The sequence below is a fragment of the Lepidochelys kempii genome, unplaced genomic scaffold, assembly GCF_965140265.1.
Source record: "Lepidochelys kempii isolate rLepKem1 unplaced genomic scaffold, rLepKem1.hap2 scaffold_59, whole genome shotgun sequence".
Taxonomy (NCBI): domain Eukaryota; kingdom Metazoa; phylum Chordata; order Testudines; family Cheloniidae; genus Lepidochelys; species Lepidochelys kempii.
In genome coordinates, this window is record NW_027333640.1 from 183,074 (window position 1) to 254,347 (window position 71,274).

Here is a 71,274-nt window from a genome sequence, read left to right on the forward strand (position 1 = left end):
TTAGGTTTCCAGGCATGCCTGGCACCTGGAAATGCAGGTTCTGGTGGTGGTGGTGGGGGCACTGGGGTTTGGAGCCCCCCTGAGCCTGGCAGACAATCCCTCGGGCACCCGTTCCAGGGTGGCGGTGATGGGGTGCTCAGTGCACTCTGTAGAGCCATGTTGTTATTGATGTGGGAAGCCGTGTTCACCTCCCCAGGCAACAGAGCCAGGAAATAGAACCCAGGAGTCCTGGCTCTCAGCCCCTCCCCCTTCCTGCTGTAATCACTAGACCCCACTTCCACCCCAGAGTTGGGAACAGAGTCCTGAAGATCTGATTCGCTGTCCCTCTGCTCTAATCACTTGACCACCTGCCCTCCCACCCCTGAAGAAGGCAAGGGAGACTTGACAAAGGGATTCCCTATACCAGCTCTCCAGCGCCATCTGCTGCCCCAGCAGCCCGGTTTGCTTTGCAGAGGCCCTGGCTTAAGCATTTATTTTCAAGATGAAAATTTTTTGATGAAACACAAGAACAAAATCAAAACAAGTGTTTATATTAAAACAGAAAGAAAAGGAGTACTTGTGGCACCTTAGAGACTAACCAATTTATTTGAGCATGAGCTTTCGTGAGCTACAGCTCACTTCATCAGATGCATACTGTGGAAACTGCCTCAGACTTTATATACACACAGAGAATATGAAACAATACCTCCTCCCACCCCACTGTCCTGCTGGTAATAGCTTATCTAAAGTGATCATCAGGTTGGGCCATTTCCAGCACAAATCCATCTTTTTTGCGAATACAGACTAACAATTGTCACTTTAGATGGGTTATCACCAGCAGGAGAGTGAATTTGTGTGGGGGGTGGAGGGTGAGAAAACCTAGATTTGTGCTGGAAATGGCCCAACCTGATGATCACTTTAGATAAGCTATTACCAGCAGGACAGTGGGGTGGGAGGAGGTATTGTTTCATATTCTCTGTGTGTATATAAAGTCTGCTGCAGTTTCCACGGTATGCATCTGATGAAGTGAGCTGTAGCTCACGAAAGCTCATGCTCAAATAAATTGGTTAGTCTCTAAGGTGCCACAAGTACTCCTTTTCTTTTTGCGAATACAGACTAACACGGCCGTTACTCTGAAACCTGTCATATTAAAACAGAGTCATTCGGCAAAACAAATGGCATTATAACTTATTGTAGCCTTTTTTGGAGGCAAAATGTTTGAGTCTCTTATTTTGATGAACATCATAGAAGCGTAGGACTGGAAGGGACCTTGAGAGGTCGTCTAGTCCAGTCCCCTGCACTCATGGCAGGACTAAATATTATCTAGACCATCCCTGACAGGGGTTTGTCCAACCTGCTCTTAAAAATCCCCAATGATGGAGATTCCACCACCTCCCTAGGCAATTTATTCCAGTGCTTCACCACCCTAACAGGTAGGAAGTTTTTCCTAACGTCCAACCTAAACCTCCCTTGCTGCAATTTAAGCCCATGGCTTCTTGTCCCATCCTCCGAGGTTAAGATGAACTACGCCACCATCCTCCTGGTTTCCAGAAAGGCTCAGCTGGCGCGGGGCCCTGCTACTCGGCAGAAGAGGGTGAGGGCTGGTCTACACGGGCACTTTACAGCACGGCAACTTGCTCACTCCGGGGTGTAAAAAAACACCCCCCTGAGCACAGCAAGTTTCAGCGCTGCAAAGTGCCCGTGTAGACAAGGCCCCAGCGCTGGGAGCTATTCCCCTCGTGGAGGTGGGTTTTTTAGAGCGCTGGGAGCCCCACCGCTGTGCCGTGACCACACAAGCCACGTTAAAGCGCTGCCACAGCAGTGCCAGTGTAGACTAGCCCTGAGACTGGGGGGGGAGGAAGAGCAGGGGGCTCTTTGTCTTCTCCCCTTCCCCCTCTCTTGGCCATGCCAGACTGTGCTGTCCTTGGGGCAAGGACCATGGCTGGTGTTAAAGGGCTGGGGTGGGACAGGCTGCACAGTGCCTGAGGCTGAGGAGCCAGGCCATTTCATAGAATCATAGAATCATAGAATATCAGGGTTGGAAGGGACCCCAGAAGGTCATCTAGTCCAACCCCCTGCTCGAAGCAGGACCAATTCCCAGTTAAATCATCCCAGCCAGGGCTTTGTCAAGCCTGACCTTAAAAACCTCTAAGGAAGGAGATTCTACCACCTCCCTAGGTAACGCATTCCACTGTTTCACCACCCTCTTAGTGAAAACGTTTTTCCTAATATCCAATCTAAACCTCCCCCACTGCAACTTGAGACCATTACTCCTCGTTCTGTCATCTGCTACCATTGAGAACAGTCTAGAGCCATCCTCTTTGGAACCCCCTTTCAGGTAGTTGAAAGCAGCTATCAAATCCCCCCTCATTCTTCTCTTCTGCAGGCTAAACAATCCCAGCTCCCTCAGCCTCTCCTCATAACTCATGTGTTCCAGACCCCTAATCATTTTTGTTGCCCTTCGCTGGACTCTCTCCAATTTATCCACATCCTTCTTGAAGTGTGGGGCCCAAAACTGGACACAGTACTCCAGATGAGGCCTCACCAATGTCGAATAGAGGGGAACGATCTCGTCCCTCGATCTGTTCGCTATGCCCCTACTTATACTTCCCAAAATGCCATTGGCCTTCTTGGCAACAAGGGCACACTGCTGACTCATATCCAGCTTCTCGTCCACTGTCACCCCTAGGTCCTTTTCCACAGAACTGCTGCCTAGCCATTCGGTCCCTAGTCTGTAGCTGTGCATTGGGTTCTTCCGTCCTAAGTGCAGGACGCTGCACTTATCCTTATTGAACCTCATCAGATTTCTTTTGGCCCAATCCTCCAATTTGTCTAGGTCCTTCTGTATCCTATCCCTCCCCTCCAGCGTATCTACCACTCCTCCCAGTTTAGTATCATCCGCAAATTTGCTGAGAGTGCAATCCACACCATCCTCCAGATCATTTATGAAGATATTGAACAAAACCGGCCCCAGGACCGACCCTTGGGGCACTCCACTTGACACCGGCTGCCAACTAGACATGGAGCCATTGATCACTACCCGTTGAGCCCGACAATCTAGCCAGCTTTCTACCCACGTCAGGAGCCAGGGGTGCTTTGCCCTGAGGGAGGCTGCTGCGCAGGGGCACGCAGATCCCAGCTCCCCCTTACGCCCACAGGGTGGGCTGCACTCTGCCGTGGCTGGGGAGGGGTCACTAGTGCAAGGGGTGGGCTCAAACCCTCCCTCCAGAGGTCACTCCTGTCCTGTCTCCCACAATGCCACAGGGCCATGCCTACCAGGACAGCATCTTGAGGGGTAATTGCCACCTCGCCGCCCTCCCAAGCCAAAGTGAATGGGGAGTCCCCCAGGGACCCAGAAACAAACCAGGCACTCTAAAACTCATCCTGCCATCCCCAAACCTAGTGACTCCAGCCAGCCACCCAGCCTTGGAATCTGACCTTGGCTCAGCTCACTGGGCAACATCCACCCCAGAGCTTAAACTGTTCCCCCCGGCTCGTTGTATCCGCAGTAACAGGATAAGGCCCCTAGCTTGCCCTTCTGCCATCAGCTGCAGCTTACCTCAGGAACAGGCCTGCCCTAGCGCTCGCTGATTACAGATAAAATGCCAAATTAACAGTTGGGTCGGTACTTTATTTTTGCAATTAAGAAGTATACCTGCCACCCTCCCCGTACCTGCAGGGCTTCGTGGGGATTATTCGCTCCACAGTGGAGTGGGTAGTGGCTAAATGCTTTTATCCTCTCAGGCTGAAACACAGACATGAGGCTGAGAAAAGCAGGTCTGCAAAGAACCCAATTTAAACAAGTCTGGAAGCAAAGCCCAGAAGGAGATTGCACAGCCAAAGCCTCAATTGCAGCCTTCCAGCCACACAGCGCCTCGGAAAGCGTGGAAAGAAAGAAAAGCAACTCTCGGCCCCATGGGGTGCCCGCCGCATGTGAGAGGAGCGAATGCAAGGGCTGCAAACGCTGCCTGCCCTTCAAAGCTCCCAGCGTTGACATTCTGAAATAAGGTTTCCATCAGGCGGTCTGTATTTCACAGCCAAACATGAAATAGACAATTTGCTGAAGCTATTGACAGAAATATGCCTCTTCTTAAGGTGCCATAAAGGGGTCCACAGTGTTTGAGATGCTTCTCCAGCCTGGTGGGATGGATGCTCAGCTTCCAGGCTGCTCTAAATGCTCCGCACATAAATAAAGGGGATTTCAAACTCCTGTCTGACAAGCACAGCTGCAGGTCTTGGAGCCGTTTGTGCTTTAAAAAATGTAGTCACAGGCAGCAAAGATAAACAAGGAGTCACACACGTTATGAGAACCCCAGCTCTGCAGGGACCTGGGAGGGGTTATTTAAAAGTTTATTCCCCCACCTCCCCAAATCAGACATTTTTACCTGGATTAATTCTGGCAGGTGCTTGAAGTGTTTGTTTCCCTTTGCAATACCCAAAACACAATGTTGAGACTATTTTAAACTGATAGCTAAAAAATGTGATCAAAGCAAAGACAGCAGAGCTAATGCACCGCAGCACCAGGGAACTTAACACTTTCTTAAAGAACCTTCCCAAAGCGGAATTGTCCTAGGGACTATTCAAACTCGCTTCAGCTCAAGTTCTAAGGGCACAGCACCAAACAGCAACAGAACAAACCTATCCCAATGTAAAAGTTCTCTGCTTCTGAAAGCCAAACTCGTGTGACATGCACGGCTGACTTGTAAGCCTGCGTCCTGCAAACATGTATTTAATGCTATGTGCAGAGTCCCATTCAATGGGACCACACGTGACTACAGCGAAGCACATTTAGATAAGCCTTTGCACAGCCAGGTTTAAGTTACCTTCTTTGTTAGCTCTCGGCCACAGCTGGCTGCTGACATAGATTGCCATCGCTCCAATGTAGAGTTCTGACAGTTTCCCCTAGCTGATGATGTCCTTCTGTTTTAAATTGTGTGTCACAGGCTTCAAAATGATGGGGATTTTTTCTTTCATTCATAAAAGATTTTAGAAATAGCTTCCAAAAGAAAAGTGTGAAGAATTACAGACAAGTGTTCAAGGAACAATCTCTGTTTAAACTAAACTGGTAACAGGTTCATATTTTCAATAACTGACTTAGGATGGTGAACTCCTTTGATTTTCACTGAGCTTAGACTCAAGTTTCTCATTCACTTTTGAAAATGGGATTTAGGTCTTGGCTATCAAGGGAATACCATGAAACTGACTGATGTGCTTTGCAGACTGCCAAGGCTGAAGATTAGGTTAGTCATTGTGATTGGTATTTTGTTTACATGTAAGGTCAGTGTCTGTGTTATTACTTTACCATAAGTTATACAAACTGAGGAAGATACTGACAGATGCAGTAGCTAGTGCACTTCCGACTCAACATCACGTTCATTAGAATTGGTAATTTGGTTCAAGCTAAGGCTCAGGGGGTGGGGTTGGTTTTGTGACAGAATAAATTAGGAGTCTTGCTGTTTTATGAGACAATGGAATTTATGTTTAAATCTTAATTTTGTATTTCCTAATATTGTTTGCATTGGAAACTGAGAAATGAGTGATGGGCATGACTGGAACTCAGGTCAATGCAGCTGTTTGGGAATAGTGATGCCAGTGGTGAACGCCCCTGCAGGGGCACTCTTATTCCAGTAGAAGAGTGGGTTACTGGGGGTGGTTTAGCTTAAACCCCTTCCTCAATTGATATAAACCAAACCAAGGCCCTTTGGATACTGAACTCAATGTCCACGAGCATCAGACCCATGCAGCTAGAAAGTCTGAATTTTAACCATTCACTTAAACCAAAAAATATTTGCCCACACCAACAAGGCCAAAGGCTCTTAAGTAATTTAAGCACTGGAAATGTTACCTACAGCCTAAAATCTATTTGTGCTGTTCTAGGTTGCCACTACTGGGGGCTCATTTTCCTCTTGCTAGACTGGATCAATTACCTCCTTAAATCAGATTTATTCTTCAATGCACCGCCTTGTTAAAGGCATACACAGCTCAATCACACCAATCTCACTACAATCTAGAATTCACCAGTCAGTGCTGGAGGTAATATAATCTACCATTCTGAGACGATGGAATTCTTGAGAGCAGACAGGGCTGCTTATAGGATTAGAGAGATGCTATAAACAGGTTATTTTTCTCTTCATTTTTGTTGGAAGACAAAGGAAAAGGAAATAAAATGGCCTGCTAAAGTGGTGTAAGATGACAAGGCAGTGTGAGCAATCCAAAAAGCAGGTTTTATTGAAATACGAACAAAAGTACAGCCATGGACAGCTTTTAGGAACAGTATTTCCAAAACATGGGAAACAAAACAAAAGCTCACACTCAGGTTATTTTCACCCCTGAGAAATCAACTAAACTCTTAACTGTGTCTCTTTTCTCTACATGCCTCATTGTTTTAGCTTTATGCAGTGTAACATTACTGCGCTGTGCAACGCGCAAACAAACGCACAGTGATGTCCCCAAAAGCACTTAAAGTGCAACCAAAGCAGCTCCCTCCACAATGCTGGTTTGAGCGCGTTTGGCCAGGTTTCCCGATAGCCTCCATTCTTCTTCAGGGGAGCTCCTGGGTAATCTTGAAAATCTGCTACCAAGTTGTGGGACCCCATTTTCAGAAGTGCATAACCAGCGCAGGAATGGTGGCCCAATGGCTATTAGCTCGTACCACTGTTGCTAATCACCCTATGTACCCATAATCAGACTAGCAAGCTCTAGGTTTTCAGCCCATCCTGAACACTTCCACAAATAAAACTATAGCTCAATGCACTTGTTTTTGTTTTTTTATTTTTTTCAATAAAGGAAACCAGAGAGTAACTTTTGACAACGGGCTTCTCAAACTTCCCCTTGTTTCTAACCCTGGAGGAGCATCAAGTTGCTGGGCGGTCAGGTGAAGCTTTCTTGTAAGGAAGACCACCACTGATTTATCCTGCATACAGACATTCTGCCCCAGCTCACTGCTGTCCTGTGCCTTGAGACAGTCACTCCCACCACCGTGAAGCTGCTGCGACATGCTACCACAAGTGCAAGGGCACCAAGGAACTGGGCCCCGTCTCTCTCTGCAGGAGGCACTCTCCAAACACCAGATCTGGCTCCGATTTTGGAAAAGGGCTGTATTTCTACACAAGGCAGATGGTGCTGGGCAGTCTCTGACAGCATAGCCCTGGTTTCCAGCTCAGGTACAAGTGCCTTTGGTGGGTCCTAACTAATCCTAACTAACCCAGGATAACTAACATGGAGAGAGGGTTGAAAAGAATCAATAGGATTGATTCCTCACAATCCAAACCCACAAATGAAAAACCTGCGGGTGTTAGAGCAGCAGAGAGCTTGTAACCTCAAGAGACAAGAGCAGCTGAGTGCAGAGTTCAGGAGCGCTTTGCCTAACTCTGCCAGAGCAGAGGGGACATCAGAGTAGGTCTCCTTTTCTCTAAGATGTCCCCTTGCAGTTGCAGTACCTTATCTGCAAACCTACTAGATAAAAGGTTATAAACAGCTTGCTTCTATTTCATTTAGGCTCCCCGAAACTGCCAGACCCCTTTTGGATATGCTTTGAAAGGGGTGTGTGTGTGTGTATGTTGGTTATTTATTGCATGGGTCTTTTAGATCAAAACTCAACCCAGCTTCTGATAACAAGTTAGCTGTAAGGTCACATGTACATGTTGTTAACGCCCTACTAAGGTGGGGCAGGCAGGGTAAGGTCAGAGCTTGTCAGTATGAGTGCTGCAGGTGACAGGCTGGGACAAGACACAGCATTGACTGACAACAGGGGATTATTTCCATGATCCCATAGTGGGGGAAGGGGTACTCTGCCCTAAACCCAGCTGAGAATTTTCTTGCCCTTTAATACTGGAGAGTGGGAGTTTGAGACACATGCAGCTTTGGCCTAACTGCTCCACTGAAGCCAGCGCTTTCCACTAATGTCACCAGGAGCAGTCAGGGTCTCTACACACGGAAGTCTCCCAGAATAGCGACATCTGTCTCAGGCCCCATGCAGACATACTCTTCTAGAATACGAGTGCCTTTTTCTTATTTAGCTTAATCCACTTTGGAGGTGGATTGAGTTTTAAACTAAATTAGAAAACGATACTCTTATTCAGCAGTAAATGTCCACACAGGGAGTTAATCCGGAACAGCTATTTCAATAACTTTCCCACTGTAGACAAGCTTGAAGGCCAACACCAAGCCCTTTGGGAAATCCGAGAGGTAGCTCCACGCAACGCTGTTTCAATTCCTGCCCTGGTGCTGATGGGCACGCTCAGTGTCTGAGGTCTGTGCACCTTCCTGCCCCAACAAATCTTTGAGGCAATGCATCAGAATAGCTAGCCTCAAAGAAGTCCCATGACATCTGTCCTCTGGAGGTGAACATGCTGACCTAACAGCACACGCAGAATGTATTCTCTGGAGGCGCTGCAGACTGCGCCAATCTGGAGTGCGGAGGTTAGTGACATGCTGCCACTATGTACAATTGTTAGGGAGAGTTATTCTGCATACACTGGGATCTTCACAGACTAGTTTTAATGGCCAAACTAAAGATGTAGAGTTTGTTTTGCTGCTAAGAAGTTGACTACTTAACTCTGCCCTCAAGAGAAATATGTTCAAGTTGCAAAGACTTAAAAAAACTACGTAACAAGTTTTATAACAGAGCTGCTGCAAATGGAGGGGAAGGTGCTACTTACCCGTTATCACAAGTTTTTAGACATTTCTCTCATCGGGTTTGCAAGTGGGACCTACTAAACCACAATGCCAGGAGTGGAACACTGAAATCCCTCCCAAGAGAGTATCTCGTGGATGTAACAATGGGTGTATGAAGAGCTCACTAACCAGAGCACATATTTATTTCTTGTCAGAATGGCAAGGTGGCAAAAACGGATTTTGCTACACTTGCCTTCTGACCAAACACACTTCACTCCCTCAAAGGGCCAGCCCTATAGTTGTTTCCACGGTGACAAGCGGATGTCAAGCGCAGGATTATTCTTCCTGTACAGGATCAAGCAGTGATGCTAGGCTAAGAGCAAGGAGGGGCCTTTGCTCTTTACTCAGAATATCAAATCTTCTCTTTTGTGTGGTGGAGGGGAACAGGACAAGACAGGTTTGACTAGAATGTGATGGCCAGATCCTATGTCTGGCTGACATGCAGATGCTGGAGCCAGCCGGGGATAAAAATATCTTCCAGTGTAATTAATGTAAGCTAAGGACTACTTGAAACTATGCTGACTACCACAGTTCTCCCAAGACTGCTCTTTGGGCCAAGAATGGCTGGAGTGTCTGATGCTTTAGGGAGGCCCACTCCAGCACTTCTCTGCCCCAGGAGAAGGGAGCAGGTAGCATGAAACTCGTTATGCCAGCTTGATGTCAGGGAAATTCCTGACTGCCCTCTGTTCCCTTTGCTCTGCTGGACAGACACAGATGGGACAGAGCTACAGACCAGGATCTGGCTGGATAGTCTCACGCTTTAATGTTATCCAGATCACGTGACACCAGGTGTTAGACTGGGGGGATGTTCCAGGATGCGTAACGTTCCTGCCACCCCAGCCCTGTCCTTACAACAATTAACGTTCCCTCACCTTCTCCATGAAGCACAAGGACACCCACACATGCCCCTGCTCAGAACTAAATGGCACTCCCTGTGACGGAGTACAAAAATCATTTGCAAGTCCCCACAGCCCAAGAGAGTCTGAGCGAGACTAGAGAGGGGCACCAGGCCAGAGGTGCTCAAGCAGCAGCATGCACTGGGCATCACATATGAGAAGTGTGGTGTTAGGGCTGCCACGGTGGGAGGGCACAGTGCAACTGTTTTATTGATAAGGCAGCCACTTTTCAGCAGAATCCCCCATCCCAGCTCCCTTACAGATGAACTTTTAGGCCTAATCTAAACAGCAATGAGAATATTTTGTTTTAAAGACTTTTTGTTTTGACTCCCCCATGCACCATCTACAGTCTGAATGGCAGCTCCTTTTTCACATCTAGGTGGGTGCGCATAACAGGCAGGCCTTAGAGCTGCAGCTGATCTGACCCTGGGACACACAAACACATTCAAGGTCTCTGGAGGGAAACAGAGGGAACCAAACATTCAGGTGCCTAACTCCCCATCGGGGAGAGATGTACCACCGAGAGCTTACCCCCAGTGTGGGCTCACATGGACCAATGGTCTGACCTGGCACAGCAATCCCTATGAGAGGGACGTACCATCAGCACCATGCAGTGGTAAACAGCTGCAACACATTTAAATCCAAAGACATGCAGGGCTTGAGCAATGATTTACGCAAACCCCCTGCAGGAGGTAACTTGTAGAGCATGCTGATCCAGACAGTTTGAACTCTGCTAGCTCCTTGGCATCAGCGTGTGTGGAGTTAGTTTTTGAGGGTCTGATCTCTGATATCAAGGGTTAACAGCATTCTGTCTAATTACCTTGGTCGGGATAATTTCGGGACAGCAGTCGATACATGAAGGACAGTTCTGCAGGAAGGTTAGGGCTGCGAGTGCTTAGCCAACACAGAGGGAATTTATAAGTCTGAGTCTCCTAACCAGCACCTCACATTTCTAAAGGAAACAGATGATGAGCACTCAATAGCAGCCTCTTCTCTGGTCTTCAGTTACCGGCTCCTGCAATTAGATGAAAAAGCAAGAGATTTTAGATAATCAACAACAGCAGCTCTAACATCATCCCCCAGTTGTAAGCATCAGACAAGCTGCTTTGGACTCAGTCTAGGTCCACAAGCTACCCCCTCAGCAAAGTCAATCACTGTGTTGAAACGCAGACACTTGGACTGTTCTTCCACACTCGTGCTCACAGCCAGGCAGTTTGCGGTCTCCCCAAAGCAGCGACGCAGCACTCCTCATGCTACCACCCCCAGAGCACAAGCAACACCTGTACGAGCACAGGGGAGCTAGCGTTTTGCTCCTTGGTCAGCATACCAGGGAGTAGGGGAATGGGACTGGAGGCCTGGATACGGGCTATGGGGCCCTTTCATATACACAGAGAGGGGGGGAGTTTATTAGACAAACCGTTCTCTGTTTACAAGCAACATGCAGGAAAAGCTCCTTAACTGGGGGAAGCAGGTGTCTCACTGCTCTATATAGAGTCCCAATGTATGGTGGGATGCTGTTATTCCTGCCCCTTTGGCTGTGCTCATGCAAGATCAGGACTAGTGCCCAACCTGAGCCCAGAGCTCAGCATTAGTTCCTTCCCAAAAATAGACCCAGCCTGTCTGGCTGGAGCTCCAACACCTTCAGTGGAATGAAAACCAAGCAACCGTCCTTACTGCTGTGACTTTGGGAGCTGACCCAGCAGAACAAGGCTGATCCCGTGCATCAGCCCATAGTGCAATGTTCATTAAGAAAGATCAAATATGAAGCACAGGTATGTTCTGTAGGTCTCCAGGAAGCCCTGCTAGACTGGATCCTCACCACACCTTGGCTAGAAAGCTGGCTAAAGCTTTATATCACCAGCTGCTCTATTTGGGCACGCTAAGGGTCCTTACCACACACTTGGAGTAAGTCGTTCTGCTTTAGCTCACTCTCAACCAATCCAAATGTACACAGACACATCTGAACTCATCTCCAGTGTGTGTTTATCAATGCTGTGACCTTCAGGCACTGAGCTAAGCCATTCCCCCTTTCACCCAAGTATCCTCCTTAGAAAACCTCATCTCACAAGATTAATGTACTAGAAAATCTAATCAGATACAGGTGCACACAATTTCAAGGTGGCCTGCCCATACAGTGACAAGACTGATTGCAGGTTTTGTCTGTGAAATGTTCCAGTACCTCTCCAATGATTCATGTGGACTCTCCACCTGAAATCAGGACACCTACTGTCCAGCATCTGGAAATGGTCGACTATTCCATACCACAGCGAGCCAGCCCATAGTGATGACCGTAGCAAAAGCTGATGAGCAATCATTTTTCAAAGTACCAATTTCCCATCCATGCACCTCAGCATAAAAAAAAGCAGAGGGCTGCCGACAACGCACCCTGTACTCCCTAGACACATGCACCCAGCAGATTTTATTGTGAAATTGGTACAATATCCTGGGCTGCCTGGCTTTTTAATCATGGGAGGTGATTAAGCATCTGGTTGTACCTAACAGGTCTGCTTAAAAAGGAGTCCAAAAGAGGTGTTTTGAAGGCAAAATGCAAGCTTCACTGCTGCTCTAAGTACTGGAACATTTTTAAAGTTTAGTTCTGGCTTGAAAAGCGAGGATATTAGACAGTTCCCTTTACTCTGACCTGCCACTTATGTGCATTTGTTTGTTATCTTTCTGCTTACTTTACTGACCAAACTACTTCTGCTAGCCCTGCAAAGCCAGCAAAGCTGAGAGGGAGAGCTGGCTTGTGTATAGCCAGATTAGTCAAACTGAGTTCCAGCTGCAGCATCTCTAATTCTTGGCAATGCACAAGCCAGCATGACTTTCAGATTCTTACTTGGATTCTAAGCTCTTTGGGGAAGGGACTGTCTTTTTGTTCTCTGTTTGTACAGCCCTTAGCACCATGAGATCCTGGTTGTAACAACGATATAAATAATATCGTCATGAATTTTCTGGCCTAACACCTGAGGAAAACTTGGGAATTAATCACCTCTCTCTTGTTCCCCCGCCCATGTGTTTTATGTAAGGCTGCTTTTGACAGGAGAACTGCACTTAAAGGGTAAAAAAAAAAAATATCCTGCTTGGTGCAAAGAAGGAGTCGATTAGCATAGTGTGTTACAATTTTCAGATTTTTCTTAAATCAGATTACAACCAGACTATTAGACGTTATGCTTTTGGAACGTATTCATCACTCAGCACCTCAGAGTTACAGTTACATGAATCCTGACCTACTAGCTCAAAATACAGTGATAAAAATAAACTACAGAAATAAGCTTCATACCAAGCCCCCATTTATGTGGAGTGTGTTTTGCACTGCAAATAACTGTGTCCATGATGCTGCATTCTCAGTTCATTCACGCTTTCGCCTGGCAATTTACAGCAGGCGTCAAGTAGCATGTGTATTTCAATGGGGATCTCCTGCAAAAGTGGAGGCCTTTTTTTTTTAAACTGGCAAATTCCTACCCAAAGTGTAAACCGTAATAATGCTATTTTGTGCTTCTCCATCACCTTTCATCTGAGGATGCTTTATAAGTTGCATGTTTATCTTCTCAGATAACTAGTAATACTTAACTTGCAGGGTAAGTATTATCATAGAATCTCAGGGTTGGAAGGGACCTCAGGAGGTCATCTAGTCCAACCCCCTGCTCAAAAGCAGGACCCATCCCCAATTAAATCATCCCAGCCAGGGCTTTGTCAAGCCTGACCTTAAAATTACTATCCCTCCATTCTGTAGATGGGGAAACTGAGGCACGGGGAGCTTAAGTAACTTGCCCAAGATCAAGGAGACAGTCTCTGTAGCAAGTGGGGCTCACACTGGGAACAGATGCTCAGATTACAGAAACTCTGTCATATACTCAGAAGTAAAAGACCATAATCCTCCCTAATGTTTAAACTAATGGCTACTTCAAAGGAATTCTCTTGCAAAATCTTGCTTTCTTTCAAGCCACAGGCATCCCCGGAACAGGGCAGCTTTATGGCCAGTCCGTCACAGCTACAGTTTGACAAGGGGACCAAGAAAAGTGCTCAATGGGTCACACCTCCTTCCAGTTAATGCTTGTTGCTGTTTAAGGGGTAAAAGATTTTCAATTAAGTATAGTGTAAATACATGAAACTCCCTCCCTAAGATCCAAATGGCATGGAATACCACCAGGCTGTTTAATAATAGATACCCTGAACTCAATGCTTTGGGAATCGGGCTCTTGGGACACTGGGCAACTGAATCAGTTTTTAAAGAACAAAACCTTGTGAAGAGTCATATGTGGCAAGAGCTCATAAGAGCTGCAATACTAGGTCAGATCATATTCCATCTTGCTCAGTATCCTGTCTCCAACAGTGGCCCCTACCAGAGCTTCAAGGGGAGTAAACACAACAGAGCAATTATGGAGTGATTCACCCCTCTCTTCCACTCCCAGCTTCTAGCAGTTACAGATTTAGAGTCACCTAAAGCATGGGGTAACATCCCTTATCATCTTGGCTAATAGCTGTTGATGGAGCTATCCTCCATGAACTTATCCAATTCTTGCTTAAGCCCAGTTACACTTTTGGTCACCACAACATCCCATGTCAATGAGTTCCACAGGTTAGTTGCGCACGGTGCGAAAAAGTACTTCCTTTTGTTTGTATTAAACCTACTGCCTATTCATTTGATCAGGTGACCGCCTGGTTTTTGTATTGTGTGAAATGGTAAATAATGCTTCTCTATTCACTTTTTCTACAACAATCATGATTTTATAGGCCTCTATCACATCCCGCTTAGTCATCTCTTTAGTCTCTCCTTGTAAGGTAGCCTATTTCCCCCTGTTTTTTCCTACCCCCCGCCCCCCAGACGTTCTGGTTAAACTTGGATTTAAACTTAGAGAGTGGTCAGTTTGGATGAGCTATTGCCAGCAGGAGAGTGAGTTTGTGTGTGTGTGTGTTTCCGGGGGAGGGGGGGATGAGAAAGCCTGGATTTGTGCTGGAAATGGCCCACCTTGATTATCATGCACATTGTAGGGAGAGTGGTCACTTTGGATAAACTATTACCAGCAGGAGAGTGAGTTTGTGTGTGTGTGGTTTTTGGAGGGGGGTGAGGGGGTGAGAGAACCTGGATTTGTGCAGGAAATGGCCCACCTTGATTATCATACACATTGTGAAGAGAGTGGTCACTTTGGATGGGCTATTACCAGCAGGAGAGTGAGTTTGTATGTGGGGGGGCAGAGGGTGAGAAAACCTGGATTTGTGCTGGAAATGGCCCGACTTGATGATCACTTTAGATAAGCTATTACCAGCAGGACAGTGGGGTGGGAGGAGGTATTGTTTCATGGTCTCTGTGTGTATATAATGTCTTCTGCAGTTTCCACGGTATGCATCCGATGAAGTGAGCTGTAGCTCACGAAAGCTCATGCTCAAATAAATTGGTTAGTCTCTAAGGTGCCACAAGTACTCCTTTTCTCCTTGTATGGAAGCCATTCCAGACCCTGGGTAATTTTTGCTTCCTTTTCTGAGCCGTTTCCAGTCCCCACAGCCTGACATCTGCGGTTTGGAGATCCTCGTCCCCTCCACTAGCAGGACATGTGGTGGACAGGAAATCACGGCAGCCATGCAGCAAAGGGCTGAGACAGGGCATTCAGAGTAAGGCATGGAGCTGAAGCTCAGGATCTGACTTTGGGAGGGATAAGAGCCATTTCAGCTCATCAGGGATGGACTCAGATGACTGAGAAAATGCCAAGTCTTGAGCCCACACTCCCCAACAACTACAATAGACTCATCCATAGACACCATTGGGAACAGACCCAGGCTTGTATATAGGGGAAATTTACCAACATTTATTCCAGGGGGAATTTTGTGCCACAACACAGTGCAGAATTTGCACATAATTTCATTCCCCCCCCCCCCCCCCCCCCGAGCAGAATTAGTGCTGCAAAGCTGCTGGCTGTCAGTAGCAGATGCGGGACCTAGCAGAGCCTGGCTCTCCAGCTTGCAAATACATGACACTGCCAGGGGGAGGGGGAGCTGGACTTTTCCATGCAGGTGCAGTTCCCAGCAGGTCCTGAAGGAAGGAAGTGGCATGCAGGAAACTCTGTACAAGCCTGGGACCCAGCATCAGGCTGTTTCTCCCTCTGGATCCCTGGGTTCTGGGTGGTAGGGGGTGCAGGTGTCTGGGGGACTAAGGGGGTGCCCCACAGCTGGACTCTGGGAGGGTAGGGGGTGTGGATGTCTAAGACTGGAGGGACAGAGATTTCTCCCAAGATGGGCCCAGCTGATGTGTGTGACACACTCAGACAGGTGCCCAACAAAAGCATAACAGAGAAACAGGAACTGGGTTGTTGTAGGAGTTTCTTTGACTCTCTACTCCTGGGGGAATCTTTTTTGCGGTCTGTATTGTTACAGACATACTGGCTGACAGGTATTTTGAAATAAGATCCCAAAATAATTGAAACTGGTGTGATTATATTATTATTTTGACAAATAAAATATACAGAATTTTAAAAATATTGTGTGCAGAATGTTTAATTTTTAGTGCAGAATTCCCTCAGGAATACACATTACTACACCACTATGTGGGTGACTTCCGACATGAACACTTATTCCAAACAATGGCCTTTTTAGTTTAGATTACATCCCCTTGGAAGTAATACTGGTAGGTTTTCCTGGATAGACACACCCTAGCTCTGAGTTTTCAATCAAGTTTTGCAAAACCAAACCAAATGCTACAGCTGCTACACACGTGTACAGCTTCCACTGACTTCAGTAGCAGCTATACCCGAAGAGCTACAACTGTGCTGAGCTCCACTGTGCCAGACTCAGAACTGTTTGTAAGCCTCGACTTTTGTTCAACCAATAGCGGTGAATAAGTTAAATGTCAGATGCTACAGTAATGGGGGCAATACATGGAGCCTGACAACCTTTGACACAATACCACCTACAGCAAAATAAAACCTGGATACAGAAGACACTCCATCCACTACAGAAATGCAGCTGCTTCTAGGGAGGATTGTGTTACAGAGCTCTCCATCTCCACTTGCTGATGGTGGTAATAAAAGCATTTCAGTTTATGGAGGAGAATGCTGACACACGGAATAAAAATACAGAGAAAAGTTATCCCGTTCCACTTTGAGCTAACATGTAGGTCCCATCTTACAGCATGAGGAGACCTCCAGCCGTTGTACTTACTGCTTTTCCAGGATAGGCTATACGGCAAGGACTTGGGTGCTCTCATGCCTGACATTAGGTTACTCTTTTGTTCCATTACTACGCTGGACCCAGGGCTGAAAGAGATCAAATACGAATTATCCTACACATGTGTACTTCTTTTAGCCAAGTACCTTTTACTATAAATATTCAAGTATTCTTCTAAAACTGAAGACAACAGAGTATGTTAATTTAAACAAACCTTCATGCAATCAGAACAGTTACTTCTCCTCACAAAGGCTAGAGAAAAGTGTACAACATGTTGATGCCATCTACTTTGACTAAAATCCCCAGAATCAGTCATCCAGACAAGAAAGAAATAAGCCAAAGACAGCAAGAAAAACCAGAGTTAAAGCTTGATTATCAGTATTGCACTGCCCTCAACTGTAAATGGCATCTCAGCACACATGCCCTAGTCATCTCTATACATGCAGACTTCATGCAGACGTCTAACAGTGAATGCCAGTGAAAATGAGATAGGATCAGAGGCTAAAATAGGGAAAGAAAAAGTTAAAAATTACTTAGACAAGTTAGATGTCTTCAAGTCAGCAGGGCCTGATGAAATACATCCTAAAATATTCAAGGTGCTGACTGAGGAGATATCTGAGCCATAAGCAATTATCTTTGAAAAGACATGGAAGACAGGAGATTCCAGAGGACTAGAAAAGAGGCAAATATAGCGCCGAATCTATAAAAAGGGGAATAAGGACAACCTGAGGAATTACAGACCAGTCAGCTTAACATCAGTACCCGAGAAGATAATGGAGCAAATAATTAAGCAATCAAATTGCTGAATCCTAGAAAATAATAAGGCGATAAGGAACAGTCAGCATGGATTTGTCAAGAACAAATCGTGGCAAAACCAACCTAATAGCTTTCTTTGACAGTGTAACAAGCCTTGTGGATGGGGGAGGGTAATGGTAGATGTGGTGTATCTTAAGTTTAATAAGGCTTTTGATATGGTCTCGCATGACCTCCTCATAAACAAACTAGGGAAATACAACCTAGATGGAGCTCCTCCAAGGTGGGTGAATAACTGTTTGGAAAATCGTTCCCAGAGAGTAGGTGGCTCACAGTCAAGCTGGAAGGGCATACTGAGTGGGGTCCCACAGGGATCAGTTCTGGGTCCAGTTCTGTTCAGTATCTTCATCAGCAATTTAGATAATGGCATAGAGAGCACATTTATAAAGTTTGCAGACAATACCAAGCTGCAAGGGTTACAAGTACTTTGGGGGACCGGATTAAAATTCAAAATGATCTGGACAAACTGGAGAAATGGTCTGAAGTAAATAGGATGTGCAACACTCCATAGTCATCATAGTATTATTATTAGGATGATTATGGCATAATTATGATGTTTTGTACAAGTTCGTCATGTAAGGTGTCATTGGAAAAATTATGATTTGCTGAATATGATTATCCTATTTGTATGCATGTATCATTTTTGTATCTGAAGTTATGAATATTGACTAGGTATCTGTATTTCAAAGGGGCTTACTCTGGAAAACACCCACAGCCAGCCTTTCAGGTTCAACAATGAAGAAGCCAAACAGTGCTAATGGCTCATCAACAAAGACAATGGGCTGTGGAATAGCTTAGCCTTCCTGTGGAAGGCCAGTCTGTAAGTTATGGCTGCTATGACTCTGCAAGGGCATGTGACCAGACCATGCTTCTGGACTCCATTTGGGGTACCTGAATTTTTCCACAAACTGGTCTGGGAACCAAGTTTGAAACAGAAAAGGAGTACTTGTGGCACCTTAGAGACTAACCAATTTATCTGAGCATGAGCTTTCGTGAGCTACAGCTCACTTCATCGGATGCATACCGTGGAAACTGCAGTAGACTTTATATACACACAGAGAATATAATGGCTCTAGACTGTTCTCAATGGTAGCAGATGACAGAACGAGGAGTAATGGTCTCAAGTTGCAGTGGGGGAGGTTTAGATTGGATATTAGGAAAAACTTTTTCACTAAGAGGGTGGTGAAACAGTGGAATGCGTTACCTAGGGAGGTGGTAGAATCTCCTTCCTTAGAGGTTTTTAAGGTCAGGCTTGACAAAGCCCTGGCTGGGATGATTTAACTGGGAATTGGTCCTGCTTCGAGCAGGGGGTTGGACTAGATGACCTTCTGGGGTCCCTTCCAACCCTGATATTCTATGATTCTATGATTCTAATATGAAACAATACCTCCTCCCACCCCACTGTCCTGCTGGTAATAGCTTATCTAAAGTGATCATCAGGTTGGGCCATTTCCAGCACAAATCCAGGTTTTCTCACCCTCCACCCCCCCACACATCCGATGAAGTGAGCTGTAGCTCACAAAAGCTCATGCTAGGAAATGGCCCAACCTGATGATCACTTTAGATAAGCTATTACCAGCAGGACAGTGGGGTGGGAGGAGGTATTGTTTCATATTCTCTGTGTGTATATAAAGTCTGCTGCAGTTTCCACGGTATGCATCCGATGAAGTGAGCTGTAGCTCACGAAAGCTCATGCTCAAATAAATTGGTTAGTCTCTAAAGGTGCCACAAGTACTCCTTTTCTTTTTGTGAATACAGACTAACACGGCTGTTACTCTGAAGTTTGAAACAGAGCTCCTGCCATATGAAAAAGCTATATAAGGCAAGGAGTGACATTGTTGGTTGTTCTTCACTTCCCCACAACTCAACAGAGAGAAGCTCTAAAAGAAAAAGTCTTAGAAGCTTAGGGTAGGAGATCCCAAGCTGCAAAACAAATGCAGCTTGTCCCTTAAGAATCTGCAAGCCTGACTGTATCATCAACCAGGGTGAGAATTTGTTAATTCATATCCAATCTTTCTAGTATTTTCGGCTTACAGTTTGCAGTTCTGTTTATTTACTAGGTAATCTGCTTTGGTCTGTTTTCTATCACTTATAATCTCTCTTTTGTAGTTAAACTTTTTTGCTTTATCTAAACTGGTATGCCTGTGACCAAAGTGTCTGGGGGGAAATCTCAGCCTGGTTAACACAAGTATGCATTGTCCTCTCCACACTGAGGGAATGGCGAACTGGGTAATAAATTCATACTGATTGGGGTTTTGATCAGGGCGGGATGGTACAGCTCTGGGGTCCCAGACTGGGGGTTATTTTGGCTGTAGCCTCTCTATTGCTGGATCATGCAGTGGCTGTCCAAAGCCTGCATGAAACTGCAGCTGGGTGTGTCCCTGCCTGTGTGAATGCTGCTGGGAGTGTAGGTCCAGGAGCAGTCTATAGCCTGTCACAGCAGCACAGTGCTGAGAGGGAGCCCAGGCTGGTGAGTCAGTGGGCTCAGTGGAACCCCAGTCCCAGGTGGCACCCCTGGGGGAAGCCATCACAGGATGAAATTCAATAAGAACAAATTCAGAGTACTCCACTATCAGTTGCACACATACAAAATGGGAAATGACTGCCTAGGACGGAGTACTGAAGAAAAGGATCTGAGGGTCATACTGGATCACAAGCTAAATAGGAGTCAACATCATTCTGAGATGCATTAGCAGGAGTGTTGTAAGCAAGACGCGAGAAGTAATTCTACTGCTCTAGTCCATGCTGATTAAATGTCATCTGGAGTATTGTGTCCAATGATTGGTGCCACATTTCAGGAAAGATGTGGACAAATTGAAGGAAGTTCAGAGAAGAGCAACAAAACTGATTAAAGATCTAAAAAACATGACCTATGGGGGAAGATTGAAAAAAAATGGGTTTGTTTAGCCTGGAGAAGAGAAGACTGAGGAGGGACATAATGGTTTTCAAGTAGATAAAAGGTTGCTACAAGGAAAAGGGAGAAAAACTGTTCTCTTTAACCACTGAGAATAGGACAAGAAACAATGGGCTTAAATTTCAGCAAGGGCGGTTTAGGTTTGACAGGAAGTTTTTCCTTTTGTCCAAGTGGTTGAGCACTGGAATAAATTGCTTAGGGAGGTTGCAGAATCTCCATCACTGGAGATTTTTAAGAGTAGGTTAGACAGACATCTGTGAGGGATGGTCTAGATCAGTGGTTTTCAAACTCTTTTTCTGGTGACCCAGTTGAAAAAAACTGTTGATGCCCGCGATCCAAAGGAGCTGGGGATGAGGAGTCTGGGGTGTGGGCTGCGGCCAGAAATGAGGGGCTCAGAGTGTGGGAGGGGGTCAGGGCTCTGGGCTGGGGCTGCAGGAGCGGGCTCTGGGTTTGGGGGGTTCAGAGCTGGGACAGGGGTGTGGTGTTACTTAGGGAGGCTCCTGGTCAGCGGTGCAGCTGGGGTGCAGAGGCAGGCTTCCTGCCTTTCCTGGCACTGCGGACAACGCTGCACCCCGGAAGCGGCCAGCAGCATGTCCGGCTCCTAGGCGCAGGGGTGCAAGCAGCTCCGCATGGCTCTCGCCCACAGGCATTGCCCCACCCAGCTCCCACTGGCCGGGAACTGGCCAATGGGAGTGCAGAGCCGGTGCTCGGGGCGGGGGCAGCGCATGGAGCCCTGGGGCTCACCCCCCACCTAGGAGCTGGACCTGCTGCTGGCCGCTGCCAGGGCACAGTGCAGTGTCGGAACAGCTAGGGACTAGCCTGCCTTAGCTGGGCAGCACCACCGACGGGACTTTTAACAGCCCGGTCAGCAGTGCTGATGAGAGCCGCCGCGGCCCAGTGCCTTTCATTCCACAACCCAGTTCTGGGTCACGACCCGCAGTTTGAAAACCACTGGTCTAGATAATACTTAGTCCTGCCATGAGTGCATGGGACTGGACTAGAGGACTTCGAGGTCCCTTCAGTCCTACAATTCTATGTCACTGTTACAGGCTGTAGAAGTTCATATGTTGATGACCTCTGATTAGAGAGGTAAGGCACAGTACAATGATTTGGGTGTTCAGGGGTGAGACAGAGATAATGACCAGACACATTATGCTTCATTTTCCAATCCTGCATTGTGATTACACAAACAACAAAATGATTATTTCTGACTCAGGTCATGAGAGATTAGATTAGCTGTCAGAAGTTTAAGCCTAAATTGCTTAACAGCTGACATCAGTCTGCATTTCTATCAAGCCCAGCAGAACAGTTTAGTGTTTAATAACCCCCGCAACAAATACAGAACCAGTGGGGATTGAACCCAGGACCATCCGCACTAATAGTACTACAGTAGAACTAGAGGAGTAACCATTATCTGGTAGCAACAGTATGTTCTTATACTCTCCTATGGATCTGCCACTAAAAGGAGACAGGAAACATTGACCCAGGGGCACAGGAATGTTGAGTCATGCCAGTGGGAACGCCCCCACCATCACCCCAAAAATAGAATTCATAAAGTAAATTGCATCTTCCCAACAACACAGCAGCATGAGTTCAAAGTAGTTTGAAAGCACATCTTTTATGGAAAGCACTGTCACAAGAAATACACCTTTTGCTACCTGTTTACGCCACTACTGAACGTGCCCCAAACGAAAGCAGAATTTGATTGCTCCTGTAGATCTGCCAAAAGGAAATAGACATCATTGTGGCTCAGTACCGAGTAACTTCTGCAAGCGTCATAGCAACATCAAATAAGAAATATGGCAGAGACGCTGCTAGGTTTACAAAACGGAATGAGAATTTTTTAAGGCTTGGCATAAGTGACAGCAAAGCAGACATTTAACTGAGAAATATAAAGTGTAAAGGTTATCATCAATTTCCATTTTCATCAAAGCACAGATGGTGCAACAGACTATATGGAAAACAACAGAAGTTTTGTAGAGAATAGAAGGCATGTGGAAGAGCCTGTGAAGCAGGAGAACTTCATTTGTTCAGAGACAGTATAATTGGGTGTCCCAACACATGATCTGTGCAGAAGAATCTATGGGACCTCTCTCTCCTAGTCCATGTGACTTCTTTGGGGACAAGAAGAAGGGAATAGCAGGCGCTGACAGCCCGTGTCATCAACCTACGTCCTTACCTCTATCCCAATCTTCGTCACATGGGGGTGGCTGCCACATGCTGACAATGTTCATCTTCTCTCCCTGGCAGTTATTTGACTGACTCACTTAAAGCAAAGAAGAGTCTTAGTGAGAAAATCTTTTTGGATAAAATAAAATCCTATTTTAGGTACATTAATCATTTTTTGACCTGGCTGTAGAATAGCTCTAGGCCTTGGAGAGGAGCAGCATACACTGGAAGCTGATCAGGTACTCCCCTAGTCTTAGGAGCAAAACTCTTGAGGCCAGGGATGGGCATCTTGAAGGTAGCAAAGGGATACAAAATCCATGAGAACCCTTTGGTGGGCCATACCTTAAGAGGCTATATATTGTCTAACTCAGAAAGGTTTGTACAACACCGAATGTTTGGCAAGCCAAATCAAATGATCTGGCAGGGTGGATGTGGCCCCCATTTGCCAATGCCTGTTTTAGGCCTTTTCTAAAGCTAAACAATTCTGCACACATTTTTCAGCAATGGTGCAGCTGCTCCAACATACGAATTGGGAGAGGGTTCAGGTGTGTTTCTACTGTCATGTCACAAAAATCTTCTCAGGGTTTTTTCACTACTGTCATGCTCTAAGCCCTGTCTACATTAACACGCACATCATTGCTATCTTCAGTACAACTCTACATTTGCCAGAGAATAGGTACGTTTTCCAGTGTAGTGATAGCCATATAGATATATCAGTGGGGGGAAGAACTGGAACATGACCCACATAACCAAGTGATTTAGGTGCTGGGCTGACAGACCTGGATAGTGAACTCCTCATCACAGAGCAGACAGCATGGGCAGTGGTAGGGAAGCTTCTCCATAGTCCCCTCCCCAACTTGCCCCACTCTGAACTGGAGGAACCCAACTCCTGTTGGGAAAGTTATTTAGCCTCCCTGGCTCAGTCATGGCTTTTCTGCTAAGATAGTCAAGAAGGATGTAACAGAAGTGAGGATTGTTATGATCTAGACACTTGTCCATTAAGAACTGGACTGAGACCAATTTATTTCACATATGCCACTAGACAGGCTATAAAGATTTTTGGTCACTATCAGATCAGATCTGCACTGGAGACCCACCCCTCTCATGGCCACTATCTTTCCTCTCTAAGCCATCCAGATTCCCAACTAGATCTCATTCAACACACACAGTTTATGGCATAATGCACAGTTCCCATTTTAATGCTAAAATCTCTGGCAGATAACACATGTAATACAAGCCAGTTGCCTCTCAGATGCTTAGGAGAATTTGCATGGACACAGAATGAATGAAACTCAAGCCTTCAAGGACTCCTGCTGCTTCAGGATCATGAAGCACTACAGCTAAAGGTTTCAGAGTAACAGCCGTGTTAGTCTGTATTCGCAAAAAGAAAAGGAGTACTTGTGGCACCATAGAGACTAACCAATTTATTTGAGCATGAGCTTTCGTGAGCTACAGCTCACTTCATCGGATGCATCCGATGAAGTGAGCTGTAGCTCACGAAAGCTCATGCTCAAATAAATTGGTTAGTCTCTAAGGTGCCACAAGTACTCCTTTTCTTTTTACAGGTAAAGGGTTGCTTATGGAATAATAGAGCATTAAAACAATCTAACATTAACAGCAGAAGTTACGTTAGAACTCCATTAGCCCAAGAGTTCCCAAAGTGAGTTTACAGAGCCGAAGGAGTCTAATATTTTCTCACCAATGTGCTCCTCAATGAAGCTTTTGTCATCACAGCTTGATATATGACGGCTGATCTCAGCTCTGGGAACCTGATGGCGGGCATTAAAGGGGCATGTGGCTAGCTGCTTTGCAATTTCAGGGTGGTTCTAGAGAAACAGAAAAAGCATGTGCTATCTCACTGAATTCATCCAAACCCTTGTGTTTTCTAATCACTAGTGAAGGGTTTGTGCAATCTGCATCCTGAAATAGGTTGAAAAAATTAAAACAAGGAAAGTCAAACTTAGTTCAGGTCCTGAGCACAAAAGCAGTGGAAAAACAGCAAAGCATATGCATCCTTTATGATACAGCCTATGTTTGTTTATTTTCACATTTAAACTACGCCCTGCATTTATCTGATTGAAGATCAGCCCCAGAAGAAGCACAGTGAAACTGTTGCAGTGTCATCACTGGCATGGTTCAGTGCACAGATGAAATTGCCCTAAAAACCCTACATGGGGAGTAAGTGCTTTGAAACCCTAAATAATTCAGCCACTTTATTTTTAAATTAAGTAAGAGACAAACTAGAGAACAAGAAGAAAATCCAGGAAAGTGTGAATGATGGAGGCAACCTAGTGACAGAGGATGTGGAAAAAGCTAATGTACTTTTTTTGCCTCTGTCTTCACGAACAAGGTCAGCTCCCAGACTACTGCACTGGGCAGCACAGCATGTGGAGGAGGTGACCAGCCCTCTGTGGAGAAAGAAGTGGTTCGGGACTATTTAGAAAAGCTGGGCGAGCACAAGTCCATGGGGCTGGATATGCTGCATCCGAGAATGCTGAAGGAGTTGGCGGATATGACTGCAGAGCCATTGGCCATTCTCTTTGAAAACTCATGGCGATCGGGGGAGGCCCCAGACGACTGGAAAAAGGCTAATGTAGTGCCCATCTTTAAAAAAGGGAAGAAGGAGGATCCTGGGAACTACAGGCCAGTCAGCCTCACCTCAGTCCCTGGAAAAATCATGGAGCAGGTCCTCAAGGAATCAATTCTGAAGCACTTAGAGGAGAGGAAAGTGATCAGGAACAGTCAGCATGGATTCACCAAGGGCAAGTCATGCCTGACTAATCTAATTGCCTTCTATGACGAGATAACTGGTTCTGTGGATGAAGGGAAAGCAGTGGACGTGTTATTCCTTGTCTTTAGCAAAGCTTTTGACATGGTCTCCCACAGTATTCTTGCCAGCAAGTTAAAGAAGTATGGGCTGGATGAATGAACTATAAGGTGGATAGAAAGCTGGTTAGATTGTCGGGCTCAACGGGTAGCGATCAATGACTCTATGTCTAGTTGGCAGCCAGTATCAAGTGGAGTGCCCCAAGGGTCGGTCCTGGGGCTGGTTTTGTTCAGTATCTTCATTAATGATCTGGAGGATGGTGTGGATTGCACACTCAGAAAGTTTGCAGATGACACTAAACTGGGAGGAGTGGTAGATACGCTGGAGGGCAGGGATAGGATACAGAGGGACCTAGACAAGTTGGAGCATTGGGCCAAAAGAAATCTGATGAGGTTCAACAAGGACAAGTGCAGAGTCCTGCACTTAGGACAGAAGAATCCCATGCACCTAGTCCCCAGACTAGGGACCGAATGGCTCGGCAGCAGTTCTGCAGAAAAGGACCTAGGGGTGACAGTGGACAAGAAGCTGGATATGAGTCAACAGTGTGCCCTTGTTGCCAAGAAGGCCAATGGCATTTTGGGATTTGTAAGTAGGGGCATTGCCAGCAGAGCTAGGGACGTGTTCGTTCCCCTCTACTCGACATTGGTGAGGCCTCATCTGGAGTACTGTGTCCAGTTTTGGGCCCCACTCTACAAGAAGGATGTGAAAAAATTGGAAAACGTCCAGCAGAGGGCAACAAGAATGATGAGGGGACTGGAACACATGACTTATGAGGAGAAACTGAGGGAACAGGGATTGTTTAGTCTGTGGAAGAGAAGGAAGAGGGGGGGGATTTGATAGCTGCTTTCAACTACCTGAAAGGGGGTTCCAAAGAGGATGGATCTAGACTGTTCTCAGTGGTACCAGATGACAGAACGAGGAGTAATGGTCTCAAGTTGCAGTGGGGGAGGTTTAGGTTGGATATTAGGAAAAACTTTGTCACTAGGAGGGTGGTGAAGCCCTGGAATGGGTTACCTAGGGAGGTGGTGGAATCTCCTTCCTTAGAGGTTTTTAAGGTCAGGCTTGACAAAGCCCTGGCTGGGATGATTTAGTTGGGGATTGGTCCTGCTTTGAGCAGGGGGTTGGACTAAATGACCTCCTGAGGTCCCTTCCAACCCCGATATTCTATGATAAGTCTCTGCCTGCGCTAGAGCTTAAGTCTTTGCAGTTAATTTAACCCTTCTGAAACAGGAGGGAAGTTACTCAATGTTCCAGCTGAGGCCACGTCTATATTGGGAGCATTTTGCCAGTACAGGTAAACTAGTGTGGACATAGAAGAGCACTACTGTCCCCCACTTAATGAAGAGCCTTTACCCTTAGAAAAGAGCAAGAATACAAAGAGGACGAACCCACTGCTCAGGCTTGCTCTGCATGGCTTTTCTATCACTATAGCGATGTTGGCTAGGGGTGTGATTCCTAACCAATACAATCATACCAGGACATCATCTTAACACGTGGATGCAGTTATACCGATATAAGTGTGCTTATACCTGTACAACTAATATACACTAGCACTGGAGAGCTTAAAATAAGATACTAGACTGAGAGGACAAAAGAAAGGAGCAGATTCTCCTCTTAAATATACAGCATTCTCGCCCAGGATAGAAGACTGAGAAGAGGGACTTGCAGACAGATGTACACTGAATAGAGTTATTAGCAATATAAAAAAAAGATGGCTTAGCAGCTCTCCTGCTCTGATTGCAAAGTAAAGATTTAACTGCAACATCAGATCGCTTCTGCTTTGGCCAGCCAGAAGGCATCCGTATAACACTGGCTGCATTTGCTCCATGGCCTGTATTGGGAAGTAAATACCCTGGTCCCATGAGTGAACTGTTGGAAGAGAATAGGATCCCATCACTGAGCTAGGTATTCTGAAGAACCTGTTTCGCCTTTCTTCAGGGTAAATGCACTGATCTGAAGGGCATTACTAAATATGAACGGGATGCTTTTACGAAGTGGTAAATGGATGAGCGATATAAATATGAAATAAAGACGGCTTCTTCCAGCCTAATAGCAAGTGAATGCATCCTTCTAGCAAAAGGCAGCACAGCGTACTGAGCTCACCATGCATTAGCATTTACAAAAATATGATTTCCCAAGTGCATTAGAGACCTTAACATCCCATCCTACCTTCCTGCACTTTATAAGATGATAGGGAAACCGACAGGCCCTGATTTGATGATATTTATCATAGGGACATTGTATTAACCTCTCTGGATCCAAAGCATCAACTGGAAGAGAAGGAATAAAAAGACAAAAGAAAACATTCTGTAAAACAAGATCTAAGTTCATCATCAACACAATTAACAAGAGTGGAAACATACTAGCTACTGGAGCTGCCCTCTAACGGGGTTAAGCCATCAATTTTTAATAGCCGAGACAAAAATGCAAAACTGCTAAGTTGGCACTCACTGTGTGTACCCAACCAAATTCACTTCGGATTTTGGGTGAGTGGAATATTAAATTAAAAATTGAGGAGGGATAGCTCAGTGGTTTGAGCACTGGCCTGCTAAACCCAGGGTTGTGAGTTCAATCCTTGAGGGGGCCATTTAGGGATCTGGGGCAAAAATTGGGGATTGGTCCTGCTTTGAGCAGGGGGTTGGACTAGATGACCTCCTGAGGTCCCTTCCAACCCTGATATTCTATGAAAGCGCAATCAGTAGTGCAGAGTGGCCAGTACATATGAATGACTATACTTATGCAGAACAGTGAGCTGGAAATAAACATTACTATAAAAACCCTTGAAGCTACCAAATTAGTTAGTTGTACAGCAGTGACATGCTAAGGATTGGCAGAAGCACGGCATTCTGAAGTAAATCCTTTTGCATTTACCTTCATACTCCAAGGCCATCTCTGCTGGATTAAGAAAAAAATCAAACTCAAACAAACATGTCTGGAGTTAAGGAATGCAATTTGCAGTACAGTGCACTTGGCCCTGTAAAGTGCAGAGGTTGGCAGGTGCTTAAGAGCCCAACACTCACTGAACATAGTGAGGGGCTAAGTCACAGGCACTTTTTGAAAGCGTTCCCTCCTAGTCCATACTATGACCCAGAGACAGGCACGAATCACCTTAATCACTTAACAGTTACACAGAAGGGACAAGGTAGGGGAGGACCAACTTCTGATAGTGAGACACACAAGCTTTCAAGCATTCATAGACCTCTTCTTCAGGATTCAGTTTGTGTCCGTGCAGCAGCTTTCTTGCCATCACAAATGTGTCTCCCCTCACACCTTCCATGCTATTTATACACGTTTGTATCAGTGTACAGAGGGCATGCACAGAAAGGAACATGGACCAACGGACAGTGGGAGGTTTTCTAGATAGCTGGAAGTAAGGAGGATGGGCCAGATTCATTACATAAATCAGTGTTTTTCAACCTTTTTGATACCAGGGACCAGCTGAGAATCATAGAATATCAGGGTTGGAAGGGACCTCAGGAGGTCATCTAGTCCAACCCCCTGCTCAAAGCAACACCAACACCAACTAAATCATCCAAGCCAAGGCTTTGTCAAGCCGGGTCTTAAAAACCTCTAAGGATGGAGTTTCCACCATCTCCCTAGGTAACCCATTCCAGTGCTTCACCACCCTCCTAGTGAAATAGTGTTTCCTAATATCCAACCTAGACCTCCCCCAACTGCAACTTGAGACCATTGCTTCTTGTTCTGTCATCTGCCACCACTGAAACAGCCTTGCTCTATCCTCTTTGGAACCCCCCTTCAGGTAGTTAAAGGCTGCTATCAAATTCCCCCTCACTCTTCACTTCTGCAGACTAAATAACCCCAGTTCCCCCAGCCTCTCCTTGTAAGTCATGTGCCCCAGCTCCTTAATAATTTTCGTTGCCCTCCGCTGGACTCCCTCCAATTTGTCCACATCCCTTCTGTAGTGGGGGACCAAAACTGGACGCAACACTCCAGGTGTGGCCTCACCAGTGCCAAATGGAGGGGAATAACCACTTCTCTAGATCTGCTGGCAATGCTCCTACTAATACAGCCCAATATACCATTGGCCTTCTTGGCAACAAGGGCACACTGCTGACTCCTATCCAGCTTCTCATCCACTGTAATCCTCAGGTCCTTCCCATGCACTGTAGCAGTGCATGGGATTTCCTTCCTTCCTTCCTTCCTAAGTGCAGAACTCTGCACTTGTCCTTGTTGAACCTTATCAGATTTCTTTTGGCCCAATCCTCCAATTTGTCTAGGTCACTCTGGACCCTTCCCTACCTTCCAGCGTATCTACTTCTCCTCCCAGTTTAGTGTCATCTGCAAACTTGCTGAGGGTGCAATTAATCCCATCATCCAGACCATTAATAAAGATGTTGAACAAAACCAGCCCCAGGACTGACCCCTGGGGCACTCCGCTTGATACCAGCTGCCAACTAGACATGGAGCCATTGATCACTACCCGTTGAGCCCGACAATCTAGCCAGCTTTCTATCCACCTTATAGTCCATTCATCCAATCCACACTACTTTAACTTGCTGGCAACAATACTGTGGGAGACCGTATCAAAAGTTTTGCTAAAGTCAAGATATATCACATGCACTGCTTTCCCCATATCTACAGAACCAGTTATCTCATCATGGAAGGCAATCAGGTTGGTCAGGTATCACTTGCCCTTGGTGAATCCAAAGCTTGCAGCCTTTCTAAACAGTGTCAGGGAGATCTGAGAGACAGGCCATTGAGAAAGACTGACACAGGTACTTAGGACAAATGGCTACTTGTGACGAAGTGGAAAATGTCCTAGTGTTTGCATGAATACTGTGCGCGCCTCAGTTTCCCCTATGTGTTGCACAAGTATCTAGGTGGTGGGATAAGGGTGTGTGACCTTTGCAGATACCCTGAGAGGGAAGGTACAAGTGCCGTCTAGCTCCCTGGGCCCAGACAATAGTTGTATCCTGGCAACTGATTGCCGGGCCCCATCCTCTGCAAGAGCCAGTTGGAGGAATTGGAGAACAAAGGGAGGTGGAGGCCAGGTGACCGGTTTGCCTGAGGAACAGCATACAAGATGGAGGAGGGGCAACTGGGTGTGACTGCAGGTGGACTGCTGGAGGCTGGTCAGACTCCTGGTTTGGGACTCAGGAGGAGAGACCCATGGCTCTGGGTCTGCTCAAGTTGAACTTTACTGTAACTTCCTGCTTTCTGTGCTAACAAGATTCTGCTCTATGCTGTGTTCCAAACGACTAATAAACCCTTCTGTTTTACACCGCTGGCTGAGAGTCACTCCTGACTGCTGAAGTCGGGGGTGCATGGCCCCTTTGGAGGGCATGTAAGGTTTCCCCAGGTGTCCTATTCAGGTGGCTCACTGCAGGGAGCTTATGGCGTACGACAGGGATGCTGAATGCTCTGAGCTGAAGCCCAGGAGGCTTGTCCTAGTGCGAGTGTGTCCCAAGGGGTAGTCACACTGCAAGAGGGGCCCCACTGGTCTGGGGGCTAGTCTTCACCAGACTCACTGCAGCTGCGCTAAGGTAGGGCAGTAGTGTAAATGCACTATGAAGACCAGAGAGCGCTTTCCTGTCAGCATAATTACTCTACCTCAGGGAAAGGTGGAAGCTATGACAGAATGAGAGTGTTTTCCACTGACTTAGTGCTGGTGTGGACAGCTCAGGGGGGTGGCTTTTTCATATCCGTGACAGACATAAGTGACAACAACTTAAGCGGAAGCGGAGACAAGCCCTGAACTTCATTCAATGGTTCCAGAGCACCAAGCCCGTGCATCCATGAACTACTATAGGGTGGAAAAAAGTCCTCAATGCATCAAACCAACACCATGGAGAGGGCAGCACCCTTACCTGACCATGGTACTAATTAGGGCTGTCGATTAATTACAGTTAACTCACGCGATTAACTCAAAAAAAATTATTAAAAAAATGAATCACACAGTTACATTTCAATTGGTATTCTATTGTGTGTGTGTATTAAACATTTTCAGATGTTTTCTACATTTTCAAATATATTGATTTCAATTACAACACAGAATACAAAATGTACAGTGCTCACTCTATTCTATTACAAATATTTGCACTGTAAAAATGATAAACAAAAGAAATCCCATTTTTCAATTCACTTCATACAAGTACTGAAGTGCAATCTCTTTATCGTGAAAGTGCAACTTACAAATATAGATTTTTTTGTTACATAACTGCACCCAAAAACAAACCAATGTAAAACTTTAGACCTTACAAGTCTACTCACTCCTACTTCTTGTTCAGTCAATCACGGAGAGAAACAAGTCTGTTGACATTTATGGGAGATATGCTGCCCACTACTTATTCACAATGTCACTTGAAAGTGAGAACAGGCGTTTGTATGGCACTTTTGTAGCCGGCATTGCAAGGTATTTACATGCCAGAGATGCTGAACATTCGTATGCCCCTTCCTGCCTCGGCCACTGTTCCAGAGGACGTGCTTCCATGCGGATGACACTTGTTAAAAAAAATAATGGGTTAAATAATGTGTGACTGAACTCCTTGGGGGAGAGCGGTGCGCCCCCTGCACTGTTTCACCGCACGCTGCCACAGATTTCCTGTTATAGCAGTCGCGGATGATGACCCAGCACAGGTTGTTCATTTTAAGAACACTTTCACTGCAGATCTGACCAAACACAAAGAAGGTACCAATCTGAGATTTCTAAAGATAGCTCCAGTACTCGACCCAAGGTTTAAGAATCTGAAGTACCTTCCAAAATCTGAGAGGGACGAGGTGTGGAGCATGCTTTCAGAAGTCTTAAAAGAGCAATACTCCAATGTTGAAACTACAGATCTAAACCACCAAAAGAGAAAAGCAAACTTCTGCTGGTGGCATCTAACTCAGATGATGAAAGTGAACATGTGTTGGGCCACACTGCTTTGGATCGTTATTGAGCAGAACTCATCAGCATGGACACATTATCTCCTGCAAATGTAAACAAACTTGTTTGTCTTAGCAATTGGCTGAACAAGAAGTAAGACTGAGTGTACTTGTAGGCTCTAAAGTTTTACATTGTTTTGTTTGAGAATGCAATTTTTTTGTACATAATTCTATATTTGCGAGTTCAACTTTCATGATAAAGAGATTGCACTATATTACTTGTATTAGGTCAAGTGAAAAACACTATTTCTTTGGTTTTTTTGTAGAGCATAAATATTTGTCATAAAAAAGAAATGTAAGTGAGCACTGTACACTTTGTATTCTGTGTTGTAATTGAAATAAATATATTTGAAAATGTAGAAAACATCCACAAATGTTTAAATGGTATTTTATTATTTTTAAGTGCGCGATTACATTTTTTAATTGCTTGACAGCCCTAGTACTAACAGGATATTAATCATGTTGCGTCTGTAGCAAAACGCATTTTGGAGCCAGCCACTGGTAATAAAGTCAATTATGAATTATGGCAAGGACAGGGCCTTAATAAGAACAGTCACTTCACTGGGATGATCCCCAGGAAATTGATTTAGGCCCTGGCTGCACAAGACATGACTGTAGCTTTATAACCAGTTTGTACCCCACAAAGCAAATTTGATCTGCTAGTTGGATCCTCCATTTCTCCAGACCACAGACATGCTGCAGCTGGGGGACATAGTCCACTAGGTCAATGTGGGAACCCACAAACCATGATGCACACTGTGGAGGACTGCAAAATGGCAACTTCCTGGTGGTCTTCATGCCTTGAACATCAGTGATAAGAACGCTGCGACTTGGCCGGATTGCATACACTAAATAAATAAAACAAATCACACATAGCTGCATTTATGCCCCCACTCCAGCCTTCCTGGTTCACAAAGGTTGGGTCATGATGTAGAGTATCTGCACCCAATACACTGCCTAGAAGCATTTGTCTCAGAACACCCAGTCCCGGACCCAACAACTACATATTACCCAGCCAGTCTCACACCCACCTTGAAAAACCTAGGTATTGTTTCTTGCTGTGATATTGACCCACATTATCCTTTATTGCCTCTAAACTTTGTGTGGTTTTGAATTGCAAGACCACCACTGCACCTGGTTTTGGGTCCCAGAATGAAAGAAGTTGTGAACTGCTGCTCTAATACACAGAAGCATATATTCACCAAACTTAATGCCTATAGCGGAAAGTTACTCTACTTCCTCCTTTCACCAAGTTTAAGATATTTTCATACTTGCAAAGATCTAAGCTGTCTCTCACTGTATCTTTGCAGGATACATGAATAGAAATATAGAATTGTAGGACTGGAAGGGACCTCGAGAGGTCATCTAGTCCAGTTCCCTGCATGAATATTAGAAGCCAGCAAAGAAACACTTACCAGAGTTGCCTTCTAAATCCATTTTACTGCTGCTGAAAGAACTGAAGCTTTGTTGGAGGACTCTTTGAGCCAGTCTCTGAGTGTCACTCTCCTCCTAAAAATATCAACCCTACAGACGAAAAATGAGGAGCTTCACAGATTTCTAAGGCCAGAAGAGACAATTATGATAATCTAGGAGTGGTTTTTAACCTGTCACCTGCAGACCCCTGGGGGTCCACAGATTATGTCAAGGATTTCCAAAGGGGTCCTGCACCTCCATTCAAAATTTTTTAGGAGTCCTCAAATGAAAAAAAGTTGAAAACTACTGATCTAGGCTGACCTTCTGTAGAACACAAGGCATAGGACTGCCATGAATTAATTCCCATTTGACCTAGAGCAGATCTTTTTGAAATCAAAATTGGATGTCTTTCTAAAATTTGATGGAGAATCTACAACAGTTAGTAATTTTTCCAATGGTTAATTATCCTCACTGTTAAAAATAAACCTTATTTCCATTCTGCGTTTTTCTAGCTTCAACTTCCAGGCACTGGAAATAACTTTAAAGTCATTTCAATTTATTCATCACAGCTATTAAGTGTCAAAGATCAACTGCACTACAGCAAGTGGTAGACTTTATATCTACGCTGTACATGCATAGGATACAAGCTTATTCTTGGGGGCCCACGTATAATGTAGGGTACCGGGAACCACGTATTCTTGTGCTCCACAGAGAAAAGGTTTCCTCCAAGATGCTAAAATCCACAGATTTTTGTCTGAAACATCCTCTTTTCCCAATACATTTAAGAGGATTCAAAGAACCAGTTCCCAAGAAAAATTAAGCCATGTATTTGGGGAGCTCAGCTATCTTTTCTTATACACACTTAAAGTAATACTCCATCCTGAGCCCCTACACCTGCCTGAGAGGTCAACACTTTTACACCTACCTTGTGGCTCATGATCTGTATGAAGAACTTTGTTCCTGATGTTTTCGTTAAAACAAACAAACAAACAAAAAACGCAAAGAGTTAGATTCTCTCCTGTCTTCACTGCAATTCATACAATTTGAATGCATCGGTCATCTAAAAAAAATCCTTCCCCCCAAGATTATAAGTCTAAATAAGACAGAATTTAAAGGACTGCACAGTCTAGAGACAACCTGAATCTCAGATTTGGTTGCCCATCAGAAAATATGTTTGCTACCCCGCCGGCCCAGCCGGGGAAAGGGAGAGGGGGAGGGATGGGGAAGGGCTACCCGGCCGGGGGGAGGGGGAGGGAGAAGGAGGGGAGGGGGAAGGGCTACCTGGCCGGGGGGAGGGAAGAGGTTACCGGCCCCCGGGGAGGGGAGGCGAACCTGGCGGGAGGCATTACCCAGCAGACTTTGCGCCGAACCGGCGCATGGTCTCAGTGTGAAGGCGGCTCCTGGAGCTCCGGAGCAGGCACCGCGAAACTCCCGCGTCCCGCGCCGTGAGACCACAGCGAGGCGCTCACCACCCCCGCCTTGGGCACCACAACGAGGCTCCAACCCCCCGCCCCCCTTCAAGCACCACAGCGAGGCTCCAACCCCCTCCCCTCGGGCACCCCAGCGAGGCTCCAACCCCCCTCCCCTCCGGCACCCCAGCGAGGCTCCGACCCCCCTCCCCTCCGGCACCCCAGCGAGGCTGCTCAAGTCAGCCCGCCCGCGGAAGGGGCGGAGTGGGAGGGGCCTGAGCACTCGGCACTCGGCGCAGGGGTTAGCTGGCGCCCCCCAGGGTCGGGCTTGGATTGGAGCAGGCCGTGTTGGGAGGGCGGGGCGAATAGGGGGAGTGCGGCTAAGGGGCCATGGTGCAGGCTGGGACAGCAGTGGTGGCAGGGGATGGAGCGCAGCCTGGATGGTAGAGCAGTGCATGCTGGGACCGTGGGTCAGAGGTGGAGCGGTGCAGGCTGGGACAGCAGCTGAGGGGCAGGAGCAGTGCATGCTGGGAACGTGGGTCAGAGGTGGAGCGGTGCAGGCTGGGACAGCAGCTGAGGGGCAGGAGCAGTGCATGCTGGGACCGTGGGTCAGAGGTGGAGCGGTGCAGGCTGGGACAGCAGCTGAGGGGCAGGAGCAGTGCATGCTGGGAACGTGGGTCAGAGGTGGAGCGGTGCAGGCTGGGACAGCAGCTGAGGGGCAGGAGCAGTGCATGCTGGGACCGTGGGTCAGAGGTGGAGCGGTGCAGGCTGGGACAGCAGCTGAGGGGCAGGAGCAGTGCATGCTGGGACCGTGGGTCAGAGGTGGAGCGGTGCAGGCTGGGACAGCAGCTGAGGGGCAGGAGCAGTGCACGCTGGGAACGTGGGTCAGAGGTGGAGCGGTGCAGGCTGGGACAGCAGCTGAGGGGCAGGAGCAGTGTATTCTGGGAGTGCAACTTGAGGGTCTGGGAGCTGTGTATGCTTAGGGTTACCTCCTTTCTGATTGCACAAAACCAATAACCCTGGCCCTGGCCCTTCCCCTTCCCCCCCCCCCACTACATTTCCCCTCCCTCGGTGGCTCGCTCTCCCTCAGCCTCCATCACTTTGGCTGGGCTGGGGCAGGGGATTCGGGTATGAGAGGGGGTGAGGGCTCTAACTGGGGGTGCAGACTCTGGGGTGGGGCCAGAAATGAGGGGTTCAGGCAGGAGGGGGCTCTGGGCTGGGGTAGGGAGTTGGAGTGCGGGAGGAGGTGAGGGTTCCAGCTGGAATGCGGGCTCTGGGGTGGGGCTAGGGATGAGGGGTTTGGGGTGTAGGAGGGGGCTCCAGGCTAGGGGGTGGGGGCCGAGGGATTCAGAGTGTGGGAGGAGGCTGTGGGTTCAGGCAAGGGGTTGGGGTGTGGGAGAGAGTGAGGGCTGGGGCTGAAGTCTCTGGGGTGTGGCCGGGGATGAGGGGTTTGTGGTGCAGGAGGGGTTTGTGGTACAGAATCCGAAAAGGGCTACAACTTCCTGAGGGCAACCCTTGCCGGTAATTAGAAGGAAGGGAGAGAAACCAAGAGAATTCCAGGAGAGTTGTGTGACGCTCCCCAGGAGTTCCCAGGGTTACGAGGCACCTTACCGTCACGTGCCCTTCGAGTGAGGAAGTCTTGTCTGTGCCTGCTGTGGGTCAGTTCCCTGAAACTACCAGGCTCTGGCAAAACAAACCCTGCCACCCAGGCCTCCTCAGACCTCAGTCTCTTCGTACAGGTTAATGACAGGCACAAACCCACCACCGAGTCTTCTGACCATTCCGTATAGTGTCCAGCCCTTTATCCACTGAACTCCCACAGAATTGTCAGGCCTGCTGTTCCCAGTGGAACAGTACACACCAGTTTATTACTTCTACTTTAGACTCTATACTTGATACTTTATTCCTTATACTCTATACTGCAAAACACACAGCACTTAGATATATTTCTAGTGAAAACAAGAAGCGAGATTATCAAAGAGCAGAGAGTCCAGTGATCGTCAGTAAGAATGCAAGCCAAAAATGGTTACATGTAAAATGAAATCATAACCTGCTCCTAGAAACTAAACTTAACCAACAGGTTAACCTCCTGTCTAAAGATGTTTCTCACCCAAAGTTCTCAACCAAGCCTGAGCGCGACCCCTCTTTCATCAAGCAAACTCGCGGTCCATCTACTTCCTAAGCGAAAGATGTCCCCCAATTATACTAGAGCAAACCTTTGATGTGTACCCCAAAATTGGGTCCCCATCCCCTGTCTACTTCTTGCTACTTTTCTTTCTTTGAAGTTCTCACAGTCCTTCTCAACTGAATGTGAACCCTACATGCTTAATGCACATGTAAACAAACAGATGGATAAACATTTCTTGCCTGAAAGAAAACCATTTTGTCACCTTTCCTGGTGACTAGTCCCAAGACACAGATCCTAAGAATGTAATTTTCAATGCATATACATGACTCTTGACGCAGCATCTGTACATGCGTTTCACAATGATATTGATAACACGGGCTTTTATTTGAGACTCATGGGGCAACCTTTTAGTGAACTAGAATGTACATACCAGGCCCAGACTCTGATGCCTGGCAGGGCAGAAGTCTGGAACGGGCCTGGAACTGGGCCATGGAGTATTTCTAGCATGTTGAGGGTGGGGGGAGGCTCAGAAACAGAAAGGTTGAGAACCCCTGTTCTACACTTCTCTTTGCTGCTTCATCACCTGTTTCAGTGTTCCCTCCATCGCCCGGACTAGCAAACCTCTACACCAGCTTTTCCAAAAGGCTCTCCATTTGCATAGATATCAAGGAAATCCCTGATGAGCCCCCAGCTGTAACAGAGAGGGCTGTTGCACCCCCACATCCTCCACAAACACAGACCGCGTTGAGACTTTTTTGTGTCTAAGCACCAACATATAGTCTATTTAATCCCACTAGCAATACATAGCACCTTTATATTGTATCTCAACTTTCTAAACTCTTCTCCAAAAGTCGGGTGTGGGGGGGGTAAGGTGTTTCCACTCAGAGACCTCACTTTGTCAGGCTCTCCTAGCTTTTTGTCTTTCTGTTTCTCTTAGGGTGACCAGACAGCAAGCGTGAAAAATCAGGACGGGGGTGGGGGTGCGGGAATAGGCACCTGTATAAGATAAAGCCCCAAATATCAGGACATCTGGTCACCCAAGTTTCTTTCTCTGTCTGTTCCCCTCAAAGGGCTCCTGCCCATGTCCTTTTATACAGATTCCCTGTTAATGGAATGATTGGTTCCTTGACTCACTAGCCCCAATCTGACCTCGTAATCAGGTACACCTCTATCCAATTAGTCCTTCTGTGAGGAACCGAATTAGTAGGAATAGTGACCAGAGTGCTGACTCAGGTGCAAACCCTCAGCACTCTGTCACCTCATATCTGGAGATATGACCCCAAAATGTCCATTAGTGATCACCACACTCAATGCCCCCTGTTTTTGGGTCCTGATCATGTATCTTTTCCATATCACTGTACTCTCTTAGTGCCCATACTGCTTGCAGAAAGAGAAAAAGGACTGCAAATTTTTGTCCCTAGCAAATCTAGTCCTAGGAGATGTATGAGACTGAAACTTACCTCCCAGCATCAAGTCCTTCCAGGGACACTGGTGTCCAGGATATTGCCAATGGATGAACTGTCAATTGAACAGCAGACCTGAGAAGTAACCGCGGCTTCCTGACTTTCTGTTCAAGCTGTACCTTCCTCCTGATTGCTGCAGGTCTGTGCCTCTCTTTCCCCAGGCTTTTTATCAAAGCATTCGAGTCTGTGCTTTTCAAGGGTGGGAATGAGAGACTGGTGAGAGCGCTCAGGAAGCAGAGAACATGGATTCTTCTGGAAAACCCCAAGACTCACCAGGAGGAAGTGTGTCTGCTGGTGAGGTAAGAGATCTAGGAGGCATCATTTTATCCTTGGGAATCAGTAGCCAATGGAGTGGCTGAGAGGGAACCTCCCGTTTATAGCTTTGTGGGCGGGGGTGTCCTGGGTGGAAACACACAGCTCCCACTCCTAGATATCAGAGCTGTATGCTCAGAGCAGCTGAGCTTTTTTGAAGTGTGCAATCTAGCCCATGAGAGGTTTCTTTTGTCTTCCAGTCTTCTACTTAGATCTGGACTCATAACACCTAAGATCATACAGCGCCTCCTCCCCTGGGTGAATTCCCCCACAGAAAACCACCGAGTCACCAGCACAGCTTTCCTTGCCCAGGTAAGACACAGGGCTCTGAAGAGCAGTTTCACCATTAGATTGTTGTCTGCCTTTCTTTTGGGAGTTGTACAGTTCAGTGCATAGGAGTAATTGTCATTTTAGACAGTAGAATAGGTCCTCCTTTATATGGAAACCTCACCAGGAACTTCACGACACCTTTCTGAGTCCTTCTCTCTCTGTTGTTTTTATTGCCATAATTGCCTATACTAGCTACACAACCAGGTGCTGGCTGAGAGAGATACAGACAGAGTTTGGATGACTGGATCTCTTCTGCCAAGTCCTAGTGCTGATCCTAACCAACAGCTCCTGATTTTGGTTTCGCTCAGCAGATCTTCTGAATGAACCTAGTGTCCTAATACTACCAACCAAGCAACCCACAACTACATTCACGTCTATCTTAGGTTCCCATTACTCTAGTATCTGAGTACCTCCAAACTCTTTAATGTCTGTATCCCCACAACACCCCTGCGAGGTAGGGAAGCACTATTCTTCCTATTTTACAGGCAGGGAACTGATGCACAGAAGGGCTAAGTGACTTGCCCAAGGTCACACAGGAAGGCTTTGAGGGAGCAGGAAATGGAACCTGGGTCTCCTAAGTCCTAGGCTAGTGTGATACCTGCTGGAGCATCTTCCCTTTCCACAGCCTTCCTCCAACATCTGCATCATATTTCCCACTTACGGTAAGCAACTATCTTTGGGGCTCATCCGATTCTAAGAAAAACAACCTCTCTGTGCCTGTGATGGGCTGTACCTGGGCTTTGAGGCTCCTTACAAGAGGCCCCATGGTCCTACTACACCCTGCCCCAGGAAAAGAGCCCCCAATCTGGGTCTGTCTAGAGAGGCCTCATGAAAGCAGCCAATCCGAGCCCATCAGGCTCGGCTAAAAGGAGCTGAACTGCCTTAACAGGTCAGTTCCTGGCAGGAACTGGAGGGGCAAGAAAGGGTGCTGCTCTCTGGCCACAGAAATTCAGGGGACAGCCAGAGTTTGATTCTGGCAGCCTTTACTTAAGATGGGTTTACAGGAAGAGAGTCCCGAAGAACTTTAACCCTGAGGTGAGAGTGAAGCTAAAAGTGGCCGGTAGGAAGAAGCGACAATGAACTGAAATCAAGCAGTGCCTAGCTCCTGTTTAGCTCCAATGCTAAGGGAGAACTTAAACAAAGGGCAGAATGTAAAGGACCCAGAGTTGGGGCTGGAGACCCTAGTGAGGGCAATGGGACTGTTCTGGACTATCCAAGAAGGGGTTCATTTGGACTTTGGGACTTAGCCAGAGGCCTGAGCCACAGAAGACTCACTGAGGACGGCTGGCAGTGTGCACCAGGGGTGAGAAAAGGACTGTGATACCATACCCAGCCACTAAGAGGCTCTCAAGAGGTGAGTGGATCCCTATTCTAGTGCCCAAAAGGAAAGCTCCATGTTTTGTAGACCTTTCTCATTTGTGTGGAATACTAAAGTTACAGTGTATTATGTGCCAAGTATCAGAGGGGTAGCCATATTTGTCTGTATCCTCAAGACTGGGGCTGTAGGAGGACTCCTTGTTGTTTTTAGTGTATGACATGTCTGCTCAAATTCTATTCCCAATCTTACTGATCCTATTGGGGCTAATGGACAGGTTGATTTTCTTTCAGCTAATGAGTGATCCCATGCTCAGGGAGAAGAAGTTCCTTAAGCCAGTCTTACACATCTTGGAAGAAAGGTCACATGATAAGAACAGCATTGTCCGTCAGATGGCTGAAAGAGGCCTGGGAAATTTAGTCTATGGGGCACCTGAGAAGGTAAGAGAGAATACTGACTAGAATGCAGCATAACTAGAGAAACCAAGGGAAATAGTTCTTCGGAGTTTACAGAGGCTGCACACAATGCACTAGGCCAAATTCTGCTCTCTCACATACCCGAGTAACCTCTTTGCAGTCAATACAGAGCAAGCTGGATCCTTTGCTAAGCTGGGCATAAGCAAACAATCTGTGCACTTTAATATGACCATGTGTAAATGTCTATATCTAGGAACAAAAAATGCAGGCCATACTTACAGGATGAGAGACTTTATCCCAAGAAGCAATGATGCTGAAAACCACTTGAGTCATGGCAGATAATTGAACATAAGCTCCCAATGCAAAGTTGTGGCCAAAAGGGCTGAAATGATCCTTGGAGGCATAAAGAGAGGAATCTTGAATAAGAGTAAAGAAGTTCTTTTCCCTCTGAATATGACGCTCATGTGAGCACTGCTGGAACGCTGTGTCCAGATAAGATGTCCACAATTCAAGAAGGATGCTGATAAATTAGAGAGGATTCAGAGAAGAGTCACAAGAATTCTCAAAGGATTGGAAAAGATACCTCTAGTGATAGACTCAAGGAGCTCAATCTATTTAGCCTTACAAAGAGAAGGTTAAGGAGTGACTTGAGGACAGTCTATAACTACTCACATGGGGAACACATTTTGAGAATGGGTTCTTCCCATTAGCAAACAAAGGTATAAGAAGATTCAATGGGGGAAAATGAAGCTAGACTAATTCAGACTGGTAATAAGGCATTGATTTTTAATGATAATTTTAATTAACCATTGGAACAATTTACCAAGGGTTGTAGTGGATTTTCTGTCACTAGCAATTTTAAAATCAAGATTGGATGTTTTTCTAAAAGATACACTCTAGTCCCAACAGAGACTATTTTAGGGAAGTTCTATGTTATGCAGGAGGTCAGATCGGATAATCACAATGGTTCCTTTTGGCCTTGGAATCTAAGTAACTAGGAATCTAATAATAGGATGACACAGGTGTATTATGGCACCAGGTTTGGCTCATTGTAGCTCGAACCTGGTCTGAAATATAGCTATAGGTCTCCAGGGGGTGGGAGGGGGAGATGAAATTCCCACAGCTTCATAACTGCTAAAGAAAACTTATTAGAAGTGTGATCAGTGATGAGTGTTCTTTAATGTTGTATGTTTGTACAGGTGAAAAAGCACAAGAAGTTTCTTATGGTCATACTGATCAGGGCCTTAAATGACCCTTTCAGTTCTGAAGTCATTGGCGAGAGCATGAAAGCAGTGGCCAAAGTCCTGAAGGAGCTGAAAGAGAAGGACATAGGTTCTTCCTTCAGAGACCTCACCCAACAGATCCGGACCTACTTTGACAACATATGTGACCAGAACTCTCCAGCCCCACTTCAACCGATCTTGATTAGACTCCGTTTACTCCCTGGGCATTGCTCATGTCAGAGTGAAGAGATGTTTCGGCCCCAAGAAAGAGAGGTGTTTTACGGAGGAGAAGAACATTAGGAGGATGGGGATGACATCCCTGCTCCCACAGTCTCCCCCTTCTGTTCTTCTTTCTTGCCACTGAGAACCTCAAAGAAAGTCTGAATACTAGATTGGGTAGCTAGATAACCATGAAAAGGGGCTTCCAAGGTACAATAGAGAGTGTTGGGCCTGCTCTATACCATTTTTATGTGAGAGGGTTGGAATGATGATTCCGTTTTGCAGAGAATTTTGAGATTTCAAATTTTGGTTTTGTTCCTAGTTGTGGGACTCCCTCTCCCCAAACTTCAAAACTCTTTGTGAAACAGAATTACTATTCTCAACCGAGCTCTATTGAAAGCCTTGGGTCCGGGCAGTCTGCTCTCAGACTATCCCGGGGCTGGGAACCCAGGAAACTGTGGGAGCTAGAGGTGCCAGGGAGTTGCAAATTTGAGAGCCAGAGTCCCAGAAGCTGGGGGCCTGGAAGCCCACGATCCCAGTCAGCCTGCTAGATCGGCTTCCAAGGAGCTGGATGAGTGCACTGGCAAGACAGCAGGCAGGATACTAAGGACCCCTGCCTGACTTCTGGAGGAATTTCATCAAAATGGAACTGTCGCTAAAATAGCTTGATGAATCAGCAAATTCAAATCAAAAATTGGTTCATGAAAGTGTTTCCGACTAGCTGGAGTTGGAATCCCTCGACTTTAGCGTAGAAGAGATGGCTGTGCGAGGTACGTGATGTGATTGCCCCTTAGTTACTAACTTGTGGGGCTTTCCTGGCTGTAGGAGGATGATGCTCTTCGTTTATTGGCCTTTGTCCTATTTGGCATCCTGGCCTGCCTGACAAAAAGAAAATGGAAGGCCTATTTCGCCGACCAGGTTAGACAGAGCTGGGTCACACTTCTGCTGCACCTGCAAGACCCGAACCCCAGGGTTTCAGTGGTAAGACCGAGAGTGACTTATTGACTAAGCCAAAGGAATCTTCCTCCCAATGCCAGGGGAGCTCTGCTATTCCTGCCTGCTGTGGAGGCCCAAATTCTCCCCTCAGTTCATTGCCTTTCTGCTGAGTGAGTTTCCGCCAGGTTGGTCCATGGCTGCCTCACCAGAATCCAGGATAGGTCATGGGTCTGAGCCCAACAGCTCTCTATTCCTGTCTGTCTCTGCACCCCAGGCCCCTGCCTCCCCAGAACAGAAGAGAGACCTGGTGAAGCAGCTTTCATAGGTAGATCTGTTCCAAAAAGACATTGATGCTACCTCCAGGTTTCAGAGGAAGCTCTCCCCTCTATTAGTCATTCCTGCATGTTTTCTGCCAATTACATCCAGATGAATCCCTTTTTGTCCTGAAATAGATGAGCAGTCAAGCAGATGAGTTCCCTTTGAATGACCAAAGCACTCAGTAGGGAACCATTAAATGGTGTGACACTCTTTCTGTTTTTCAGGAATGCAGAGCTACGTTTCACCTCAGGGTCCCGTTTTTGGGACTGAAGAGGCTCCAAACTGCAATTAATGAACACCTTTGATGGCACAGCCGAGCTGAAGCCTGAAGAGCTCCAGGTGGACATTTGCAGACACCTTGTGAGTGAGCTGTTGAAGTGTCTGAGATTCTTGACTGGTGTGGCATGTGGTGGTGTAGAGGTGTGGGGGGATGTGTGATGGGTAATGGAAATAACGGGCAGAGTGGGATATATGACTGAGGGTGACGGGAAATGTAAATCTGCCACAGATCCCCATTTTTCCCACGTCCACCCAGTCACCTGTTCTTTCTCTGATTTACCTATGGCTTGTAAAAACATGTGCTGGCAGTCAAAGGGCACTTCTAGCCAGAGAGAGCTCATGTGTCACTGATTTCCTCTAGGCCAAAGAGAATGCCGAGCTGCTGGAGAACTTGTACAAAATCACCATCACGTACTTCTGTAGCAGCTGGGAAGAGATCCGGGCAGTTGCAGCCAAGTTAGCTGGTGAGAGATGATGCCCAGTGTCCCTTTTGGTATTCCCATTGAGGGGGAGAGAAAAAAATCCCACTGTGCAGCACTGAGCTGCCATTAATCTCTCTGTGCCTCAGCTTCCCATACATAAATGGGGATGTTAATATCCCTACCTCTCCAGTGTGGTGGTTGGAGGAAATCATGAGTTGCTATAAAGTGCTTCGGGATTGTTGCGGGGAAAGCATGGTGCAGTCATTTAGTCGTAGAGGCTGGGACACTGTCTCGTAGGGCATGTTTACACTTGGAGCTGGGGGTAAAATTCCCAGCTTGATGACACATACCCGCACTAGCCCTGAGTGCTAAAAATAGAGAGTAGCTGCGATGGCAGGAGCAACAGGAGGTTTAACCACCCCAAGTATGGAACCGTCTAAACCCCAAAGTCAATTCTCAAGGTGGCTAGCTCCTCCCACTGCTCGTGCTGCTTTAGCTACATTCTAATTTTAGCATGCGAGCGCTGTCCGAGCTAGTGTGGGCCTGTCCCATTGAACTGGGAGTGACCCTCCTAGCTCAAAGTGCAGACTGTTAGGGGGCTTATTCCTTCACCCACTCACTTCCCTGGTCCTTCTCGCATGAACAGAGAGCAACAATACCCGAAATCCAAAGGTGCAAACAATTCGATGTTTATTGGGGTGAACTTCCAGCAAGAATGATTCCAGTTTCCTTCCTTAGTATCCTCCTTCCCAGCTCTGACACCACAAAGCCTTACACCTGTGTCCCTGTTCCCATTCCTGCCCTTAGCCAAACATGATTCCAACTTCCTTACTCCCATTCCCTGTTCCCATTTCCCCCTTTAGCAAAACATGATTCCAATTTTCTTACCCCCATTCCCTGTTCCCATCTCCCCCTTTAGCAAAACATGATTCCAATTTTCTTACCCCCATTCCCATCTCACACACCCATATGCCCACCCCCACCCACACCCAGTCACTTCCTCATTGACTACAGATTATATAGTAAAACTTGAGTTCTGCTTAGCTATACCTTAACCAATCATTTTCCTGAAATTTAACTAACCAATCCTAACATATTGTAACATGATTATGTAACCAATTATATCCCACCACCTCAATTAGTTTACACCCAGCAAAATTAATTATACAGCAGACAGGAACAATCACAGAACCAGACAGAGATTACACAGACAAACAACAGCAAAGTGGGAACTATAATGGCAAAACAATACAGAAGTGAGGATTTCACATCCCAGCTATTGATAAGTGAGTTCTTGCCAGACAGGGTGCTATCAAACTAAGTTTCCTTTTACATTTTCTAGGCACTTCCCTTTCTCTGGAGGTGATAGGAGTACAATCCTGTCCTGATAGTGCCTAACAGCCCAATAGCACCTAATTTCAATGTGACTAGTTTGGAATGTGAGGATGTGACCGTTCGCTTCCCAGCTTATGGCTGCCTCTGCTGCTTAGCCAAAGGCCTTAGCCTAAGAACAGGGCCACAAACTGTCACAGTAAGAGAAGGCCCTTACACTGGCAGACAGTGGTTTTGATTCTTTCTTTTATACCTCTATCACTAGCCAAGTGATAAGAATACACCTAAATTCTTAGAGTATAGGCCTTTGCAGACAGGCCTGAATATCTATATCCTAACAGTAAACACATGACAGATCGTTCTCTGTTAATCGACCGTGAGGAGTTTCCACAGGGTTACACCTTGTTTGCCTTTGACCTGTCTCCTGACCAGGAATGCACCAATGACTATTCCCTGATTAAAACCGGGAACCAGAGAGCAGAAACACGTTTTGAGAAGGCTTTAACCATCACCGTCAATCTGATCGTGCATGGGGTTTTTGACAACATCATAGAGAGAAATCAGAGGAGAGACATTCTGTTTGACTATATGTAAACATGGACACCGTGCAGCTCTCGTGTCTTATCAATGTGCCTTATACGAAAAAGAATTTCTTAGATGCGTTCCCTTGCCATTGGCTCCCTGGCTACAAGCTGTCTCAGAGACCCCTAGGTTTGGTGGTCAACACGCATCCACACAACGAACCTGGTGAACACTGGCTTGCCTTGTGTCTGGCGGAGCGTAACGGTAGAGAGTTTTTAGACTCATACGGGCACCCCCCGAAGAGCATGTTGTTTCCTAAAAGCATTATGAAATTTTTAAACAAAAATGCCACAGGCATTGTGTTTCTCAATAGACAATTACAAGACCCCCGCTCTGTTACCTGCAGCTGTCACTGAGTGTTTTTCTTACATCATTGGAGTAAGGGTTTATCCTTTGACCGGATTTTAAAATTGTATTCTAACGACTTAGTGCAAAACGACCGGATGGTGATGAATTTTGTAAAAAATAAATTTTAAATTCTTGGGCATGCCTAGCTTTGCTCAAAATGTGTTTCAGCAAGCCCACACATGTGTATCTTGCAATGCTTTTTATAGCCATGTTATCCAATATTCTCAGGCATAACAGACAATGTTTTGTTTCACCTTAGAGACTAACCAATTTATTTGAGCATGAGCTTTCGTGAGCTACAGCTCACTTCATCGGATGCATACCGTGGAAACTGCAGCAGACTTTGTATACACACAGAGATCATAAAAAAATACCTCCTCCCACCCCAGTGTCCTGCTGGTAATAGCTTATCTAAAGTGATCATCAAGTCGGGCCATTTCCAGCACAAATCCAGGTTTTCTCACCCTCCACCCCCCCACACACAAACTCACTCGCCTGCTGGTAATAGCCCATCCAAAGTGACAACTCTCTACACAATGTGCATGATAATCAAGGTGGGCCATTTCCTGCACAAATCCAGGTTCTCTCACCCCCTCACCCCACTCCAAAAAACACACACACAAACTCACTATCCTGCTGGTAATAGCTCATCCAAAGTGACCACTCTCCCTACAATGTGCATGATAATCAAGGTGGGCCATTTCCAGCACAAATCCAGGTTTTCTCACCCCCCCACCCCCATACACACACAAACTCACTCTCCTGCTGGTAATAGCTCATCCAAAGTGACCACTCTCCCTACAATGTGCATGGTAATCAAAGTGGGCCATGTCCAGCACAAATCCAGGCTTTCTCACCCACCCCCCCTTTTTCTTTTTTTTCCCCGGGGACACACACACACACACAAACTCACTCTCCTGCTCTAGCTCACGCAAGCTCATGCTCAAATAAATTGGTTAGTCTCTAAGGTGCCACAAGTACTCCTTTTCTTTTTGCGAATACAGACTAACACGGCTGTTACTCTGAAACCAATGTTTTGTTTGGCATTATCCAACACATTTTTTATAAAGTAACTTTTCCCACTGTTGCTAGGCCCCGCGAGAATTGCAGAAAAGGGGTGTTTCCACCTCGTATCCATTTTACAAGCCGTAGGGCAGGGTTTTAAACCCTTCTCCTAGGACCCTCTTGTTGTAAATGACTTTCTGTCTTTTCTTAAGGGTTTTTGTCTCCATTTACCACTGATTTTTGTTCCTTACGATAGAGGGCTGCTGCACCTCTCTCTTTTTTGAGGTGTTTTCTCGCAGGCCCGTGTAATAGTCCAGGACTAGATCTTTCAAACTGTCAAAGTTGATCTTTTGACAGTTTGCCAAGTTCAGGGTAATACCTTTGACTTTCATACAGGCCTTTCCTCCTGACAGCTTATACCTGTATGTTTTCGGGTCTGCCGACACAAACTTGGTGATGTGTTGATCTGGCAGGATCTCGCTTGTGAGGGAATTTAAAAACAGTTTAGCGATTTGGCGTTTAGCAGGGTTAAACCTGATTTCGTGTTGGCACAAACACATGCCTTCTTTCTGGTAGAAATCGTTCATGTACTTATTTTGTTTTTCTTCGTCTGTGCACCAACTGGGATACCCGGAAGCCTCTTGTTTCTGGCGGAGGTATCATTTGATATACTCTGAAAAGAGTTCATCAGATTTTTCATTAAAATGCCAGATTTCATATATTTTAGCCACTTCACTATGGCCGCGTTCAATTCCACCGTTCAGATCTCAGATTTGGCTGCCCATCAGAAAATATGTTTGCTACCCCGCCGGCAAGTTGTCACTTCAGTACCATGATGTCCTTTTGCTCTGAAACGTGACTGGCTAAAAATGGCATCTCCTTAGTTGGCCTGCTCTGTGTGTGTGTATTGGAATCAGAGCTGTGACGGTCGTGACAAAAATGAGAAGGGGGAGGATTTGTTGCATTTTGCTCATCTTAACTCTGCAGAGCCAGCCCAGCTACAGGAGGGAGAGCTCAGGTCTATTCTGCATCATCATTGTTATTATTTGTTTGTATTAGCATAGTGCCCAGGAGCCCTAGTCATGGACAAAGATCTGTTGTGCTAGGCACTGTACAGTGATTAAACAAATGCAACATTAACAGAAAGAAAAGGAGTACTTGTGGCACCTTAGAGACTAACCAATTTATTTGAGCATAAGCAGAATTAATATCATATTGCCTCTATATAAATCCACACTACATCCATATCTTGAATACTGTGTGCAGATGTGGTCTCCCCATCTCAAAAAGATATCTTGGAAATGGAAAAGATACAGAAAGGGGCATCAAAAATGATTAGGGGTATGGAACAGCTTCCTTATAAGAAGAGAGAAGACTGGGACTTTTCAGCTTGGAAAAGAGATGACTAAGGGGGTGAAAGTAACTAAGGAAGTGTTATTTCTGCTTCTCCTAACACAAGAACTAGAGGTCATCAAATGAAATTAATAGGCAACAGGTTTAAAACAAACAAAAGGAAGTATTTCTTCACACAATGCACAGTCAACCTGTGGAACTCCTTGCCAGAGGAAGTTGTGAAAGCCAAGACTATAACAGGGTTTAAAAAAGAACTAGATAAGTTCATGAATTAGTCAGGATGAGCAGGGATGCAAAACCAAGCTCTGAAGTGTACCTAGGCTCTGTTTGCCAGAAGCTGGGAATGGGCCAACACTAGTTAAGGAAGAATTCTAGGCTACCCTGAGCTGTATGGTTATGACACTATCTGACCCCCCTGCTGGATCCCAAGGCCACAGAGCCATTCAGCCAAATGGATGGTATTGAGATGGGGGACTATGACCTGTTCAAACAGGCTTTGCTGCTGAAGTTTGAACTGACCCCTGAGGCATACAGGAAACGATTCCAGGGTGTACGCAAGACCCCAGGTGTCAGTTACAAGGAGGTCACCAATCTGCTGGGGGAATATCTCCGTAGATGGGGGAAGGGCACAGGGGCCACTACCGCAGAAGAGGTGTGTAACCTGGTGAGGTTGGGGCAGCTGTATGACATCTGCCCTCCAGACCTGAAGATGTGGTTAGTGGACCGGAAGGCTAAAGATCTGCGCAGTGCAGGGGCACTAGTGGATGAGTTTGTGAACAGCAGATAGGGCGCAGGAGGGAGACCCACATCAGGGACTCAGAAGGGGAGTCACACAGAAACCTCTCCAGGGTGGGACTCCAGGAAGCCCAACTCACAGGTGCCCCTGAAGGCCGGGGCAGGCTGACCCCCCGTGGGACTTGAGGGACCTGAAATGTAATTACTGTGGCCAAAAAGGACACAAGGTGGCTCAATGCCTGAAGATGGAGGAAATGGCAGCCGAGCAGAACCCGCGGGGTGTCAACTGGGTGGAAGCCCACCGAGAGGGGGCACCGCGGGTCCAGGGGGCCGCAGTCGATAGGGCTATGCTGGGGTCGGGGGACACACCGAAGCACAGGGGTAGGGCTTGACACTGCTGGGCCAGAGCCTCTGTCCCAAGGTGGGGAAACTGAGGCACAGCCAACCAGGGCTGTCCCCTCAACCCAGCAGCCGAATTCCAGATGGAGCTGCAGGAGGATCCCTCCTTAGAGAAGCTGAGGGCCCTTGCTGGCCACAATGGTGCAGGATCCCAGGGGGAGGACTGCCGGGAGAGATTCCTGTGGGAGAAGGGATTCCTGTACCGGGAATGGGCTGGTGGTGGAATCTCCTTCCTTAGAAGTTTTTAAGGTCAGGCTTGACAAAGCCCTGGCTGGGATGATTTAATTGGGTATGGGTCCTGCTTTTGAGCAGGGGGTTGGACTAGATGACCTCCTGAGGTCCCTTCCAACCCTGATATTCTATGATTCTATGATTCAGGGCCAACTGAACCTTGGAAAGCCAAGAGGCAATTGGTGGTCTTCCCCCAGAGGTACCACCACAGACTGTTATACTTGGCCCACAATATTCCCCTTTCAGGGCATCTGGCGCACCAGGCAGAGGCTGCTGCAGAGATTTTAGTGGCCTGGGGCCTTTGACGCCGTCCAACAGTATTGCAGGGCCTGGGACTCCTGCCAGAGGGTGGGGAAGGGCCAGGATAAGTGTAAAGCAGCTCTGAGACCTCTGCCCATCATAGAGGAGCCTTTCCAGATGGTGGCCATGGACATAGTGGGGTCCCTCAGCAGGGCAACCCGGTCGGGGAAGAAATACATTCTGGTGGTGGTAGATTTCGCTATGCGCTACCCCGAGGCAGTGGCCATGTCGTCTATGGAAGCAGACACCGTGGCAGACGCGCTGCTCACCATTTTCAGCAGAGTGGGGTTCCCCCAGGAGGTCCTTACAGACCAGAGGTCCAACTTCATGTCAGTCAACCCTGCTCCAGTGCTTGTGGGAGAAGTGTGGGGTCCGACACACCTGGGCCTCGGCGTGTCACCCTCAGTCCAACAGGCTGGGGGAGAGGTTCAACGGGACCCTAAAGATGATGCTGAAAACCTTTATGGACCAGCACCCACAGGACTGGGACAAGTATTTACCCCACCTGCTGTTCACATACAGGGAAGTGCCCCAGGAATCCACAGGGTTTTCCCCTTTTGAGTTGTTGAATAGGAGGAGGGTGAGGGGACCCCTCAACTTGATGAGGGACGAGTGCGGGGGGAAGGCCTCCCCCGATGGAGTATGTTCTGACCTTTCTGGAAAAGTTCGCGGAGCTCATGGGCTTGGCCAGGGGAAACCTAGCCAGGGCACAGGAAGCAGGTCTGGTACAACCGCTCAGCACGTGCCTGCTTCTAGGCTACCGGGGACCAGGGGATGCTTCTCATCCCCATGAGGAAGCACAAGCTGCAAGCTGCCTGGAACGGCCCCTTCAAGGTCATCAGACATGTAAATGAAGTGAAATATGTAGTGGAACTGTCCATCCGGGCACACCGCCACTGGGTGCACCATGTCAACATGATGAAGCCATACTGGGACAGGGAGAAGTTGGGGCTGGCTGGGTGTGGGCAGTGGGAGGAGAAGGGAGAGGATCCCCTGGTGGGACTCCTCCCTGAGGTGGGGGCTGACCCCTCGCTGGAATCAATTCTCCTCTCAGACCAGCTAACCCCTGCCCAGCAGGCAGAGATCAGAGAGGTGCTGCCTTCACACCGGCAGCTGTTCTCCAGCCGGCCTGGGCTCACTAACCTGGCTGTTCACTGGGTGGAAACAGGAGCCAATCTTCCCATCAGGTGTCCCCATTCAGGGTCACTAGGAAAACAGCCCAGGATCTGGAGAGAGAGGTTGGAGACATGCTGGCTTTAGGGGTGATCCAGCCATCCTCCAGCCCCTGGGCCTCTCCCATGGTGCTGGTCCCCAAGAAGGACGGGTCGATCCGGTTCTGTGTGGATATCGGAAGTTCAGTGCCATCACCATGTCCGATGCCTACCACCGATAAAATCTCTAGACAAGTTGCGGGGGGGGGGGCGCTGATGTGACAATGTGGGACTGTTCTTAATGTTTCCTCTGAATAGTGTGGGGGTGCCTCAGTTTCCCTATGCAGTTCTTAAGGATCTAGGTGGTGGGATAAGGCTGTATGATCACTGCAGAGCCCTAGAGGGCAGGTGTGTGCAGGAACCTGGACACAGAGAATCGCCAACACCCTGTTTCCTGGCCACTGATGGCCTGGGCCCTTCCCCCCGCAAGGTGAGAGCTAAAGGATTGGAGAACAAGGGAATCAGGTGACCTCTTGGCACGGGGAAAGGAACAAAACCCAGAGGAGGAGAGGCTGGAGGGAGTTTCAGTTTGGGGCTGGCTGGGACATGGAGTGAAGGGCAGACATGGTTGTCTGGCTCACGGTCCCCCAAAATGGACCCAGCTGAGGGGTCCTGTTCTCTGCACCTGCAAGCTCTGTTTTAGACCATGTTCCTGTCGTTTCATAAACCTCTGTTTTACTGGCTGGCTGAGAGTCACATCTGACTGCGAAGTTGGGGTGCAGGACCCTCTGGCTTCCCCAGGAGCCCCGCCTGAGCGGACTCGCTGTGGGAAGCGCACGGAGGGGCAGAGGATGCTGAATGCTCTGAGGTCAGACCCAGGAAGCTGTGTCAGCCTGCAGACAGTCTGCTCACAGACAGGAGACTTCCCCAGAGTCCTGACTGGCTTCATCGGGAGCAGTTCCAGAGCATCGTCCGGGGACTCCATGACAGCTATCAAATCCCCCCTCACTCTTCTCTTCTGCAGACAAAATAACCACAGTTCCCTCAGCCTCTCCCCATAAGTCACGTGCCTCAGCTCCCTACTCATTTTCATTGCCCTCCGCTGGACTCTCTCCAATTTGTCCACATCCTTTCTGTAGTGGGGGCCCAAAACTGGACGCAATACTCCAGATGAGGCCCTCACCAGTGCTGAATAGAGGGGAATAATCACTTCACTCGATCTGTGGGCAATGCTCCTACTAATGCAGCCCAATATGCTGTTAGCCTTTTTGGCAACACGGGCACACTGCTGACTCATATCCAGCTTCTCATCTGCTGTAACCCCAGGTCCTTTTCTGCAGGTCCTTTTCACCAGTTCTTTATCCACCTTTCAAATCTCATATTAAACCCCATCTTCTCCAATTGAACTAATATTTTCCCAATTGTATCAAATGCATCACTGACATCCAGGTAGATTAGATCATTGGTTCTCAAACTGGGGGTCACAACCCGGTTAAGTGGGGGGGTCACAAGCCCCGACCCCAGCGCGCGGCTGTAAGTTGCGAGCCCCGACCCCTGTGTGGAGCTGCGGGGCTACAAGCCCCATCCCAGGCACACGGCTGTGGGTCCTGACCCCTGTGCTAGGCTGTGAGCCCTGACCCTGGTGTGCGACTGTGAGTCCCGACCCCGACCCCTGCGCCGGGCTGTGAGCCATGACCCCGGTGTGCGGCTGTGAATCCCGACCCCGACAGGGAATCATGGTTGCGAGCCCCGACTCCAACCCCCACACAGGGCTGCAAGCCCAGACCCCAACCCTGGCCAGGAGCGGGACTGTGATCCCTGAGTCCGACTGCCACATGGGGTTGCAAGTCCTGACCCCAACCAGGAGTGGGGCTGTGAGCCCTGAGCTGGGGCATCCAGGATGCTGTGAGCCCCGACCACTGTAATGGGGTTTCAGGCGGAGCCCGGCCATGCTGAGGGTTATCAGCCGAGAGCACACACAGGGTTGTCAGCCCCGAGCCCCGCCACCCTCTGTGTTTTAGTCTTAATTTAAAAGCAGTGAGTAAAGGTAAATTCATTTTAAGCCATAGGGTTTAAATTTAGTATTTAACATAGTGTTAAATATCAAAAATGTGTTTTTAATTTTTAAGGGGGGGTCGCACTCAGAGGCTTGGTGTTCGAAAGGGGTCACCAATACAAAAAGTTTGAGAACCACTGGATTAGATCTACTGCATTTCCTTTGTCTAAAACCTCAGTTATCTTCGCAGAGAAACAGATCAGGTTGGCCTGGCAGGACCTACCGATTGTAAAACCAGGTGGTATTTTATCCCAGTTACTGTTCACCTCTATGTCCTTCATTACTTTCTCTCTCAAAATTTGTCCCAAGACCTGGCAGACAGTTGAGGTCAAATTAAAAGGCCTGTAGATACCTGGACCACGTTTTTTTTCCATTTCTTAAAAATAGGAACTATATTAGCAATTCTCCATTCCCCCGCCCCGAGTTTACAGAGTCATCAGAAATCCTTGCTATTGGGCTTGCAATTCCATGTGCCAGTCCCCTTACTCTGCATGGATGGAGCTTATGGGGTGCTAGGGGCTGCAGTGAGTGGGGTGGGAGGACCCAGTAGGGGGCACTTGCCCCTTCTAGTCTGTGCTGGCCCCAGCATAGTGCTCAATTTGTGCTATTTTGGGGGTTGTAAATCTAAGCTCCTGAGCGCTTGTCACTAAGGAGCCCATGTGCAGTGCAGCCTGGTCATAGAATCATAGAATATCAGGGTTGGAAGGGAGCTCAGGAGGTCATTGTCACGGAGTGTGGGGGAGTCCAGGCCCTGCACCCCTCTTCCTGGGATTCACTGAGACTCTCAGCCAGCCAGTAAAACAGAAGGTTTATTGGACAACAGGAACACAGTCCAAAACAGAGCTTGTGGGTGCATCCAGGGCCCCTCAGTCAAGTCCCCCTGGGGGAGCAGGGAGCTTAGACCCCAGCCCTGGGGTTCCCTGCCTTCCTCCACCCAGCCCCAAACTGAAACTAAACCCAGCCAACAGGTTCCCTGCTGCAGCCTCCCTCCACATTCCTGGGCAGAGGTGTTACCTCCTGCTCCTGGCTCAGGTTACAGGCTGTCAGGTCTCCCATCCCCAGGGCACATTCCCAGGTCAACACTCCCCCCTCCCTGCTGCCTCACATCATCACAGTCATCTAGTCCAACCCACTGCTCAAAGCAGGGCCAATCCCCAATTTTTGCCCCAGATTCCTAAATGACCCCCTCAAGGATTGAACTCACAACCCTGGATTTAGCAGGCCAATGCTCAAACCACTGAGCTATCCCTCCCCCCGGCTCCCTGGCCCAGCTCCCCACGCTCTGTGCAGCGTAGTGCAACTAGATGTGGATTCTTCACTTGTCCTAATCTACTGTGCTGTGTGGCTGTTAAACAGCTGCTCTGTCCCACCCCAGAGGTGGCTGCATCTCAGTCCTGGGCAAAGGATCCCTGTATAAATAGTCCCTGCACCCCACCCCAGAGGTGGCTACATCTCAACCCCAGGGATGAACTGAGTGACTGGAATACAAGTGACTCTAGTCCTGGGAGTGACCAGGGCTGCTGGGCCTCTTGCCAGGGAGGTGGGCAAGGCCTCAGCAGAGATTGGGGCCCTGAGGTGGTGCAAGGCCGGGGCCGAGATTCTTCTGGCAGTGGGAGCCCAGTGACTCAGTCAGTGCCCCGCTCCCAGCCAGCCCTCCCCATTCACAAAGCCCTTCGTGCCAGCCATGTCGCTCTGAGTTGCACTAGGTGCCACTCGATAGGTCACCTACAATCACACGGTTTCTTTTCGCTGCCTCGACTGGGCAGCGGGTAATGAGCGGTGGATAACTGATTCTCCAGGCCAGGATTACAGACCTGCTCCCCCGCTGTGCCAGGGATGCCCCGCTGGTCCCATCTCTGCCCCAAGAGCCTCCCCCCGCAGTCCCTGGCAGAGAACGGATTGCCCCACTGCCAGTGCCCAGCAGACCTATGTGTGACATGAGTTTGGGGGTCTCAACCCCGTCCCTAGGGGGATGGGTCCATGGTCTGATGGGCATTAGCTGACAGCCAAGGACTGGCCAAGAGTGCCCTCCCGGCCTTCTCGGGCAGGGCAAGGGGTGGAGTCCAGAGTGATCTGCTGTGGGGCCCAGGCCCTCAGTCTCTGGGGCTGGCAGCACTGCCCCAGCGATGAACCTCCCCCAGGGGCAGGGAGCAGCTGCCGGGTCCAAAGCATCCCAGCAAACACTGGCCATTTGAAACCAGCCAGAGGAAGGTCTCGCACCCCGGCCATTCTGGATCAGAAGCGTGTGTGGGGAGATGGGAGCTGAACATGGACCCCACTCCAAACTCCCAGCAGCCCCCAGGGCCTCGTCCCTGCGATCCCTCTACCGCCATGGGCACAGGGACCCTCAGCCAGCCCCCCATAGGGCCCAACAGTGGGGAACCCAGCCCCTTACCTGGCTGGTCCCTCCCATGGCCTTGACGCTGGCCCCAGTTCAGCCCCGTTCCCCCACTCTGCAGGGCTCTGGAGAAGCCTCCACTGGCAGCTTTGCCGCTGGCGCTCTGTGGCAGCTCCTGCCGAGGCCCCAGGGCCCAGGCCGGGCAGCGCTGCCCTCCCAGGGGGCTCGTTAGCCAGGGCCATGCAGAAGCCTGGGGCCCAAAGGCCAACCATGGCTCCCCAGCCGGGAGCGGGTTTCCTTGACACCTGGGTACCCCAGGGGGCGAGATCCCAAAGAGCAGGAGGGAAAGATGCAGAAAGAGGAGAGCTGTGCCCGGGGCCGTGGAGCGGGGGGATGGGACAGAGCGACGTTTAAACCAGAGGGGCGGAGGGTGCGCCCCATCTTCCTCAGAGCCCTGGGCTGGCCTGTGCCCCCTGGCCCCAGGGGTGGGGGCTGGAAAGCGACTTGCCTTGCCCCAGAGTGCCAAGGCCACTGGCTGTACCGGAGAGACAGGGCAGCTGCAGGAAACCCCCCCTCCCCCTGAGTCAGGCTCCGTGGGGCCGGGATTCAGGCCTGGAGAGCTTTAGGCCTTGTGGAAGGGACTCCAGCACTGGGGAAAGGGCCAGCTCCACTGCCCCAGAGCCCAAGGCTTGCGTCACACCCCCATCCCCCACGCCAACGGCCCTGCCCTGAAGGGACTCATCTAGGGGCAGAGCGGAGCTCAGGCTCTGTAGCCCCAGCATGCCGGTCCCACAGCCGGCAGGCAACGCGGGTGCTGTCCCAACAGGAACTGGACTGAGCCCCTCTCCACAGCCCCCCCGCCCCACTGTCAGGCACTGCTCCCCTGGGACAGATTCGAACCCGTGCCCCAGAGAGGAGAGACGCCCCTGACCCCCGCCAGCCCAGAATATTATTATTCATCTTACACAGCACTGTCCAGCAAAACACTTCCCAAAGGAGGTCAGTGTCATCATCCCCACTGTACACATGGGGAAACTGAGGCAGAGGGCAGGGAAGGGATTTGCTCAAGGTCACCCAGTGGCAGAGCCAGACATAGACTTCCAGTCTGCTGCATCCCAGTTCAGTGCTTTACCCACTAGGCCACACTGCCTCTCTTGACTCTGTGGCCATAGCTCGGGAGCGGCTTTCCCTCCACGCACTGCCAGGGGGAGCCAGGAGATGTTTAGTATTGTCTGTCCCAAGTGTGGGGAGGCACAAGCCACCCCGGGTCCCACACAGGTGCCTCTGGCCAGACGGCACAAAGGCTGAGCAGTCCCATCAGCTTTGGTGCCCCTCTTGAGCCCCAACATTCAGAAGTCACTAGTCAGGCCTCAAAATCATGAGATTTGCTTTAAAAATCACAAGATTTTAATATTTGTTTGCATTCTGGCATGGCTGTGTTTGGGAGGTGTGAGGTCTGGGGCTTCTCCTCCATGCTGAGGGTGGGCACTTTATCTCACGAAAGCGAAGATTCTTCATTACTGACCCCATTCCAACTCACCCACCCACCCACTGCTGGGCTCACCATACAATGATGGGTGTTGGCAACGCTGGCCATTTAAGGGTTAAAGTGTGACAGGGTGTTGGTCTACCCTGGCACTAGAAGGGCAGCAGGAAGAGCAGCAGCCCCACAATTGAGCTGCCTTGGAAATTTGGGGGTGTGTGTGGAACCCTTATGTTTTCACCCCTTGCAAAAAATTTTCAAAAGCCAAAAATGTATATGTGTGTGTGTGTTTGTGTGTGGTTTTTTTCATCCCCTCCCATCCACTTTCCAGTGGCAAATGAGAAAAGGACAAAGGGCAGAGAAATGGGGGAGGGAGGGGTAATTTTTCGAAGGCTTTTTTTAAATTGCTCATCAAAAACCTGAAATGTTTAGAAAGAAGCAAATTTTTTCTACAACACTGTCAAGAAAAAGGCCAATTTACCAACAAAAAAGCTCAGGCTTTAGTTAAAAGAGGAGCGAAAGAAGCAGGGCTGAAATAGGTACAGAATATAATGAAAGGAGGGGGGTGCTCCTATTTGCCCCGCCCCTTCACCTGCCCCAGTGTTGCAAGAGCAATGGTACACTCTGTGAAAGCAAATGTCAAGGGAAGTTACATAATTAGCCAGGGGAACTCACTGCCACTAGATGTCACTGACATTGCAAGCCTGGCAGGATTCAGACAAGGATGGCAGGCGGCGGAGGGAGCAAGGGTGTCAGGACAGAATTTAGAAAACAAGGCACAAGGCCACTGCTGACTGTCAGGATGAGGGGGATATGCCCCCCTTCCTCCCCTCCCCAGAATGGTTATGTCCTCATTAGCCACTAGGAGGGGGTTCTTTTACCTTCCTCTGAAGTAGCTGGTGCTGGGGTGGCCGGCCCCATTGATCTGATTTGGGGAAGGAGGCAGCAGGGAGAGGGCAGGGTACTGGGCTAGATGGGTCCTGTGACGCTAGCAGACCAGGTGCCAGCTCATGCCCAGGCCCTTAGGCCTCACTGAACACTGACAAATGCAGAGCTTGACCCAGCCTGTGTGTTAGCCGTGTGACAACAGCTGCTGATCAGCGTGTGTGGAGTGTTTCGACTTGTGGAATTGCTTGCCGGATTGATCTCTCCCATAACCTCTGTAGCCCGTGGTATAAAGTTAAAATGAAGGTTTGCATCGTAAACCTCTGTAACTGCTCTACACCACTGAGTCTGAAAGGCAGCTTACGTCCACCTAACACTGCGTCTACACTAAAATTTGGCTCCCGCTGATGTAACTCACCTGCTTTGCCGACGTAATCATGCCACTTCCCCCAGTCAGCGTAGTTAGGTCAATGCAGTGTCAGTGTACATACTGCATTGCTTACATCGACTGTCCCACAATGCCCCACACTGACAGTACAATCGATACCACACACCACAGACACAAGGAGCCAGGTGTACACACACACAAGTGCTGTAACTACTGTGGCGGCTGCACGCAGGGCGATTTGATTTTGTAGTGTAGCCATGGCCTGTGTAACTCCCCCAACAGGGGAGAAGCATGAATTAGTGTAAAGTGCTGGGCCTGCCCATTGAAACCAAATGAGCCATTGCAAAACGTCCTTACTGATTGCCTCTGTTGTTAGATATTTCACTGCATGTGTGTGTTCTCCCTGTGTGCTGCCCCAGCTCTGTGCAGACAGCCAGCACAGCAGACCTTGAGTGAACCGCCCAATGACCACAAGATCCGTTAAGGGACGAAGGCACCCAGCCAGGTTTATTGTTGACAAGGCATGCTAATAGCACCTGGCAGACTCTACGAGGATACTAAGACATGTATGCCTGTGACAATGGACACAGCTCAGTGAATGGCAGGACTTTCCATTTCCCCCTTGGCTGGACCAACACATTCTCTCAGAGATACCCTGATACAAACAAGCTGCCCCTCTGACTTAGATACTGCCCTCTGACCTGGCTAGTTATTGCCCACGTTTTTGTACATGTTGGTTTGATTAAAACATTTGTATTTATTACGTTGCTATTTGACCTTATCTTTTAGGAGGGCTCAGTGTGTTCTTGTTATCCTTGGGGAATGTTTTTGTGCCATTCTTGATGTTGTGGTTTTTGTACCACGCTTCTGGAATGTGTTTGTGTGAGTCCTTTGTGGCGACCACTGTCCAGGACTGCACGTTTCTGCACGATCAGCGCTGGGCTGGCCAGATTCTGGGAACGTGCAAGTGGGCAGGGCCTGACGTTTCCTCACAGCAGGGAGAGGGGATACTGGGCTGGATGGGCCCTGTAGGAACCAGCCAGGCTGAGTTTCCTGCAGGGCAGAGGGAGGTGAGTGGGTCTCGTTAGATGCAGCCTGGGGGGCTGGCTGTGGTGAGGGGGGTCTCGGGCTTTGCGGGGGGGGTTCTCCAACAGGCTGTCTCTGTGACTGATGCTGATCACACTACGCTGCCCTCTTCTTAAAGCCCAGCCCAGCCCAGCCCTGCCCAGCAGCCTGAGTCCACCCAGTAATTAGGAAATGAGATTTAATTTCAGGCAACAAAATGCCACGAAAGTGGCGGGTGAGCCGGCTTTGGGCTGCGCGGTAAGATGATAAGCAGCATCACACGGGCTGGTTGCATAATTGTGAACTTGGCTCAGGCCGGTCGCCTTCCCCACCCCCCGCCCAGCCCTGGAGGTTGGGGGACGACTCTGGGGAGGGCTGGGGGACGAGATGCTGGGTCCCTGCCCGGGAGAAGGGGTGTGCACTGGGCATCATTCTGGGATCACTCAGCCCCCAGCATGGCCAGGCCCAGGGCAGGGGGCACCAGGCTGCAGTCCACACCCACAAGGGATGGGCAGTTTGGGACAGGGCTAGCTCAGCCTGGGTTTGGTGAACTCCGATCTTTGGACAATATTTCCTCTAGGGCCCATTGGATGCACCCGTACTGCCTACAGGGGGCACTGCCACTGCATGGGGGTATCACCCACCCGCACCTCCTGCCTCCCACTGTCCCACCCCAAATCACTCCTGACCCCCCCACCCATGCAGTGTATACAGCTTGCAGTTACTGTAAACCTCTCCCCCTCCCTGCTACCCCCACTGCCTTCCCCCCGCCCTGCTGTAAGCCCCCCAAGTCACCCCGCTCTGTCCCAAACAATCTCCCCAAACAAGCAGGGTCTGCATGCAGGTCTCTGCAGGATGAGCTCTTCTGCAAGCCTGGTGCAGCTTCACCTGTCCCTGGGTCCCAGCTCCGCTCTAGTCATGATCCCCCCAATCCAGGCCCAAAGGTCTTGGAAGCCCTGGCACAGCTGGCACTGGGAGCTTATGCTCAAATAAATTGGTTAGTCTCTAAGGTGTCACAAGTACTCCTTTTCTTTTTCCTAACCCAAATGTATCCCATTGGCTACAGGGAGTTCCAAGCTGGGACAAGTTCACCTTGATGTCTTTCTCCAGCAGGCAGATGGTTGCAGAATCTCTCCTGGGTTGCAGAATCGCTCCTAGCCAGGGCTGGCTTTGATGCAGCAGCCTGGGGACGGTGCCCCATCCTAGCTGGGCAGGGCTCATGCCCTCCTTGCCTGGCCAATCCCATCGGGCTCCCCTTGAATATGTCCAGGACGCGATGGCTGCAGCCCTGCAGACGCTGTACAGCCATGGGCACAGTAGGCCTGTGTGTGGGTGTTCGTCTGGCTCCAGGGCTGGGGAGGGAGGAGGAGACCCGGGAAAGAGCAGCAGCAAGCCGTTCGCTGAGTAGACAGGACTGGGCTGGCAGCTCCAGGCGCGTTCCCAGCTCCGCGGAGAGGGACGTCAAGGCTGGCTGGACTGGGTCTGCGCTTCCCTCCGAGCCAGGCTCCGGGCAAAGCGTTGGTGACTGGGAGACCCAGCGTGTGTGTGATTACCCCAAACCTTCCTGCAGGCGCCGGGGGACTGGGTGGCACCTGGAAAGACCGTGGAGGTGTTTCCTTTGGGCCAGCTCCAGCCTGGCCAGGCTCCAAGCTCAGTGCTCCCCTGCCAGCCTCGTGAAGGGTCCTGGAGGAGCCAGAACACAGGCCAGGGGAGGAGAACGTAACCCTGCCGTGGGGCTGGGGCTGCTTTGCAGCCGAGGGTGGTGGGGGGCTGCGTGGGGGCTCCCGCATGGGCCCTGCTGCCCGCCAGGGGACGGACGGCTGGGCCTGCACAAGGGGCCTGGGTTTATACCTGGCACAGACACAAGCACTAGAGCCGCACAGCAGCTCATGAGGATCTGACGGGCTCCATCCCCAGCCGCGCCCTGACGTGGCCCAGCTCTGTGCCTCAGTTTCCCCCTCTGTAGAACAGGAGGATAGCGACACCAACCCTCCGGCTGTCCCGCTGCAGGACTGGGCCCTTGGTGGCATGGTTCTGGAGGATAGCTTCATGCAGCCAGGGAAGGCTGGCATCAAGCTGTCTGTGTTTTCAAAGGCCCTCCAGCTCCCTCCCCTCCCGCTGCACTCTGGTGCGGATTACAGGGATCCCGGCGCGGTTGTTGATTGGGAACGCTTCCCAGCCGCTGCTCCAGGCCCAGAACACGGTGTGTTCGCTTTCAAACCTCGCACTACGTCTGTCAGCCTTTTACAAAGCCAAGACAAGAGCTGGGAACCAGCCAGGGCTGGAGCTCTCCTCCATCTTCCTTTCCCGGTGTGCCAACCAGCCTGCTGCACCGTGCCACAGCCAGCAAGTTCCTTTCCCTTAACGCTCAGTGGAAACCCTTCCTGCTGCCCCTTGCCAGCCACGCCAGCGTCACTCCCACAGACCCTGGTCGTCAGCGGGTGGGGATCAAACCTGGGGCCTCTGGAGCTTAGTGCATGACTCTATCGCATGAGCTAAAAGCCCCCTGGCTGGGAGCGACGGCTGCAGAGCAGACTCATCTTATCTCTCTCTCGAATGGTCTTGGTGCCACTCGATGGGACACAACACCACACCCAGAAGGTGCGTGGGTTACATCAGCTGGCAGAGGAGTAACTTTATGTCGAGCTTCAGATCCCCGTCTTGGGCTTTGATTGATTGGGGAGGGGAGTCCCCAGGCATGCTGGGGTGGCTGGGAGGAAATCGAAAGGAGCTGTTTGTGCTGAATTGCCCCCCTCCCGTCACCCCACATTCTCCATCACAAACCCCGGGGCAGCAGCAGCTTCCAGTACACTGGGCTCCTCACAGCTCCCACCGGGGCAGACCTCAGCTGGGGCAGTTTTTCCCAGCCCTGTTCAGGGGCACAGCACATTCTCCAGCCCTGTTCAAGGAGCCGTGGTCACTGACATGAGCAGTGGATCTGCCCCAGTGACTTCAGTGCAGCTGTGGGACTCAGCACTGCAGAAGAGGAGGCCCTAGGTAACTAGCAGCTGAAGCGCCAGGATGAGAACCCTGGGCCCAAAAGCCGCCCTGTATGACGTCCCCAACCACTGTCCAGAGGAGAGCGCTTGCCCTGGCTCTGGGACTAGGGCTTTTAATCCGCTCCGGGTGGCTCCGTTCCCCAGCGGCGCAGGCTCGTTCCTACCAGAGGGGTTTATTGCAGTCTCTGTTTGCCTCCCGTTAACAGCAGGCGGGAGGGAGGGAGAAGCTAGGAATTGCACACTCGCCCCGCAAGGCAGGTCACTCTTTCCCAGGGGCTTGGGGAGAGGCTCTGCTTTCACTTTGGCCTGTTCGCTCCATCTGACCCTGTTGTGGGCCTGATTTAACCAAGCTGGCTGGGTTTCAGCCCAACGCTCATTGCAGGGCCTCTTGGCGAGGCACCGAGTCCCAGGGTTAAACAGGGCGCCCTGGGGCTCCCAGCTCCCTGCACAAACAGCAAAATCTCATACCCCCCAATGGCAGACATATCTGGGCAGAACAATGGGTTCCAGCAGATCATGACTTTTCAAATCATACCTTCCATGGCAGGCTTTGTATGAAATATCAGAACTATGCTGGCTCTGAGGGTGACAGGGTGCTCTTTGGAGGGATGGTGTCACACCTTTGTTAAGGACAGAGCTGGTTGCCAACAGCTGTTTGTGCAGGCTGTGGTTTGGAACAGGGGCCAATAACACCATGCTGTGCAATCTTATAACGGCAACAATGTTGCCACCACATTGACCAAGACAACAGTGACCAGCAGACGAGTTTTCAGAGGAGCCTTCCCCAGTCATCCTTGTACAAAGATTATGACAATAGTGCACAAGGGGTGAACTCAGGGGTACAGTCAGTCACAGCGACTCCTGTGCCCAGAGAGGAGCACTGACAATGAGGGCACCTCGCCTTGAACCCTCCCCCAGGCTGGAACAAAACCATCCTCACTGCGCGGGCAACAGAGGTGAAATGGCAGCAAAGCAACAGCCTGGCCTCAACAGTCCTCTGAGTGCTGCCTTCCTGTGCAGGAGAGCAACGACCAGACCCCGCACAGGCGAGAGCACTGGCTCTTACAGAGCCAATGCCCACACTGCAGAACCCAGCTCGGACCACATCCCGCGCCCGAGCCCCCGTCCCCTGCCTGCAGCCTGCGCCCGAGCCCCCATCCCCTCCCTGCAGCCTGCGCCCGAGCCCCCCTCCCCTGCCTGCAGCCCGCGCCCGAGCCCCCGTCCCCTCCCTGCAGCCCGCGCCCGAGCCCCCGTCCCCTCCCTGCAGCCTGCGTCCGAGCCCCCGTCCCCTGCCTGCAGCCTGCGCCTGAGCCCCGTCCCCTCCCTGCAGCCTGTGCCCGAGCCCCGTCCCCTGCCTGCTGCCTGCGCCCGAGCCCCCGTCCCCTCCCTGCAGCCTGTGCCCGAGCCCCCGTCCCCTCCCTGCAGCCTGCGCCCGAGCCCCCGTCCCCTGCCTGCAGCCTGCGTCTGAGCCCCCGTCCCCTGCCTGCAGCCCGAGCCCCCGTCCCCTCCCTGCAGCCCGCGCCCCGTCCCCTGCCTGCAGCCCGAGCCCCTGTCCCCTCCCTGCAGCCTGCGCCCGAGCCCCCGTCCCCTCCCTGCAGCCTGCGCCCGAGCCCCCGTCCCCTGCCTGCAGCCTGCGTCTGAGCCCCCATCCCCTCCCTGCAGCCTGCGCCCGAGCCCCCGTCCCCTGCCTGCAGCCTGCGTCTGAGCCCCCGTCCCCTCCCTGCAGCCCGCGCCCGAGCCCCGTCCCCTGCCTGCAGCCCGAGCCCCCGTCCCCTGCCTGCAGCCTGCGCCTGAGCCCCGTCCCCTCCCTGCAGCCTGTGCCCGAGCCCCGTCCCCTGCCTGCTGCCTGCGCCCGAGACCCCGTCCCCTCCCTGCAGCCTGTGCCCGAGCCCCCGTCCCCTCCCTGCAGCCTGCGCCCGAGCCCCCGTCCCCTGCCTGCAGCCTGCGTCTGAGCCCCCATCCCCTCCCTGCAGCCCGCGCCCGAGCCCCGTCCCCTGCCTGCAGCCCGAGCCCCCGTCCCCTCCCTGCAGCCTGCGCCCGAGCCCCCGTCCCCTCCCTGCAGCCTGCGTCCGAGCCCCCGTCCCCTCCCTGCAGCCTGCGCCCGAGCCCCGTCCCCTGCCTGCTGCCTGCGCCCTAGCGCCCGTCCCCTGCCTGCAGCCTGCTCCGGAGACCCCGTCCCCTCCCGGCAGCCTGCATCTGAGCCCCCGTCCTGGTCATGGAGTCCCTGGGCGATGCTCTTGAACTCCTCCCCATGAAGCCAGGCAGGACTCTGGGGAAGTCTCCTTTCTGTGAGCAGCCTGTCTTCAGGACACAAAGCTCACACAGCTTCCGCCTTTCTGGGTCTGACCTCAGATCATTCAGCATCCTCTTCCCCTCCGTGCGCTTCCCACAGCAAGTCCGCCTAGGCGGGGTCTTGGGGAAGCCAGAGGGTCCTGCACCCCAACTCCGCAGTCAGACGGGACTCCCAGCTAGCCAGTAAAACAGAGGTTTATTAGACGACAGGAACAGGGTCTAAGACAGAGCTTGCAGGTGCAGAGAACAGGACCCCTCAGCTGGGTCCATTTTGGGGGGCAGTGAGCCAGACAACCACGTCTGCCCTTCACTCCTCGTCCCCAGCCAGCCCTGTCACGGAGTCCCTGGGCGATGCTCTGCAAGTGCTCCCCATGAAGCCAGGCAGGACTCTGGGACAGTCGCCGTTCTGTGAGCAGCCTGTCTTCAGGACACACAGCTCACACAGCTTCCACCTTCCTGGGTCTGACCTCAGAGCATTCAGCATCCTCTTCCCCTCCGTGCGCTTCCCACAGCCAGTCCGCCTAGGCGGGGTCTTGGGGAAGCCAGAGGGTCCTGCACCCCAACTCCGCAGTCAGATGGGACTCTCAGCCAGCCAGTAAAACAGAGGTTTATTAGACGACAGGAACAGGGTGTAAGACAGAACTTGCAGGTGCAGAGAACGGGACCCCTCAACCTCACCATTTTGGGGGGCAGTGAGCCAGACAACCATGTCTGCCCTTCACTCCATGTCTCCAGCCAGCCCCAAACTGAAACTCCCTCCAGCCCCTCCTCCTCTGGGCTTTGTCCCTTTCCTGGGCCAGGAGGTCACCAGATTCCTTTGTTCTCAGACCCTTTAACTCTCACCTTGCAGGGGGGAAGGGCCCAGGCCATCAGTTGCCAGGAAACAGAGTGTTGGCCATTCTCTGTGTCCAGACCCCTGCACACACCTGCCCTCTAGGGCTCTGCAATGATCATACACCCTTACCCCACCACCTAGATACTTAAGAACTGCATAGGGGAAACTGAGGCACCCCCACACTATTCAGAGGAACCATTAAGAACAGTCCCATTTCGTCACACCCCCTGCATGGAGTTCTGTCCTCCACAGCAGCCTGCCGAACCCAGCTGGGGCTGGGGCAAATGAAACCCAGGAACTGACAGTGGCCCTTGGAGGTGGGGATTCCCGAAGGGGCTGTTTCAAAGGCATCGGCCGATGGAGGGAGTGCCCACTTGTCCCGGCCATTTTACTAGTGCTCTGGGTGCTGACCTTGGGCCGATCTGTGTTGGAGCCACAGCCATGAACCAGCATGGAGCCTTCACTGGGCCTGCTGCCTGCCTGCCTTTCTTTGTTCCTGTGATGCTCCATTAGTCCCAGGACACCTTCCCCTGCAGTGGTTAAATGGGGAATATCTGGATGTCTTTCCCAAGCCCCCATCCCCTTCCCCTACTAGAGGCACGTCGCCAGAAGTGGTGGAGGGCACAGACCCCTGCTGCTCCACAGCCTTGTCCAGCAGCCTTCACGGTCCCTTCCTGCTGCAGCTGGTCCAGGAATGGGGTGAATGGGTTCCACGAAACCTCTTCCTGGGCTCTGCGTCAGGCAGAAGCAGATAGAGTGAGGCCAGAAGGCTCCTTGCTGCTCCTTGCTCTGGTTCTGCATCACCAACAGGAGCTGCTGGTTCCTTGGACTCCCTCCACACAGCAGCTGGGCTTGCTTAGCATCCAGCACACTACAGGCTTCCCGCTCAGGGTGGTCCAGGTGGGACAGCTGGGGATGGGGGATCTAGCTTGGATCAAATCAAAACCAATATGAACCTATGGCCAGACCCCAGGGCTGTTCTGGAGAGCCTCTGGTAAGAGTTTTTGAGTCTGCTTCTCCTTTCTGGGTTTCCTTCCAGGGCCAAACACTGCAGGGGCCAAGGGATGCTCTTCTCAGAGATGCCAACACTAGATGGGCCATTCGGATCATCTAGTCTGGCCTCCTGCACTACACAGGCCAAAGAGCCTCCCCCAGGGATTCCTGCATCCGGCCCAGGGACTTGTGGGAAATTAGAGCAGATGTTGGAGGAAGATCCAGTCTTGGTGCCAAGACTCAAAGTGGAGAGTCTGGGGAAGTTGGTCTCCTGGTTGGTTCCCCTGGATGTGAAACACGTGGGCTTTATTCCCAGTTTGGACCTGTCAAGATTCAGCTTCCAGCCATCAGATCTTGCTCTGCCTTTGACTGCTCAATTAGAGCGCGCTCTGCTCCCAGAAATCTGCCCCCACACAGGTGCTTTTATACCAGTCACTTCTTCACCACCTCTTGGGCAAAGTGCTTCAGTCTCTGCCATCAGGCTGGTTTTCCAGGCCTCAGATCATTCTTGTAGCTCTTTTCTGAACCTTCTCCAATTTTCCAACCTCCTTCTTACAGTGTGGACCCCAGGCTTGCAAGCAGAATTCCAGACGCTTCTTCCTTGGATCCTTCTAGGAAGAAGCAGCAGTGTGACGAGAGCCGGATCTGGTGAGGCATGCAGCCCAGCTTCCAGACCAAAGGGGAAAACCCATGATAAATCCACACAGCAATTCAACACCTGCGGCTGGCCCGGCTCGGCTGACTCGGGCTTGTGCTGCGGGGCTAAAAATTCCTACGCAGACATTCAGGCTGAGCCTGGAGCCCGTGGTCTGTGACCTTGCGAGGAGGGAGGGACCCAGAGCTGGGCTCCAGCATGAGCCCGATCTTCTGCATGGCAACTTTTAGCCCTGCAGCCCTAGCCCGAGTCAGCCGAGCCGGCCGGCTGCAGCTGTGCCCAGGTCTGTTATTCCAGTGACAGACTCTGCAGGCTAGATTCACAAAGGGATTTAGGTGCCCAACTGCCACTTTATGCACCTAAACTGCAGAATCGGGCCCCACTGGGATTCACAAAGGCCCCGGTCAGCTGCGGCTGAGCACGGGAGGTGGCTAAACTCACTCAGCACCCACCTTTCTGCAATTAGAGTTCCCAAAGTGCCCATGTGCTGCCGCTGGGCACATGCCCTGCAGCCTCACGCTCTGCAGGGCCCCTCTGGCACGTGGGGCTCAGAGCTCACCTGCTGGATCGGGCTCCTGCAGAGAAGCCTAACGCCAGGCGAGGGCTCACAGCTGAGAACGCCAAGCAGAGGGAGGCACCTCCCTGCAGCCAGGATTTAGGCACCTGGCCCGGGAGAGGGGCAGGACTTAACGCACACCCCTTGGCTCAGCACCCCACATAAGGGACCTTAGTGAGGCGCTGCCCAGCCTGCTGGCTTTTGGGATTCCCATTCAGAGGCCCGTCATTGCACAGGGAGCCTAGATGCCAAATTCCAGCTTTGTGAATCCCAATGATTTGCTAGGCGCTGTGACGCTGACCATCACCCTCTGGGGATGCAGCCCTGGGGTAGCAACCCCAGCCGCGGCAAGTGCGGAGCCATGGACCTTCAGCAGCAGTGCACAGACTGTGGCCACTTCAGTTAAGCAAGTGACTCCATGGAGCCGCGGCACTAGTAGACTGGTGTCCTCTATGTGGATGAGCCACAAGGAGGAGCTGTGACATGCTGCGCTTCACGTGTGCCACTCGCTGCTCAGAGACTGGCTGCATCGTCTCTTTGGGTTTGAACCGAGGGTGAGATCCACAAAGGGACTCCAGCATTGCAGACCCTGATGCCGAGGGGCCTGGTGCCCAGTGGAACCCTCACCCCACGCTAGGCAGGCAGAGGGAGGAGAGTTAGGTGCCTAAGAAAATGACTCACAGAAGCCAGCTGTCATAAATATAAAGGGAAGGGTAAACACCTTTAAAATCCCTCCTGGCCAGAGGAAAAACCCTTTCATCTGTAAAGGGTTAAGAAGCTAGGATAACCTTGCTGGCACCTGACCAAAATGACCAATGGGGAGACAAGATACTTTCAAAGCTGGAGTGGGGGAGAAACAAAGGGTCTGGGTCTATCTGTGTGATGCTTTTGCTGGGGACAGAACAGGACTGGAATCTTAGAATTTAGTAAGTAATCTAGCTAGAGATGTGTTAGATTATGATTTCTTTAAATGGTTGAGAAAATAAGCTGTGCTGAATGGAATGGATATTTCTGTTTTTGTGACTCTTTATTACTTAAGGTTTTGCCTAGAGGGATTCTCTATGTTTTGAATCTAATTACCCTATAAGGTATTTACCATCCTGATTTTACAGAGGTGATTCTTTTTTACTTCTATTAAAAGTCTTCTTGTAAGAAAACTGAATGCTTTTTCATTGTTCTAAGATCCAAGGGTTTGGGTCTCTGGTCACCTATGCAAATTGGTGAGGATTTTTACCAAACCTTCCCCAGGAAGTGGGGTGCAAGGGTTGAGAGGATTTTGTCTTGGTGGGAGCCAGGGCTGTGACACGTCCTGATCCTTTGAGCTCCGTCGTCGTGGTCTCCCCATTTGGAGTCTCTGCTCCCAGAAGCACTCTGCAGCCATCTGTTCCCCTGGTCTCCAGCCAGGCTGCATGCCCATGCCCAGCCTGCCTCAGCTTAACTGTGAACGGCCCAGTCCTTGGGGCTCTGTTGTCTCTTTGGGCTCCTACACCACAGGGGCAGGTGTGACAAAATGGGAATTTTTTGTAATATTTTGGAATTCCACTAGCCTCAGTTTCCCCTATATTTTGCATGGCTACCCAGCGAGAGAAAAGGATTTTTTGCTCTCCGGGCAGACTGAGAGACATGAGAGGGAGGAGGGGAAGGAGTGTGTGTGTGTGTCCTTGCTGTCTGAGCAGATTGAAGTGGTCATTCGACAGGACTGGCTGAGGCCGACCCATATCAGTGGAAAACCCCGGTCACCAGGACATGGACAACTGGCAACCAGTGCCCCACCGCCTGTCAGCAGGGAAGCTGAGCAGAGACCCTGGCTCGAGACCAAAGGACTGGGTGGTGGGAGGTAGGGGGAAAAGAGTGCGCTTCTGGAAGAGGCTGGGAGCTCTCACTGCTTGGCCCAAGGAAGGGAGTCAGAGACAGCTGGCATGGCATGGCATGGCATGGCATTGCTCTGGGCTGGCGGGAACTGCCTGTGCTTTAAGGCTCATGGTGAAGCGAGCACTTCCCATGCTGGGTTCCAGCTCCCGAATCAACCCGCCTGGGTGAGTGTCTCTGGTGCATTGGTCCCTACGGAGTGGACTCTGCCAGGAATCTCTCCGTTGGACTCGCTGAGCAGAGCTCAGGGGGTGAAGCCGGAGTGCTGCCGGCACCGCAGCAGTTTGGCCTCAGGGGGCGGTGCAGTTCCGTGGCCTGCCCTGGAGGAACCTTGGCAGCAGAGGTGACACATGGGGGTATCATGCCATACGCCCTGTGGGCTGCAGCACGGCCTCCCAGTCACTCGCTGTGCCTTCTTCAGTGCCATGCAGGGCCACTTCCCAGCTCAGAACCAGCTCAACAAGTTGCAGTGGGGGAGGTTTAGGTTGGATATTAGGAAAAACTTTTTTACTAGGAGGGTGGTGAAACACTGGAATGCGTTGCCTAGGGAGGTGGTGGAATCTCCTTCCTTAGAAGTTTTTAAGGTCAGGCTTGACAAAGCCCTGGCTGGGATGATTTAAAAGGGGATGGGTCCTGCTTTTGAGCAGGGGGTTGGACTAGATGACCTCCTGAGGTCCCTTCCAACCCTGATATTCTATGATTCTATGACTCCTGCCCGCCCCCCGCCCACCCTCCTCTGCCAGCCCCACCTTTGGCCGCAGGCTCCCGGTCCTGCCTGGCCTTTGGCCGCGGGATGCAGCTCCCCATGCTCTATTCCTGGCTCCGGGGTGGACTCCGCGAGGTTGGACACTGGTGCTGGTGCAGCCCCGGCGCACACACGTGCCCACACAGCTGCAGGAGGTTAAATGGCCAAGGCTTCCCCCT

At 49.8% G+C, this 71,274-nt stretch overlaps 1 protein-coding gene across 10 annotated transcripts; it reads right to left on the minus strand.

The window, feature by feature from the left end:
• Positions 1 to 6,182: 6,182 nt before the first annotated feature.
• LOC140904655 (gametocyte-specific factor 1-like) lies at positions 6,183 to 35,193 on the minus strand. 10 transcript variants are annotated; one of them, XM_073327088.1, is made up of 9 exons: positions 35,080 to 35,166; positions 34,656 to 34,690; positions 33,733 to 33,841; positions 27,602 to 27,702; positions 24,305 to 24,431; positions 22,616 to 22,702; positions 22,095 to 22,155; positions 16,704 to 16,798; positions 6,183 to 10,566 (listed from the first exon to the last, which is right to left on the minus strand). In XM_073327088.1, exons 3-9 carry the CDS (start codon positions 33,752 to 33,754, stop codon positions 10,553 to 10,555), a joined length of 507 nt encoding a protein of 168 aa, XP_073183189.1. In that variant the 5' UTR covers positions 33,755 to 33,841; positions 34,656 to 34,690; positions 35,080 to 35,166; the 3' UTR covers positions 6,183 to 10,552. The 10 variants fall into 10 exon arrangements, 9 of the variants coding, with proteins under 9 accessions (XP_073183189.1, XP_073183190.1, XP_073183192.1 ...); XM_073327089.1 differs by lacking the exon at positions 35,080 to 35,166 and adding an exon at positions 35,063 to 35,079; XM_073327091.1 differs by lacking the exon at positions 35,080 to 35,166 and adding an exon at positions 35,012 to 35,026.
• Positions 35,194 to 71,274: the final 36,081 nt, after the last annotated feature.

Excerpts from the sequence above, each read along its gene's own strand:
- LOC140904655 (XM_073327083.1), bottom strand. The coding sequence starts at position 35,108 with ATGCGCCGGTTCGGCGCAAAGTCTGCTGG. Across the intron at positions 27,703-34,655 it reads TACAGATCATGAGCCACAAG|TTGATGCTTTGGATCCAGAG; the intron begins GTAGGTGTAAAA and ends CTTCTCTTCCAG. Across the intron at positions 16,799-22,094 it reads TTCAGTAGTGGCGTAAACAG|CCCTGGGTCCAGCGTAGTAA; the intron begins GTAGCAAAAGGT and ends GATCTCTTTCAG.